The 71703-nt window shown below is 39.8% G+C and overlaps 3 protein-coding genes across 3 annotated transcripts; 2 read left to right on the top strand and 1 right to left on the bottom strand.

The window, feature by feature from the left end:
• Nucleotides 1–24901: 24901 nt before the first annotated feature.
• On the bottom strand, nt 24902–27139 carry LOC119777553 (V-set domain-containing T-cell activation inhibitor 1-like). Its single transcript, XM_038276456.1, has 3 exons — nt 26993–27139; nt 25824–26174; nt 24902–25651 (listed from the first exon to the last, which is right to left on the bottom strand). Exons 1-3 carry the CDS (start codon nt 27051–27053, stop codon nt 25566–25568), a joined length of 498 nt encoding a protein of 165 aa, XP_038132384.1. The 5' UTR covers nt 27054–27139; the 3' UTR covers nt 24902–25565.
• A 7712-nt stretch (nt 27140–34851) lies between these two features.
• Nucleotides 34852–48796, top strand: LOC119777549. The gene is made up of 8 exons (XM_038276453.1): nt 34852–34882; nt 39408–39443; nt 41457–41723; nt 41803–42048; nt 42122–42304; nt 42429–42518; nt 45261–45347; nt 48552–48796. The coding sequence occupies exons 1-8, from the start codon at nt 34852–34854 to the stop codon at nt 48599–48601; spliced, it is 990 nt and encodes a 329-aa protein (XP_038132381.1). The 3' UTR covers nt 48602–48796.
• Nucleotides 48797–62473: 13677 nt separating this feature from the next.
• On the top strand, nt 62474–64064 carry LOC119777550 (basement membrane-specific heparan sulfate proteoglycan core protein-like). The gene is made up of 6 exons (XM_038276454.1): nt 62474–62530; nt 62783–62818; nt 62983–63249; nt 63329–63574; nt 63654–63818; nt 63908–64064. The coding sequence occupies exons 1-6, from the start codon at nt 62500–62502 to the stop codon at nt 63958–63960; spliced, it is 798 nt and encodes a 265-aa protein (XP_038132382.1). The 5' UTR covers nt 62474–62499; the 3' UTR covers nt 63961–64064.
• The last annotated feature ends 7639 nt before the right edge of the window (nt 64065–71703 follow it).

The raw sequence follows: 71703 nt of genomic DNA, 5'->3' as shown, positions 1-71703 counted from the left end.
CAAAATAACAAACATATAAAGAAATCTCCTGTCCAGGGGTGATACTGAGAAACTAGTCCATGCATTTGTTACTTCGAGGCTGGACTATTGTAATTCTTTACTATCAGGAAGTCCACAAACTGTAGTTAAAAGCCTTCAGCTGATCCAAAATGCTTCAGCCAGAGTTCTGATGAAAATTAAAAAGAGAGATCATATCTCTCCTATCCTGGCTTCTCTTCATTGGCTTCCTGTTAAATCCAGCATTTTTCTTTTGGGGACACAAAAGGCAATTCTGTTTTTTTTTTTCCACCTGTGAACCAAAAGACCTCGCATAGGAATGAGAGGCTCTCTCTAAGCACTGAGAGGAAGGTTGTAGGTGCCACCAGAAGGTACTTTATTTTACTGAATCACCCCCAGTTAACCAGGTCGGCACCAGAGGATTGGTGTGTCTATCGGGCAGAGTTAAATTACCTGTAGATTATGGGGAAGGTTTGCAGTTCTAGGGCAGTAGAACAAAGGCAAGGTTCCAGGGAATTGTCAACTCCCCAAGAAGACATTTTTGATTTAATGTTGCAATACAAAATGTTTAAGATAAGATAAACCAATATGATATGGAGGCTAAAAAGAAGGTAAGGTAAGAAGATTAAAAAAAGAGAGATCATATCTCGCCTATCCTGGCTTCTCTTCATTGGCTTCCTGTTAAATCCAGAATAGAATTTAAAATCCTCCTTCTCACATATAAAGCCTTAAATGGCCAAGCTCCATCTGATATCAGAGATCTGATTGTTCCTTATGTTCCTAACAGAGCACTTCGCTCTCAGTCTGCAGGTTTACTAGTGGTTCCTAGAATTTATAAAAGTAGAATGGGAGGCAGATCTTTTAGTTATCAGGCTCCTCTCCTGTGGAACCAACTACCAGTTTAAGTCCGTGAGGCAGACACCCACGGAAAAAGCTGTATATGAGTGGTAAAGATGTGATTTATTCTACCACCTGAGGTTACCCAAAGTTTTCCCTTTCCAGCAAGCAATGGTATAACATGCCAATATAGACCTATCATGGTCATAGTGGGCCTGCACTGCAAAAAACTATTTAGAAATAAGTAAATATTTCTTAAATTAGGTGTATTTATCCTTATTTTAAGTAGGTAAATGAGATAGTTTGCCAATGGAATGAGTATTTTTACTCTTAAAATAAGATAATTAGATAAAATGCACTTGAAATAAGACAATGCAATTGTGTTTTCTTATTTTAAATCTACATCGTCTTATTCCATTGGCAAAATGTCTCTTTTACCTCCTCAATTCAAGAACAAATGCACTTATTTACAGAAAAAAATGACTTATCTAGATTTAGATTTTTTCCAGTGTGGTGCCCATCTCCAGCAGTCTATGGACAAAAGGCAGGACAGACTCTGGACAGGTCACCAGTATGTCACTACTTAGAACATCTACTGTATATATTAAACTTCAAAGATCAATGCAGTGTGTTTTCAAAACTTCTTAAGTTTTTTTTCCACCTGTTCATCAGCCAGTCTGTAAATGTCAACCTGCAGATTCACTTACAGTTTATAATTATTACAACTTCATTTAAATAGTTTTCCTTTCTCATCATTTACATTTCTTTTTCTAGAAAACATGCAAAGGACTTCTAATTTTTCCATTTCTGTTTCACACTAAAGCCTTTCATAAGGCTCTATGGCATTACAAAACACTTGCTGTGCTGCAACTTTTAGGCTATGATCACGATGCAGGCTGAAGTAACCGTAGCCAATTTTTTGTCCAGATGCGACCTGTGTCTGATCATTTCATGGCTGCCTGAACAACAGCGATCCGAATATTTAAAATACGACCCAGGCCACCTGGCTATGTTGCCTCAGTGTGATACATATCGATAATTTTGATTTTTTTTCCAAAGAGGACTTATGTCTCATTAGCCCGGTAACATCCATCTGACATGTTTGGCAATAATACTCGACAAAGGTCATTATTTTGCATCTTTTAATGCAGAAGCAGGAAGAAATACAACAAGCATGTTGGATAGTAATGAGCTTCTAGAAAAGATTGTCTTGTGACATTACTGGCTCCAGTTGGAAAAGAGGAAAGATCAAAAGATGCACTCACCCTGTGCCAAAATGCTTCACAATACAGAGTTTCACCTGTCCACAGGTAAATTGTTATCTGTTTTTGACATCCACTGATGCTTTGGATGAGTTTAAGGTTTAAAAAGTGCTATTTAAGGTTTTAGAGGAAAAATTATAATTGCACTCAGCATATTGGCCTCTACACCAGTGGCGGATGGCCAATAGAGGCCACTAGGGCATCGCCCCCACCCACTCACTGACCCTAATTAAGACATGAAAAATAAATATAATTGTTTTTTATAATATAATTTTTATGAATAATGAATAAAGAAATAACAATCTGGGATACACATGGAAAATAATATAATATAGTGTACCTTTTCTAGATGTTTGTTAATTTCAATAGTTTCTCTTAAATAAACACATTCTCAGAAAATAAAAAGTTTGTATGTTTAAAATAAATATAAACCTGACTAATAGCTTCCGCATTATAAAACAGATACTTTTATTTTTGGTATGTGACACAATATTGGAGCATGCAAAACACAGATTTACCTTCACAAAGCCTCAGAATGGTAAGATTTATGTACAAAATGTAAAATGTGCATTAAAATTATGTTTGGTTTTTATAAAGTGTTTTTATAATGTTTTTTTGACGTTGGCATTCATATAAATATACTGGTGTGATAACCTAGTATACGTTTGATTGGTTTTTAGTATACGTCTATTTTGAATTTATACCTCGCTTGGAATAAACGCCACCAGCCGCCGCTGCTCTAAACCCTTTGAGGCTTTGTTGGTTGCCTGAGGCGTCTACCAAATTTTCAAAAAAGACTTTTTTGGTGTTTTGCTCTGTTGCTCAGATTCATTTTTCTCTATTTAATCAATGAGAAATCAGACACGGTAAAGTTGTAATAGTGGTTCCATTGGAAAATATTCTTAGCTGACCTTTATACATTTACAAGAAATTTGCATTCAGGCTCTATCACTGTAAAGCTATTCTTGATGTATTCAAAGTGTGTATTTTCAGGCATCAACAACTTCCTACCCCCTCTGGGTTTAACATGTTAACAGATGCTGGTTTCTCAGGAATAGCTGGGTAGGCGTGTCTAAAAGCAGCCTGTTGTCAGTAACTATATACGCTGATGACTGAGTGATTGCAGAGGACAACCACTTTCACTCAGGTGGAGGAAACACATCTGATCTGAAGGCTGCCTAAGGTAAATATTTTCATCACTTTCTGTAGAATTTAGAATAAAAAAGACATTTGAGTGACATTCTGATTGATAACATTAAAAATGTTTAAGTTAGAAATCTATTAATTTAATACCTTAAGTGTTAATGGCTGTGAATGTGATATGATGTTTCAATAGAACTGATAGTTAATCTATCTGAACATTGTTGGTTTCATGTGATTTAAATTTCTAAAGTCAGATAAAATGGTGCTAATCATATCGGACATATTTGAGGGAACTTATCTCAGATAACGTCTTAAGCCAGGCCCACACTGACTAGGGTCTGACTGCAGTTCAGTTCCCCAAGGAACCCAATTCATTGTTTACATTTAGTTTCAGTAAAGTGTGGGTCCAGTTACTGAGGCCATGCAGCGCTGCAGAAATGTCCCTACAAAGGAAGTTTGGCTGGACAGTGGCGTGCGCATCAGGCTCCTAATAACAGGAGAAGCTGTGCATCAGACAGGAAGGAGTTCAAGTCAATATCAGAATAAAATCAACTCTTAGCAAACCTAGCTATAAAAGTCTTGACCTGCTCTTAATTGGTTTTATTTTGTAAGCCCACTTGATTAGTTATGGATGTGGACATTACTTTGTAAAAAACTCAAAAATTACAGATACAATTGAGAAAATTTTAATTAATATAAAGAGAAAAAAACAGATTTATTGGATCTATTTATTCTACCATTTTATACCAAAACATGGAAAATAGAAATGTATAGAAGGTATTGCAGCAGCCTGAACTTCATGGCTTTGCAATCCACATATAAAAACCTAAACAGCATTTATTTGTTTTTTTCTTAAAGGAATAGTACACCCAAAACATGATTAGCCTTAATTTTCTACTCACCCCCATGCTGAACAACACTCTGGAGTACTTTTTTGATATCTCAAATGCATCTGGAGATCTGGGAGGCTTCTTGCTGTCTGCTGACATTCAAATAATGGAGGTCTATGGCGCCCGAGACAGAAAGGTCCATAAAAGTCCACAAAAAACGTGTCAATATTCCTCCATACTGCTCGTCCAATGTATTCCAAGTGTCCTGAGTGGGTAGCATCCAGAATTTACTCGAAACGAAGTCATTTAGAATGTTTTTAGAGCATAAACAGTAGTGTATAGGATTTCCTAAAAGCGCGTTCGTGAGTCTACGGAAACCACGGCAGACCAAACCAGATGAAAGTGCGCATTCAGCGTCTGCTCTGCCAATAATGCAAGCGTAGAAGAAGAAATGTGCTGTTTACCTGTGCAAAGAAAGAAACAACGAAAAAAAAATGTCTGAGAACTTCAGTGTTGAGGAAGAGCATGAGTTCTTTGCCGAGCTGAATGCATTTGAGATGTCAAAAAAGTACTCCAGAGTGTTGTTCAGCATGGGGGTGAGTAGAAAATGAAGGCTAATCATGTTTTGGGTGTACTATTCCTTTAATAAGAGCAAGAAGAGTCAATATGGAACTAATGATGTTTTTATTACAAAACAATATAAAATAACTAACAGTGTCAGAATGAAAAAGAGAACAAAAAAATCCTGCAGCACTGTTATAACTTCATGTAATTTCTTTATTGTCACCAAATACATTTTTGCATGAGTAAAGCTATAATGTCTGTTTTACCTGTTAATGACTGAAATCTCTCTTTTCTCTTACAACTAAATCTCTCAAACAGGTTCTGCCTTAAAGATGGAAAATGAAAAACCAGATTTGGATGCAAGTTATAATCACAGCAGCAACATCAGCTACCCTGCCTATGATATAGTTTATCATAGTCATCGCTGCGAGGATATAAATAATCACGTGATGTGCTGGTATTTGGGCGGAGGAACTTTATTATCAAAGGTTATTATCGGCATCTTCTTTCCCATGTCCCTGCTGGCCATCTACAGTCTTTACTCCCAGGTGTGTATTAAGATGGAGGTTTGGGTTCTGCTTCTGTATTTAAGAAAGATGTTGATGTTGTTGCGTCTCCTAAAAACTGCTGCTGGATTATTAGCTGAAAAGCTGTTAGCTGATGGTTTCACGGTCTTGGTTCTGTTATGTTTTACTTTGCTCCATGTTTTCAAGTTTTATTGCCTTAATTCCTATTGTGTTGTATTTTCTGGATATATTTGAGTTCTAAGATTTTTATTTGTTGCCTCCGATTGCCCTCCTGTGTTGGTCTTCTTTTCCCTAGCTCCTTCCTGAACTGCTCTCCTCACACCTGCTCCCAATCAGCTCATTAGTCCTCTCTCTTTTCAGTTTACCATAAATACTCTCCGTGTGCAGTTCCTCAGGGCTGCTTCCTCGTCTAACATCATCTTACTTTGTCCTACCTCGTCTTTCCATGGGTCCTTGTGATTGTTTTCCCTTGATGTCTCCATGGTTCTGGTTTATGTTAAATTTTAGGGTAGATTTTGGATTCCTGCCTCTGTTAACTATTACCAATAATCAAAACTGCAAGAACTCACCCCTGCCTCTCAGCCTCTGCATTCAGGTCCTCAAAACCACAATTAAATTGTGACAGAAGGACTATCTTCTCTAGTCTCCCCTCCTTCTTCAGCCCTAATTGTACAGGATCACTCAAGGTTCTTCATTGGTGTGGCACAGTTCCTTGAATGCAGAGGGATTGGTGGTTTATTATTATTATTTGTTTAAACATGAGAAGGAACGCCTTGATGATCATACACACATCCTTTTAGTACGGGAACTGAAGCCAAAAAGAATAGAATTCAACTTTATTGTCACACGTACAAAACAAAAAAATAAACTCTGTGAATTTAACCCATCCTCTTGGGGAGCATTGGGCTGCCATTGATATAAACTCAAACGCCGGGGGAGCAGTGTAGGGTTCAGGGTCTTGCTCAGTGGTGCAGTCTGTGAGAGTGGGGCTTGAACCAAGAACCCCTGGAACCCAAGGGCCCAACCACTAGGCCACCACTCCCCTAAATGCTAATGCCGGTGAGGAGAGACCCATTTCTGCTCTCAGAATTGATTTTTATTGCTTCTATATGTGTAAAATCAATGAAACTGTAACCATCCCTGTTTCTTCATTTCAACACAATAACGTTTCTTTTTTTCTCCGATGTCAATGTCAAAAATCAGTCTCTAAAATCTAGTCACATTACCTCACAGTGAATTTGTTTTCCAGATACGAAGTGAACGTGTTGTTCCAGTTTTCATCATCAACCTTCTAATCTCAGACGTCCTTCAGGTCGTCTGCATGGCTGTAAACCTTGCATATGGCATGCACCGTATGACTAACAGGATGTACTTTATTTCTACCTACCATGGTTTTGTTGTGGCCAGTGCTTTCTTTATGACCCTCATTGCCCTGGAAAGGTAATTTTCTGTATAGTTTATTGAAAACAATAAGTTATAGCCATTTGTAAGACATTTCCTGTGAATGATTTAATATTTATATCAACTGTTAATTTTGCTCTGCATAGACTCTTTACATGTTTTTTTGTGTGACAGGTATCTGATGATCGCCCACCCCCTGTGCTACAAATTCAGCAAAACAACTAAAGTCTCTATTTCTGTCTCTGTCGTCACCTGGATATTTTCTATATTAATGGGCTTGGTTAGCGTTATTTTTCCTCAATCCAGTTTTCTCCTTCCTTTCCCTTTCATAATATTCTTCATTGTTGGGACCTTCAGAGCTCTGTCAGCAGCTCAGGCTGTACCAGTTGCTGAAAAGAGACGCATTGTTGCAGTTTTGGTTGTGGTGGTTTTGATTTATATTGTGATGTTTTTGCCCATAGCTTTAGTTCTTTCAATAATACTTCGTTCAGAAATTAATATATGGTATGGGCGATACAAAAATGCTTTTAATTATTCTTACATTCTAATTCAGATTAGCCCTCTGGCAGACATATTTCTTTACATATTTTTGAAGAAATGGTTCATAGACAAACTATTAACTTCCTTGTGTTGCTGCATTAAGGACAGTGATGAAGCCTAACTGAGAGTTGATGAAACGGGAAGCTCAACTTCTAAAAGCAAAGACCATAAATGCCCATGAAACTTGGAGGAAAATTCAAGAACCAAAAGACACTACAATCAACCTGTCATTTTTTCAATTCCAATAACATAATCCTCCGGAGCCTGAGACCTCTAGAGGACAGATGGAGAACTGCATTTATAACAATATTAAAATGAGGCTGATGTAAAACATTAAAGTTCTAAATCAGCATTACTAAAACTAATGTGTGTTCTTCTTCTGCGGAAGCGTATTGCTGTCACTTGAGAAAATAAATTTTTGCAAATTATATTCTTCCGTAGATTAGTGATGGGTAAATGAACCCAGTGAAGAGGCCTCCGCTGTGTCACTATTTGTTCTATACTGACACCTGCTGGATTTTAAACACAATTTCACCAGACACTTAGATTCACTAAAAAAATGTAATTAAATGTGTGGCATGATGTATTATTTTACATCTTAATCTAAATAATTTGAATTTAACATATATTTGATGTATTTCTAAAGATACACTATAATTTAAATATGTCTTAATGTTAAAATTGAACTGAAACATTTGTGGATGTGATGTTGTTTATTGTCTTGCCATTGATGAAGGTGATATTCAATAATAATTTGATAAAAAGTTTTCAAAGTTTTCTTTTCTGAGGCAATATATTCAAACCTCCCTAGATGGTAAAACGTGATGATACAGCCGCTCCCTGAATTCCTCACTCTACATGCTGAGAGGATGAAGATCCTTAATAATATAACTTAAAAACTGTCTGGTCATTACTGGAAGCTTGACATCTACTGTAGCCCAGGGTGTTTCTGCATGGAGTTTGCATGTTCTCCCTGAGCATGCATGGGTTCTCTCCGGGTACTCCAGCTTCCTCTCACAGTCCAAAAACATGACTGTTAGGTTAATTGGCTTCTCTAAATCATCCTTAGGTGTGAGTGTGTGTGTGAATGGTTGTCTGTCCTGTGTGTATGGGTGGATGGATAATAAATGAAAATAATACATAAAAAGTTAGGATAAAGTGCTGTGGGGAACACATTTCAGTGTTCTTTTTCTTAACTTGTGATTCTCTGTGTGTCATGAAAATGCAGCAAACCAGCGGAACTTCAATTTGGATGCACATGTTTCCACCGCCACCAGTTTGCTGTTACAGTCATGGCCAGAAGTTTTAAAAAGGATTCAAATGTTAATATTTACAAAGTCTACTGCTTCAGTTTTTATAATGGCAATTTGCATATACTCCAAAATGTTCTAAAGAGTGATCAGCACAACTGCAATTAATTGCAAAGTCAATATTTGCCTAGAAAATACCCTCAGAGTTGTTTTAATGGTTAATGAGTCAGATATGTGGCGATCATGTTTGATTTATCTAAAGGTTTTTATCTGTTTCTGTTTGCTACCACAAACAAATGGGTTTCGTTGTAATTTAAGGACATATTTTAATATATCTGCAGTGTGGGGACTAAAGATCTAAATGGATTTTTATTTTTTAATTACTATTTTGCACAATTTGCTTAACTAAGTTTTTTTTTCGTTCAATATAAGAGATTTGGCAAATATATTTTTATACATACATTGTTTAGATTTGCTTATATATTTCTACCTCTTTTACAGAAAATCCCTTTATTGTCCCACAATGGGCAAATTTACAGCAGCAGAAAGATTATTGAAAATGGTCACACAAATGTGGACCTTAGAAAAATGTATAAGAATAACATAATAGGGAAGAGTTCAAATATAAACAATACAATACTGTAAAGTGTTTTAACAATATAAAACTGGAGAATAAATAACCAATATGCAGCTATGGACATTTTTCCAGTAATGGATATTTGAAAATAGCAGCAACATCAGAGATGTGCAGAATGACAGCAGCAGGTTATTTAACTGACTAAGGTTTCTATCATTACATTTCATTTGATTAGCCTTGCTGAGATGAAAGGAAAGGAAGGAGGTTTGAAAGGAAGTTCCCCCCCAGGCTAGATAACGGGGAAACATAAAATAAACATGTCAAGATCCTCACGTCCTGGTGTGAATAGAAAACAATTGTCATCTCTGTCCTTTGATGAACTAAAGTGTTTCTCTCGGGAATTGGGAAATGTTAATATGTGGGTAGTCCCCTTTTTATACAGGGGTGGATGTTGCAGCCTCAGAACATCACTGAGCTGCATTTAGGCTGGTCGTGTTGTTTCTCCTCTGCAGAGTAAAATAAAACATTTTCTTCCTTAAATATCAACTCTTAGCTCTCATATTGTTTTTAACTCGACAAGGCTCTGTTGCTTAGCAACCGTGAAAGTTGACAAAGCAGGAAAAGAATGAATACCAAAGTTTTCAAAGATTACACTAATGAGAATCCAGAGTGGAATAAAGGTTTCAACCACTGGGAGCAGGAACTTCTAGGTAATCATTTTTATTCAGGAAAAGAGAAAAAACAGACTTTAACATCACTTACAAACAGGCCAAAGAAAAATACCATTCCACAAATTCTCCCTTTTGTTCTTTAACGGAAGAATTACAAACCAAAATAAAACAGAGTAAAAAACTGTAAATAACATAGAATACATCAAAATATAAATGAGTAAAATAGCAAAAACAACAAGAATGATCAGGATGAACATCGGTGCTTCAACAGATTCATCCTCCAACAGGGGTTTGGTAGAATCAGATTCTTCATTGTACATTAGGGTGTGCACATCTTGCTGTAATGGGGTTATGGTTGTAGTTATTAATCTTTGAATCAAAGCTCTTATGCAGGGATTGCAACAACATCCACCAAGGTTCAATATGGCAGTGAAAACAGCAACAGATAAAAGGACAGATGATACAAGGATTTTATACTGTCCAAACATAGACATCCAATTGTCCATGTACAGCTTCAAAACCACTTTGAGTCCAGTTACCTAATTTCTGAGCATTATAATGTATATAATTAATTTTGTCTACATCTTTGTTAATAATTAACCACCAGCAAATTGTTGATTCAAATCTTGCAGCAACCTAATCAACCAGTTATATTCATCTGGTACGCCTCTGGACTGAAACAGATACTGCACGCAACAGCCACAATGCCCAAGAAGCCCCATCTCCATGGGAACCCCATCTTTGCTACTTTGGCAGAGATGTTAATTTTACTCAGTACTTCAAAAGAACAGGGATCAGTTGATTTCTTTACCGATGTTGAGACGAGTGGCCCTAAAAAACCAAACCCCTTTGTAGTCGGACTTCCCCACTGTTCCAGCCTCAGGTGTTTAACACTCTCTGTAACTTGCAGTGGCTGAGGTGAGTCCAGGATGTTCTTTCCGCAATCTTCACAGCTGTTGGCATGGTCAGGAGAACTTGGAATGGTCATTTTCACATTGGACTTGCCCAGTTCGTCTCTCTGATGACTGATGAACACCCAGTTCCCCCGTCTCACTGCTTGTGGATCTTGGATAGTTGCTAGTACAGAACGGTCGTCTTCACAAGAGGAGTTGGAAGGTCGTATTACAGTTCACTTCCTTCTATGTGGGGTATTATTATTCATAGGAGGTTGTCTTTTAATCTGGGTTGTATGCACATACCAGAAGAAGAGTAATAATATGTATTATTGTTATGTTGAATTGTTATGTTGAAATCAACTGTTTTTGTGGCTCCCTGGCCCATCATTTTCTATCCTCTAGAAATGTTGTGACTTGCACAATTAAGCAATCTTCAAAAAACCTTGTTGCTATTTGTGAAATAAATTAACTATTAACAACTTTTTATCCATCCATTTCCTGGTCCTCCCTTTTGACTCATGGTCCCCCATGGGTCAAAAACACAAAAGGGATGGAAACAAATATTTTAGGTAATCAGATAAAGAAGGGAAAAAAAGTAAAGTTTAAGAGCTCCATTTGTCTAGTTCGGATAACAAAGGATCTTATCTCAGCAAAAAGCAGGGGCATGCAGCAGGCTCTTTAGCAGCCTTGCAGCTCACAGGTTTTGGGCAGACAGCTAAGTAAATAGTTCAGCCTCATAAATCAGCTTAAAAGGAATGATGAAGATTTAAGAAAAAAGAAGGAATAATAAAAAAAATAGACTATATGAGTGTATGTATTTATGTATATGTATAGATTATAGGAGATGTTTTAATGTCCATATAATTTTATTTCATTTGTAATTTTTTATTTCATATTTTTTGTTGGACCTCAGGAAGAATAGCTGTAGCTTGTTACAGCTAATGGGGATTTTAAATAAACTAAACTAAACTGAGATAGCTTGAATTACTAAACTGAAGTATTTAATGATAGCAACATGGTATTGATTTAAATATCATTAGTAAATTTTATATGATTATATAAATCCTTATATAAATTTCCCCCCTTTAACACATGCTTTCTCATGTGTCAATATAACAACAGTGTTCTATGGGTGTGAAGATCTGGAAAGGAAGAGCATTTCAGATCCAGGGAAATTTAAAGGGGGCCCTGTCACGGCTTGGTGGTGTTGGTAGAGGACCCAAATGCAGAGACGAGTTGGTTGAGATGAATTTATGTGTTTTAATGGGTTTTCAGGTTCTGAGGCAGGAGGTAATCAGGCTCAGAGGCAGGAGTCAAAAATCCAACAAAAATATCTTTCAAGACAGGAGTCAAAAAATCCAACAAAAATATCTCACAACCAGAATCTAGGAGACATCAGGGAAAAACCAAAACTAAGAAACAGGAAGAGACAAGGAAGGACAACAGAGAACTGACCAGATGTTTGATGAGATGAAAGACGAGGATCCAGCAAACAAGAACTGAAGAGGGAGGGTTTTTAAAGGGGACAGAGACAAGGAGAGAGCTGATGAGGAAATTGGCAACAGGTGCTGGCAGGACAGAGAAAACAGCAAGGGAGGACAGAGCAGAGAACAGAGCTAGGGATAGAGGACACAAGGGGGCAGCAGAGGACAACAAATGGAAAACCTGGAGGACAGGAACTAACAAGAAAACAACAAAATAATTAGACATTAAAACAAGAAGCAAAGTAAGACTGAATACTCTAAATAAACATAACAAAACCAAGACTGTGACAGTACCCCCCACTTAAGGGCGGATCCCAGACGCCCTAAAATGTCCAGAAACAAAAACAACCCACCCAGGGTGGGCGGAGGGGGAACCAGGAAGGAGGGCACGAAAACAAAACAGTCCAAAAAACAACCCACCCAGGGTGGGCGAGGGCAACAAAAAGTCTCTGGAGGCAGACGAAGAAGAGTCTCTGGAGGCCGGAGGCGAAGAAGAGTCTCTAGAGGCCGGAGGCGAAGAAGAGTCTCTAGAGGCCGGAGGCGAAGAAGAGTCTCTAGAGGCCGGAGGCGAAGAAGAGTCTCTGGAGGCCGGCCGCGGGGCCGGAGGCGAAGGAGAGTCTCTGGAGGCCGGCCGCGGGGCCGGAGGCGAAGGAGAGTCTCTGGAGGCCGGCCGCGGGGCCGGAGGCGAAGGAGACGCTCTGGAGGCCGGCCGCGGGGCCGGAGGCGAAGGAGACGCTCTGGAGGCCGGCCGCGGGGCCGGAGGCGAAGCAGACGCTCTGGAGGCCGGCCGCGGGGCCGGAGGCGAAGCAGACGCTCTGGAGGCCGGCCGCGGGGCCGGAGGCGAAGCAGACGCTCTGGAGGCCGGCCGCGGGGCCGGAGGCGAAGCAGACGCTCTGGAGGCCGGCCGCGGGGCCGGAGGCGAAGCAGACGCTCTGGAGCCCGGCCGTTGGGCCGGAGGCGAAGCAGACGCTCTGGAGGCCGGCCGCGGGGCCGGAGGCGAAGCAGACGCTCTGGAGGCCGGCCGCGAGGCCGGAGATGAAGCAGAGTCCTTGGTGACCGGCCGCGGGGCCGGGGGCACGGCAGACGTTCAGGTGGCCGGCCGTTGGTCAGGCAACGAAGGGGGACCATTGGAGGACGACGTCTCCGTTGCAGCAGGAACCTCGGAGGAGGAAGACGACGTCTCCGTTGCAGCAGGAACCTCGGAGGAGGACGACGTCTCCGTTGCAGCAGGAACCTCGGAGGAGGACGAAGTCTCCGTTGCAGCAGGAACCTCGGAGGAGGACGACGTCTCCGTTGCAGCAGGAACCTCGGAGGAGGACGACGTCTCCGTTGCAGCAGGAACCTCGGAGGAGGACAATGTCTCCGTTTCAACAGCTCAGCAACAGTCTCAGAGGGGACCGCGGACCGCGGCTCTGGAACAGGGTCCGAGGAGGCCGTCAGCTGCGGCTCAGGAACTGGAGCAGGAGGGGTCGCCGACTGCGGCCCAGGAACAGCCTCTGAGGTGGCCGCCGACTGCGGCCCAGGAACAGCCTCTGAGGTGGCCGCCGACTGCGGCCCAGGAACAGAGGGGCCCGCCGACTGCGGCCCCTGGACAGGAACAGAGGGGCCCGCCGACTGCGGCCCCTGGACAGGAACAGAGGGGCCCGCCGACTGCGGCCCCTGGACAGGAACAGAGGGGCCCGCCGACTGCGGCCCCTGGACAGGAGCAGGGGAGCCCGCCGGTTGCGGCTCCGGAGCAGGAGCAGGGGAGCCCGCCGGTTGCGGCTCCGGGTCAGGAGCAGGGGAGCCCGCCGGTTGCGGCTCCGGAGCAGGAGCAGGGGAGCCCGCCGGTTGCGGCTCCGGGTCAGGAGCAGGGGAGCCCGCCGGTTGCGGCTCCGGGTCAGGAGCAGGGGAGCCCGCCGGTTGCGGCTCCGGGTCAGGAGCAGGGGAGCCCGCCGGTTGCGGCTCCGGGTCAGGAGCAGGGGAGCCCGCCGGTTGCGGCTCCGGGTCAGGAGCAGGGGAGCCCGCCGGTTGCGGCTCCGGGTCAGGAGCAGGGGAGCCCGCCGGTTGCGGCTCCGGGTCAGGAGCAGGGGAGCCCGCCGGTTGCGGCTCACCCTCAGGAACGGAGGAGACCACCGTCTGTGGCTCCACACCAGGAACGGAGGAGACCACCGACTGTGGCTCCAAATCCAGCATGGAGGAAACTGCCCATGGCGGCACAGGTTCAGTCTCTGAGGTGGCTTGAAGTGCCCGCAGAGGGCTCTTGGTGGTTTGGGGCACCCGCTGAGGCGTATCTTCACTAACCCCGATCTCAGAAGCCTTTCGAAAAGTATGCAGAGCAGGCTCAGGGGTCTCTGGACGGCACAGAGCAGGCTCAGGGGTCTCTGGACGGCACAGAGCAGGCTCAGGGGTCTCTGGACGGCACAGAGCAGGCTCAGGGGTCTCTGGACGGCACAGAGCAGGCTCAGGGGTCTCTGGACGGCACAGAGCAGGCTCAGGGGTCTCTGGACGGCACAGAGCAGGCTCAGGGGTCTCTGGACGGCACAGAGCAGGCTTACGGTGACGCCGTCTCTTACATCGGGGGGTCTTAGAAACTGGGCTAATGGGTTCTGGTTTTACGCTAACTGGTTTGGAAATGGATTCATACGCTAAACTGGTTGGTATGTGAACTGGTTCTGAGGCTAGAAAATCAGGCGAGGTAACTGGCTCTAAAACTAAGGGGAAAGATATACTAAAGTGATCAGAAGCTAGGTTTGCAGGTTCACTAACTGGTTCTGACTCAAGGCTAACAGGTCTGCTAATGGGTTCGGACGCTAAGCCAACTGGTTTACTGACTGATTCTGGCTGGGGAGGAGAGATACGAGGTGGCATAAACGGGAAAAGATCATCTCTATCCCCATAATAAAAATTCCAGAGATCAGACTCCTGAATGTGGGGAGCTCTGACTGTCTGGGGTTTTATGGCTAGAGAAGCAGCAATGCTAACTGGAGATACAGAATTACTTCCGGGTTCTGACGCTAATGATTCTGGAATGCTAATGGGCTGAAAAACAGGAGATGCATGAATGATGGCGGGTTCCGAAGCTAGTGGAACAAAAACGCAACCGGGCTCTGGAACTAAAGGAAGAGAAGTGTTAACAGAAACTGGAGAAACAGGGTGACTGACGGACTCTAAAGCTAAAGGAACTGGTAAGCTAACTGGTTCTGATCTGGGATCTGACTGACGGAGGGCTCTAGCTGCAGGGGTTTTGATAAGTGGCGTGAGTTTGAGTTTTCTGACCGAGGGAACAATCTGCTGTTCTAACAGGTGCTTACTGGGATGGAATTGACTGACCTGGTGAGGAAGAGGACTGAGACCTGCTGCTGGCTGAACAACAGAGAGAGTGGAGGGGTCAGGCTGACCCACTGGAGATGGAAAGGCCTTCTTGCCCCGGCGGCGGTTCCTACGCCTGGAAGAGGCAGAAGGCAGAGGCGAACCAGCAGCTGCAGCAGATCGAGGCTCGGAGGTTGGTGAAAGCTGAGTTATGTCTCGGAGTGGTGGTTTGGGTGGTGAAGGTTTATTGTGTAGCTGAGCAAAAGCATCCTGTATATTCCACTCAGCTACAGCAATGTAACCAGTTTGGAGAACAAAGTCATGGAAGTCAGGGAATTTTTCCAGTCTCTCCTTTACCTGCCTTGCTGCACTCACCCGCTTCCAAGGTGGGCTGATCAGAGGTAGGCTGTCCAATGTAGAGATGAGCAGAGAAAGAAAATCTCTTATTTTATTTGGCTCTGCTGGGTCCATGTTGTTGGCTGGAGCCTTCTGTCACGGTTTGGTGGTGTTGGTAGAGGACCCAAATGCAGAGACGAGTTGGTTGAGATGAATTTATGTGTTTTAATGGGTTTTCAGGTTCTGAGGCAGGAGGTAATCAGGCTCAGAGGCAGGAGTCAAAAATCCAACAAAAATATCTCACAACCAGAATCTAGGAGACATCAGGGAAAAACCAAAACTAAGAAACAGGAAGAGACAAGGAAGGACAACAGAGAACTGACCAGATGTTTGATGAGATGAAAGACGAGGATCCAGCAAACAAGAACTGAAGAGGGAGGGTTTTTAAAGGGGACAGAGACAAGGAGAGAGCTGATGAGGAAATTGGCAACAGGTGCTAGCAGCACAGAGAAAACAGCAAGGGAGGACAGAGCAGAGAACAGAGCTAGGGATAGAGGACACAAGGGGGCAGCAGAGGACAACAAATGGAAAACCTGGAGGACAGGAACTAACAAGAAAACAACAAAATAATAATTAGACATTAAAACAAGAAGCAAAGTAAGACTGAATACTCTAAATAAACATAACAAAACCAAGACTGTGACAGGCCCCTTATTTAATTTTTACAACACTGTTATGAGGTGGGACTTCCTCAGGTGTTGTTTACTGAATGCAAAATTATGAAATAATTATTTTCAGGTATGACAAGGTGGGGGTACGAAAGGGGTCATATTAGAATCACCCACAGTGTCTTAAGAAATGCTGGGATAGCAGTGTAGTAACCATCACAAACGCGCAGAATATGTGACAGTCCTGTTATTACAGCATTTAATTTGGAGAAGAAAAGGTAACTATTGCCAATTTGTTACCAAATTATTGGAGCAATACAAAAATCTACAGTCTCCCTGCTCATCCACTATTCATGGTTAAAAAGACAAAATGGATGGGAAAACACCAGAGTGGGAGCCATTACAAATTTTCTTAGACGCCTTAGGTGAAAATAAAATATCATAATATAAAAAAAAACTCTCCGGGGGTCATATATTATGAGGTGAGGAAACAGGCCTGTTTTATATTAGATAATCCTTAGAGATCTCTAACCGAGCACATCATTAAAGGAAGGTACCTATTGATAAGAGATAGCAAATTTTGCTATGGTATGATACCATTTATCAGAGAAAGCTAATTAAAACCTAACCAAACTGTTATTGAGAGTTTTAGGTACTGGATATCCATTATTTGATGAAAAAGGAATATAAATTCAAACATGAGACCAGCAAATCACCGGAGTAAGACATAAAAAATTATCAGAAAACTAATATATGTCTCTAAAATGTACTTTGTGTGTGTGTGTGTGTGTGTGTGTTACTTGCAGTCTGTTTGAACCGGGGGTCACTCCAACGGCTCCCTCACAAGTCGGCAGAGTAACCTTGCTTGGGTGCCTGATATCCCCCTTGCTGAGAATGGCTTCTGCCCATGGTTGTAGCCTCCTCTCTGTCCTCCATAGCAGGGTGGTGGATCCTCATGATGAAATGAGCTTCTGCTACATCCTCCTTTGCGCCCACATTTTTTGTGTGGACAGTTTCTGGCCGAGTGATCAGGTTTTCCACAGATGTAGCAGCAACCATCATTTGGAGAGCTGTTCTTGTCTGAGGGCTGCATTGACAGTTTGAACAGTTTAGTGGCAGTTTTGGAGGAGAGTCAGCTGTGCCTCAGTCTGTTACTTTCTGTTCCAGTTGCACACGTTTTCTATCACAGTCACTCAAATTGTTCTTATGGCGGCCCCTCCTTGAATGAAGAGCTGGTCCATACGGGGCTGTTTGCAGTCTGTTGAGGATAGTGGCTCCTATTTAGTGACCGTGGAGCAAATGTGATAGATTGGATCCCCACAGTTGGCCCAGGGATACTTAAGTCCAGCTGTGAGTCTAGTTGCGGGTCAAATGATGTCGTCTTCCTCCTCGGGTTCCGCTTTCTGAGATCCAGGGTAATTAAAGTAGTCCTCTTTGAGAAAAGGATTTGTAGCCTTCAGTTGATAAGGTGAATGTAGAGCAGAGAGCAGCAGGCTTGTGGTAAACAGGGATACTGGCTGCAAGTTCTCAGTGGTGCCGTTAAAGACGGAACCCGCGGCCACAACAGCCAAAGTAGAAGAGTAAAAAAAAAGAAAAGAAAGATGTGCATTAGGAAGTAGAACAACAGTGAATTTTCTGAAGTTGTTCCTATCATTATATTATATGTTATATTCTATTATGAGATATTTTTTATTTATCTTTTTTATTTCTTATTTTGAGCGCTCACAAATACTCCGGATCGTTGTTTTCTCTTTTTATTTTGTTGCAAAACTTGGTCTGCTTTTCCTTAGTAAGACCTACAAACTCAATATTTAAGGCCTTCTTTATTCTTTGTCTATGAATTTTATAAGAGACCTATAAGTTTTTCTTGGTCCGTCGACCTACCCTCAGTATTTGAAGGCTTACCTCGGTCAGTCTATTGACTGCCTACCTAATGTTATAACAATATTTTAGTTTTTTGTTTTTTACCTTAAAAATAATTTTTTAGTTTTCATTCTCTCTCAGTCTCCTGAAGTTTTTATCCTGTCGAGATCGATCGACTCGATGGAGCATCAGAAGAATCTTCCCTCTCTGAAATTGCCTATTTGAGGTAGAGGAAAAACCCATATGGTTTTGGTGATCAGCCCTTCTTCTAGAATCCACCGAGCGAACAGATCAACGAAGGGTCCTACCAGCAATGGCAAATTGTCGAGTAAAAAAAAAATATGAGCGCTGAGAGTTGATATTTAAGTAAGTTTTATTTTACTCTGCAGAGGAGAAACAACACGACCAGCCTAAATGCAGCTCAGTGATGTTCTGAGGCTGCAACATTCTCACCCCTGTATAAAAAGGGGACTACCCACACATTAACATTTCCCAATTCCCGAGAGAAACACTTTAGTTCATCAAAGGACAGAGAAGAAAATTGTTTTCTATTCACACCAGGACTAAGAATCTTGACATGTTTATTTTATGTTTCCCCGTTATCTAGCCTGGGGGGGGAACTTCCTTTCAAACCTCCTTCCTTTCCTTTCATCTCAGCAAGGCTTCTAAGTAATCATTTTTATCCTGGAAAAGATAAAAAACAGACTTTAACATCACTTACAAACAGGCCAAAGAAAAATACTATTCCACAGCCTACAGAAGTAAAACCCGCCGAAGAGTTGACCTGTTTGAATTCACAGCCAAAACTTTTCCTCTCCTTATTTTCACAGACTTCGAAGAATCCAGCCTAGGTAGACCGCGTCCTTGGAGGATGCAGCCCATGAATTTGAACACAGCCACTGCCTCATGAGGTTTCATCTCACCATCACTACCCATTAGGATACCCACTCAACCATAATTCTGGTGGCGTCCAGCAGACATCGCCATTCTAAACTGTATCAAATGTGTGGACCATGGTGTGGGGTTTTGGCCAGTTGTGTAAAATTGGTTCATTGGTTTCACAGAGCCTCAAAATTTCCATCATAATTTTAATATCTATTAAGCTTTAGCATTGAGCTCATTAAACAATGTTGATCACTTATTAAATTAAACGTTCTGATCGGAATACTATGTTAAACAGTCCTGATACAAATCAATAGCAACCTTACTCATGGTTTTGCAGCTCTAGCCACACCCACTGTTAACTAATCAGCCAATGAGGTCTTATTGTCAAATTCTGTCCAAGTGCTTTCCCATTAAAGCTAAGCTGCTCCTTGTTAAGTTATTTAGGTGATGTTTAAATGACACACAAATAAATCAGACTAATCCATGGAGTTAAATGCACTCATAAAGCAAGAACATGTTACAATATGTCAAGATATTTTAGTTCGCAGAGTTTTTGTGTAAAATACTCAGTTTATCTAATTAATTTTAACCTGTGGGATTACAGTGCTTGATGACCCAGCATGAGCTTCCGCAGGTCCTGGAGAATGATACAAAAGACTTAGGTTTAGTGTGCAGAAAAACTATAAATGTTACCATGAACATGTTAGCAAATCTTACCGAGTAACTTGTACACCTCTTCAGATAATCAGTATTACCAGTAACAAACAGCAGACCTTTCTGACAGCAGCTTCATCACACAGAGCTGAGGTTCTCTGGATCCTATATCCTATCCCTGCCACTTTCTATCGGGGTTATTAGCATCCCTGGAGGCTAAGAGTTACAAATTTACTCTATGTGTCATCAAAACTTGTTTCTCTTGACCATTGTTTTGTTTTTGTTTCTATTTTACCTTTTAGTACAGCATTTTGGCTTTGTGGCTGCTTAAACTTCTCTAATAAATAAAGTTGGTATGGTATGGTATAGTTAATAATTTAATAGTATTTTAGAGCTCCATTTAGCAGTGATCAATAAATCCTTATTCAGCAAAAGGATAATTTCTTTAAATCATATGTGCTCATGAAACCACCTGCTGGCTGAGTGCACAGCACATGTATAATAAAGTATTTTTAAACATGTGTGCGTCCATCTTATATGGCAGCCTACAATCATTCTGGACATTTTATGAGGTTAAAATCAACACTTTAGTGATGATCAGCTCTACAGATTGTTCATGATAGAAGCACCAGAGGAAGAATGTACCATTTGTCTATCAGCCAAATAACAGGGAGCATTGAGCTACAGAAATGTACCTACGGAGGTTATGATCTTCTGACCATCCAAATCAACAAAGGCCTAGTATTCCATGTGTGATTAAAGTGAAAAAATATTTCTCTACCTACCCCAGCATATCATTTAACAGTGAGACAATAAATATAATTAAACAGTAGTAATTTAAAAAGCCCAGTTTAACAGGTAAACAATACGTTTTTAATAGTACAATGCACCATAATTCTCAATGGAGAAATAAATGGTAGCAAATACAATAACCGACAACAATCATTCTATGTTGAGCTAAATCTATAAAGATTAATAGATAACGCAATGTTTGTTAGTATAAAATGATATATATCCCTCTTCAGTCATGCTATGGTGTTGTGAGAAAATGATCCTTGCAGCAGAGCCCCAAGTGCTTACCTGAATAATTACACCCCACAAGCATTTTTTTACACTTCAAGGAGCAATATTTACAGCTCCACAAGACCATCAAATTCTGTGACTCAGATTGGCCAAATATTTCTTATTTGCCCCAACAATAGATGACTGGCTATTAAACAGACCAGTCAGTGAAGCTTCTAGGAGAAGAATGAAATCACAAAAATATAATTACTTATGTTGCCTGTACATCTGGAAATTTAAAATGAATGGTCAACAAGGTACATGCAGAGCTCTATATTGGGTTAATAATGCAACCTCATCACTAATTGGGTTGCTCAACACAAAACAGAAGCTTGGCTCAGCACAAGAACAATATGGACCAAATCTTAGTCCATAGTTCTTGCCTAGAAAAAGAGGGCATGCCATAATCAGGTTAGACGAGAGTTCCTGCATAAAGTGGATTTCAAGTATCTTAAGGTGCTTTGCCCACGGAATGGGAGAAATGAGCTGGAGATCCAAAGACAGATTAGTGCAGATGCCATAATGTGGACCATACACGGGTCTGTTGTGTTTAAAATTGAGCTAAGTCAAAAGGTCAACCTCTCGATCAATTGGTCAGGCTGTTTCTATCCTTATATTGGGTCATGAAATCTGGATGATGACCGAAAGAATGAGATCACGTTGCTGAAATGAGTTTTCTCACTGAGGAGGCCAGGCACCCTTTTAGAGATATGGCAAGAAGCTTGAGACATCAGGTAGAGGTAGAGCCTGTCACACCATAAGCCATGATATCAAATTTGGATATTTTAGACCAATGTCCAGAATGGTTTTCTTCTAACATTGTTGGAGGAAATGTTTACTCTTCCCTCCAAGCTGCTCCAAAAGCCTGTCTTACATTAACCTTGCAATACATTCCCACAAGGGCATGGAATCCTGCCCCACGTGGTGCTTCAGGGAAAAAGCCACCTAAGTTGGCCACTTGTTAATCTCTGAAACTGATTCCGCCACATACAAAAAAAAGGTATTGTATAATCAGCTGCTTCTCCTCTGCATTGAGACGTGTCATCTGAGGTGGATTTACACATTGGAATTTGTTGTGGATATTCCTGCGATGCTTCCCTTGGGAGGTATCCTAGGCATATCTTACCTGGAGGAGGTTGGTGGCTATATATTGCTTGGCTGACCTTCTCTGACCTTAAGCTTTCCACAGAGGAGAATAAGTAGGTGCCTGTGGAGAGGGGAGTCTGGGCATCTCTGTTGTAACTACCGTTGAGCATGCAGGTATTGGAAGCGTCCCTGCTGCAGCCCCTTGCATGGTCTGGGTTACACTCCTGTTGGAATTGGGGCAATTAGGTTGGCGGGGAGCATCTTTTAAATCTCATGCAGTAGGAGCTCAACCAGTGGAGATGATTAAGTAATCTTTTGCTTAGACAAGTAGCATGCCAGAGTAATACATCTGGATTTCCAAATTTATTTGGAGTAATACATTTGTGTTTTCCAAGCACAATGTTTCCTCTGTTTATTAGAAGACACAATTACACAAAGAATATTTTTAAAGTGTTATTCTTTGGATTTATTGTTTACTTAGTTTTAATAAGAGCTATTATTGATGTACTTTGATAACGAGGCCCAGCATTGATACCCTCCCCATAGACCTTTTGAAACCACATTTCTCAGCCATAACATAACCACTGAGAGAGTGGACTGAATGGATCTTGTATAGAAGAAGAAGATGTGGTTATTTCCTCCCTCACAGCTGAACAGAGGAGCCAGATTTAGGACACAACATCTGTTAGTTGTCTTCTCAACTCTTTGAAGCAGTGAAAAAGCTCTAGCAGGTAGAGACAAATCATGTCACCAACTAAACATTTAAACTTGGTCTGAAAAATGTAAAATCTTCTAAAACCTAATTTTTAAATAAAAAATCTTAATGATTTGGTCTCAGTTGTTAACCTTCAGATTTATTCTATCTCTGTTAGTTAACTGTTAACTAGTGGTATAAGAGCATGAAGGAGATTTTCTCTATGATATTCTTAGAACAAGTTGGTTCCAATCTGCTTTGCATCATCTGATTAAAGAGGATAAGAACCTGCTGACCACCTGCAGTAAAAGAGTATGGAGTAAATATTGAGTGGTTCTGCTCTGATGTGTTTTTTAGATAATGTTGGCAAAGCAGTCGCCAAAGGTATGAGCAAAATGTCACATAACGACTAACCACCTCATCATAGCAGGTGTATGACAGTTCAAACAAATTCTTTGTATGCTTTTCAAGAATTTGTTTCTTTTTCAAGCAGAGCTGATCAGACCTGTTCTCTGCATTCTTCAACACAGCACAGGCTTGTTTTGTGCTCCACAATGGATTAGAATCAGCCAGAAAGAGTTAAGACTGAATCCATCCTGAGAACAGAAAAAAAGGCAGCTTTAGACCTAATAGCACAGGATCTATTCTATTCAGGTTATCTTCACACACAAACAGTAAGCTTGTCAGCAGGTACCAAAGTTTTACATCAAGATTTCTTATTTAGAACCCTGGCATCAGATTACAGATCTGCTGCAGGTAGATGTAGAAACACTTCTGGGATGTTTAAAAATTTGGTTACAGCAAAGTGGAATCAGAAAACAAAACCTTCAGGCTTCATTCCTCACCTTTTATAACTCAGGAACAGGCATTTCAGGCCAGGGATGGGTGACTGCTTTCTTTTTAAATTATTTCCTCATTCACATTGAGGGGAAGTCATGCTAACAGGTACTGGGTAGAGCATAAGAAAGTCCACACAAGGCTTAGTGTGGTTAAATTCAGACATACAAAGGTGTTGGTTCTGTTTTTAAACAAATAATAATCAAATGTCCAGATCAGTAAAGTACAGGTTTGTAGGTGCAGACAGAATCAGACATGTTAAAACCTGTTAGGATTCCCACCAAAAAGGAAGAAGAACCGGGAGCTTAAATAAAACAAGTCCTGCTACGTTTACTTTCTGGTTCTGATCAGTTAGAGAAACACTGGTTTATAATTTTGGATCATTGAAGATTAGAAAAATAGTTTATTGAACTCAGAACTTTAAGGAAGAGCAGAGACAGTGTTTATGGTCCAGTAAGAAGCCTGGTAGTTTCCCAGGAGCTGGCTGTCAGCCCAAAGGGAGACGTTAGTCTGATGAAAGACAGAATGTTCTACATATCCAATGTATGAGAATGATTTTGATCATTACCAAAGAATGAGGAAGGCTTCAGGGGAAACAGATTGTTTTTCTGACAGATGGAAGCTGTCTTTTCTCGAGAAAGGTTCCTAAAACTGTTCCACTTACAGCAAACTGAAGCTTGAAAAGGGAAACATTAAGAGAAAGATCTATCAAAGTGAGATGTAGCTGAGATTGTTAAGGCCAAATAACTGAAATATATTTGATTTTGAATACTTCACTCTCATTACACTCCTTAGCTGTGAAGGACATAAGATCTGTTTGCCTCTGGGTTTTAATTATCTCTATTGTGAACTTTGCTATCTCTTTCAAAATAACACCTTAGTAATCCGACTAGAGGAATGAGTATTTTCAGTTTTTGTTTTTGCTAAAGTTGTACAGCTGACAGCTGATTAAATCCTCACACATTCCTCAAGTTGCAGACATAGCTCACTTAATTAACAGCAGCTTTTGTTAATGTTCTCTGTTCTGCCTGAAGGCATTTGCACTGTGTTTACAGCAGATATGATTAGAAAAGTATCTGCACAAACCTCTAGGAACCAAAAACATGCAAACTTTGTGGAACAGCTCGATTCTGCACCAAAACCTGTAGAGATTATTGCTGACCAAGAATAAGGAAGATCTGATGTTGGCTGATGAAACCAGGAACATTATTAAGTATTTGTGCTGTAGACACAGTTTGCTTTCAGTGTTTGCATGTGAAAATTACACAGGTTAATGTTAACCTCAACAAGAGAGGTATTTAACGAAAAGAAGAAAGAAAAAAATCTCAAAGGCTTTATAACATTTGTTTTAGTAGATCTAACTTCTTCTCTGTTATTTCAGTCATGTGAAATCCTTCAGGAAATACAAATCCCACAGAAAGTCCCCTACTACAGCCTGGACCATCATCAGGTCCTGCTGGTTCTGTTCAGTTGATTAGTAAAACATGTAGTTATTTTCAGGCTGCTTCTCTTCTACATGTGCTTTAAAAAAAAGTAAACACCAAAAGAGTTTAGAAAAGGAGCAACGTTTTAATCAGAATAATAAGAAAACTCTTACAAACAGAAGTTATAAAATAAATACAACTCTGACAAAACATACAAGTTTATATAACGAATTGTTAGGTTTATTCTTTATACATCATGTGCATTGTTATTCTGTTAGCCAGATTAGACAGAGTAAAAGGCCTTCCTTCACATTGTGGATGTCACTGTGAGGTCATCTAATCAGGACAGCCTTTGTGTCTTTAAAAATATACAGGATATGGGCACATCTTGGAGCCGGACTGATAGAGGAGATATATCTGTAATCCTTGGGCATAGAGGCAAGATGCATATATGTCAGGGCATTGATGGTGTGTCAGTTTCTGATACGGACATCAAAGCATCCACCTGATGCAACACATAGACGCATGAGGTAGAAGAAGCAGGAGATGACCGTGTTCGGGCTCAATCTTTGCCGGACGCTCGCTGACATTTTTTGAGCCCAACTTCCTCATTTAACAGAATATAAAAATGCCATACAATCAGTTTACAGCTAAACGTAGGAGGTATGGGTTTTTCCAAGTGCCTCAGTATTTTATAGCTTCAGTAATAGTTTTAAGCTACATTGCTACATTTATCAACATATTTATCTGGGCGTTTTAAATGGGATATGGTATTAGAGTTTTTTACTACGAAAAAATCCACTTCTTTGAGACTAACATAGCGGCTATAGCAATCATTGAAGCAACAACCATCAGTCCGATGTGTCCTCTACCTGTAGAACAGAACCAGGAGTTAACGTAACATCAATGATCAACATTATTTTCAGCTCTCAGACCAGCTGATGATACATCTTTAAAAAAACATCAACATCTGATCTTAGATGTTTCAACAATGAAGAACCAGGAAGTTGCTGGAGAAGCTGGTACAGAGACAAACACACTCACTTGACAGAGGGGGAGGAAGAACATCCAGGTAGATAATGCTGATTGGTTGAAGAATTTTTCTCTTCTTGCGGTTTCTTTCTTTCAGAACATAACACTCATATGTTCCACTGTCCTCAGCCTTCACGTTCCTCAGAATCAGAGAAAGGTTTCCAATATTTATGTCCCCAAGTTCTACCCGACCTGCGTAGCATTGCTTTAGGACACTAATACCTGAGGTCTGATTTCTGTAAATGAGGACAAATTCAGTGTTTGTTCCTGGTTTGCTCCACTCCAGGATATCAAAAGGCAGGTGCCCCTTTGCCTCACATGGCAGAGTGACATTCTTCCCAATTACAGTGGAGATGTTCTTCCCTACAGACGAGACACAACACAGAGCAGAGCAGATTAACAGAGATGGAGATGCGTCTTCCTCATTCTGGATACTAACTTCAGCTATCTCTGTTTGCAGAAGCACATTACAAAACTTTTTAGCGCATCCATCTAAAAGTCATACCAGCTAATTACATGATGAATGGCTTTGCCAGGTGGAACATGAAACCCACACCTCATGGGGGGTGTGGGAGCGTCCATTTTGAGAAAGCATTACCACAACTCTCAGTATAAACCCAAGATGTAAATTTAGTACCAAGTTAAAAAAGAACTGCAGAAAGATAAACAAATCAAGCACACTCATCAAAAGCAGCATTTCACCAACAATATACTCACATCACGCTTTAAAGGTAGGAAAGAAAAGAACTAGAAGTATAAGACATATATAGAACAACCCAATCGGTAAACTTTCCTTTGAATACCAGCTATTTATACACATTCAAAATAGCAAAACATGCATCTACCTGAATCAAAGACATTTTTTTGCCAGTAATGTGCTAATTGTTCTATTTCTAGTATTATCATTATTAATATTGTTGTGTGTTGGAGTTTATTCTTCTGTTATTAAAAAATGACAAAAATGAAAGGATTATATTTTTCTGTTTTTGATACAAATTTAATTTTAAAAATCAAACTAAAATAGGAAAAATAACAGGTCGCAAAGGCACATTAGTGCTGCAACTTTAAATATTTTCTTTTCTTTTCTGTTTTTTAAGCTAAAACCTAGAGTGTTTTCAGATGTGATTCAGAGCAAAGAAAAAAGTATCAATATCAAAGCAAAATGCATTTATAAAACCCACCTGCTGAAGTGGTCGATAATACCATCAGACAGAGACTCAGAAATATGATGAAAGACTCCATGTCTTTGATGTTCGACACATAATCATTTATGCCACAGACCTGAGCGTGCAAACACCAATCTGAGCACGCAGTGAGACAAGTTTGTTTAAAGCAGAGAAACTAGGTGTGTTTAAGTGCAAGAGAACTGGCAGCTGTTCTGTTGGGCGGGGATAAGAGAAGGAGCAGAATTGGAGCTGCCTGTTGTTTTGAACATGTACAGCCTCACATTTAATATTATCCTTACTTTATTTACATTTCAGAATGTGTGTGTTTTTGTGATCTATCTATCTATCTATCTATCTGTCTGTCTGTCTGTCTGTCTGTCTGTCTGTCTGTCTGTCTGTCTGTCTGTCTGTCTGTCTGTCTGTCTGTCTGTCTGTCTGTCTATCTATCTATCTATCTATCTATCTATCTATCTATCTATCTATCTATCTGTTCATTGGGTGAAACCTCAAACTGTTTCAATTAAATATGAATAACTGCTTTTTTATTTTTATTTTTTTACAGTCTCCTGTCATGTAGCAGTACAAGTGTAGCAGTATGGCAATTGCCATATTGCTCCACTTGTTTCATGCATAAAAATTGCTTTATTATAATTATGCAGGTCGTTTAACAGTTTATATGGACACTACAATGTAAATAGAGCAGAAAAACAGAAGAAGGAAAAGGAAAAAAGAGAAGAAAAAAGAGAAAAGATGAAAGAAAGAAGAGATAGAAAAGAGATAATGACAAAACATTTTCTGTCTGCTTCATCACCTGTGACGAGATGAAAAAAGAACAGCACAACCAAAAGACACGGTACGAGACATACAATAAAGCAACACCTTGAAACTATCGCTAAAGTAATATTATTAAGTCTGACATGTACTCTGTGTTACCTGAAGATATGAATGTGGGGTTTCTGTTTGGAAGTGAATCTCTAAGTACCTGAAGCCTAGCACCTGTAGTTGTTTGTGAGGGTGCACTTGAATAACTGCTTTTATTATGAATACTAATAAATAACACAGATAAAACACAAAACTTTGACAACAATAGACAGTATTAATTTTGATAGCAATTATTTAACTAACAATGACATTAGTAAGTCTATAAAAATAAATAAACAGCTAATATCCCTGCAAAAATTAACTATGATCTAATATTGAAAAATTAACATATATGATAAGAATAGAGCAATTTATAAGATGATTACTTCAATCCATATCACAATATTCAATACAATATATTATATTGAAGACTGTGATACAAAATAATCAGAGTATATATGAAAGTTTTTGTAATATAGCTAAATGGAGATGACATAAAAGCAGGTGAGTATTTCAAAAGTGAAATATCATTAAGCTTAACACGTCATCTCTGACGAATGCTTGAGCTGAAACTGAGCTTGCTTGGAAGAATAGTGTCAGGAATCCTGTCTGTGTGTTTGTGTTTCTGTGTTTGTCTCCCTTCATCCTCCTGACACACCTGCTGATGGTTTCCTCATTAACAGAGCGTTCTTAAGCTGCTGACTGCCACTACCTCGACGCCAAAATGTTTGCCAGTTTTGGGTACTCTAGCCAAGCTGAGTTTTGCTGAGTCAAACTGAGTTTTTGTCAACATGAGTTTAACTTTTTTTTGTCTGTTCGGTTTTCTGCATTTGGGTCTGAACTTTGTAAAATCATGAAAAAAGCAGGTATTGAAACATCATCAAAACACTGAACGAAAGTCCAGTTGCCTTCTAATTTAAGCCTGTTTGTGAAATGCATTAGATAGACTACAGACATGTATTAAAGATATAAAAACCTAGATGACACTAAACTTTCTGCTCCTGAATGCATACAAAACTGTCCAAAATCTGTCCTTTGTTATGGAGCTGCAAGCGTCCAGCTGAATCTTGCCCAGAGCTGCTGGCTCTCCTATGCTGTGCCATACATTTATGATGTTGTTGTTTGGTTTCTCCACTATAGGAGGCTGTAGAGTCCTCACTTCACTGGATCACATACACAATGCCACACAGGTTAGGTTTGGGTGTTCTCTCTTTAGGATGAACCAGTTTTTGTCTGAGTGTTTAGTTAGTTATGAAATTCACTGGTATGTTGTGGTTCAAGAAAATCCTTCTGGGTTTTTTTTATTGTAGCGTAATACAATGTTAATCCTATCAATGACTTATCGACACAGCATATTCTATTGATTTATTATGATAAAAAAACAGACAAAAAAACGATAATTTATTGTTTTTTTTTTTTAAGAATTTATAATATTTTCCACTCGTTTGATTGCAGGAATGCATTCTATTTAGCCTGTTACTGGGATGACAAAGCAGACTATTCTGACTTTCAAAATCTAAGTACTAAACATTTATACATTAATGAAATTTTCCCTCTGTCTGTTGACGAAGGAACTATGATGGGAAAAATATTTTACTCTGTGTTCCTGTTAGGCCCCTAGCTATTATCTGTGATTGTAAGCTTGTTTTGTTTCCTTAAAGCACAAATTGATTTGCTCAGGCATTCTCACACCTGCAGGGCTACAGAGGGGCTGTTTAGCACTATTAGGCACTGATTGGAACAGAGGCCAAACTCCCTCAGACTCAGTGTTTGTTCAACAGTTTTCTTAACTGTAATTTTGAGTATCTTTATATGAAGAACTTCACAGTTCATTGCAGACTTTAAGTTACTTAGGAAAACCCTATCTAGATCAGAACAGACAACAGCGTCCAACATGCCTATTGATTGTCAATGGTCTGTAAATTGCGTTGAGATGACAACTGGCTATTGGCTCTTCGGCAACCGTTCTAATAATTATTTTCACTCCTCTGTCATAATTGCGAGCAGCCTCTGGTCATGGCCAGTTGAAATTGACCATGGCCATATGTTGAAATTATAGTCTTACCACTTCTGGATTATGGCCCCGACAGTGCTCACTATGACATTCAGAAGTTTAGAAATCCTTCTGTAACCAATGCCATCATTGTGATTTGCAACAATAAGGTTGCAAAAGTCTTGAGAAAAATCTTAATATTAACCCTTCATGAGATGTTTCTTATGTGATACCAGAGACAGCTTTTTATAGGCCATCTTCTGGGACTGAACCAGCTAATATTAATTTACACTGATAAGTGGCAGGATTGCTTTCTAATTACTGAGAGATTTTCGGCTTCTATGCCTTTTTGCCTCTCCCTTTCTTCAGCTGTTCAATACTTTTTTCCTGTGACCTGTTAAATACTTATTTCACCTGCTGTATGTCTCAGAACAAAGCTCCGAAACATTTTGATCTTTGGCATTTATCCCAGAGTGTTTATTTTTCACAGTCATAGACAATCTACTGAGTCGACCCCCAACCCTTAGGACTCCATTTTGCAGTTGTGGACAGAGCTTGTGCAGATTGCTAGATACTTGAATTGGTCATCTTTTATTCAAACTGGAAATAGGACATGGAAGCCTTGACCAAATGTTTTTTCCAAGTCGACTACAGCCTAAGAAAAGTGCTGTCAAAGGGTATTATCTATCAATGCCTTAATGCTATGACACTTTACCAACATACTTCAAATTTACCTCATGAAATAATTGCTCCTGATAAACCACCAGTCACTCGTTCCGGAGTAGACTACTTCAGACCTTTTTAGAAAAAAAGCAGAAGAAGCATGACGAAAATATGTTATTTTTTGCATGGCCATTAGAGTAGGTCACTCTTTCAATAATCCATTTAGATGCTTTGTTGTAAGAAGAAGTCAAGTCGAACACCTTGATTCTGATAATTGTACCGACCAGTGGCCAAGTGGGTATGCACTGGATGCAGCTCATAAACTGGGAGGGTGGACGCAGCACCTCAGCAGTATATCTGTGTCAGTTGTCCTGTCTTGGCTTCACAGTGAGAATAGTTTTTTCCGATTTCACCATAAATTTGAGGATTATTAAAGTGTGGATATTTTCCCTGTCCTCACAAGCTATTTGCTAATCATTAGGTTTAGGGCTCAGTTTTGAAGTTAAGTTTAGTTTTAGTTTAGTGTTAGGTATGGAACTATAACCCATCAGCTCTGTTTCACCATGGCCAATCAGGGGAACGGTTTAAAGAGCTATCTGCAAGGTACTTAATTCCACTTGCATATAGTTCTTTGTGAGGAGGAAGTCATCATTAGCAGCCAACCAATCACAAAGTCCTCAGTGGATATGAATGACTTGGAAGCACTTCTAATCACCAGCTATCATTTAAAAGCTGTCCATCTTTACCACAAGCCTACCAAAAATAGAAAGTTTGTTGGAAAGTTTCTGTCAGTTGGATAGAGTTTGGATATATTCTAAGAACAGATTTGTTGAAAAAACAACCAACTAAATTGGTTATATTAAACAATGTAATGGGACTTATTTGTATTGGTTTGCCCTAGTACAAGTACAAACACTGCCAAAGTTAGATTGGTTGGTTTGACCAAAAGATTGAACACATAACTTCCAACCTGATTAAACCCAAAAACTCTGGAAAAACTATTATGTTTAAATCAAATGAAACACCTTTCCTTTTGTTCATCGTTACCCAATTTGCACAACCACTTTCACTGTCTGCTTCAGTTTATTTCACTAAAGTGGCAGAAAAACAGTGATTTTTCTCTTCTAAGACATTTCACACAAAAAAACTTACTAATTATTTTATTATACAGACAAATCATCAACAGTTTCAAAGGAACTTAGATGAAAAAAATAAACAAGAAAAACAATTGCAAAAAAATCAGATTCTATTACCAACTGTAGTTCTGCACTCCACCAGAAGGTGGTGACATGTTCACATGAGGATTCATGAACCGTAGGGACCATTGAAACAAATAGCCAAATTGATTAAATGCCTCATGAGGCTTCATCTGACCATCAGTAATATGGCTGATAGTTTATTTACTCCAGCTGAAGGAGCACCAGAAATTGACAAGAGAAAAGAGGGAAATCAATGTAAGAGACCTTGTCATCATTATGGACAGCACAGAACCTTGAAACTAATGGAGGTAATGGAGGCTGAGGATGATTAATCAGAATCAGATCAGAATCAGACATACTTTAATACAGAGGCATAGCCAGAAAATTTTTATAAGGGAGGCCAGGCAACAACCAATGTACACTGAGGGGTGGCTGAAAGTGGATAGGCGCCAGAACCTCTGGGTCAATCTAAACTTTCCAACAGGAAATGAATGAGCACAACATCCATATTTTCTAAATAAAGACAAAATATACTTTCCTACAGCCCTTGCTAAAAAAAAAGGCACATATATTTAAACATCTTCCTAGATAAAATGTATAGTGGACACAATTCTTTCAGGTTTGAGTTCTGGACGAACATCTTTTTTCCATTGTCATTTGTTACTTTTATCAATAATCATTGTGAAAAAATATATATATTTACAAGTACTAATATCTACATAAATTGATGATTTAATACCTTTTTAATAATATAGTTATTTATGATTTCACTAAATCTCATATATGACTTGCAGAGAGAAATCATTTTCTCTTTACCCAATATAACACAAAATGTAGTTCTGAAAAAGCATGAATTCTGTACTTATCATCTTTAATGTCATGACACTGATGTGCATAATTAACCACAGCGATTCTGTTGTTAAGAAAATGTTAATATAGGAAAATTAAAATGTTTTGAATATTCCACTTGAGAGTATTACTGTTGCCACCATCTGTATTATAGGGAAAAATGGTAAGGGAGGCCACAGGGGTGGCCAATGATTTGTTAAGGGGGGCCCCCATCTGGCTCCGCCCCTGCTTTAATAATCCCAGAGGGAAATTACTTATATTAAGGACAAACTAGACTCGGCAGCGAAGGATTCTGTGGACTGTGTGGATTCTTGCAGTGCTCTGTTTATGGATTACTTTCCTATTTAGACTATGATTTTACCCATATTTTATCTGTGGACTTCTTTTGATTATTATTACTGTGCTGCTGATAGACATTATCAGGTTTTGAAAGTGTGGGTATTACTGTTGTCTCCTATTTATCTCCTTGATGCCCATTGTTGCAATGCTTTGTATTATTTATAGTTAAGACAACATGTGCTGCCAGCTATTCCTCATTCAGTGCTGGCGTAGGAAGCTTTGGCAAGCTCTTGTTTCTGTTACAACTGTCATTTAACCCTGAATGTTGAACTTTATTGCAATATGAAATAAAATTCCAAGTGGAGCTGAACAAATAGCTCTCTCTGGTGGGCAATATGAAAAACGCAGCATAATTGAATTTTTTATTTTTATTTTTTTGTGCTAGAATCTTATTACCATTACTGTCACATGAGTCATTCTAATAGCTTTCTGGTAAATGAAAATGTTAACTTTTATTTTCCTATAAAAAAGTTAAATTGTTTAAATTTGAAAAAGACCTTAAACAATTTAAAGGGGCTTGCTTAAATATTTTATGAACTAAATGCTTACATTTGATCCTTTTTTTTAGGTTTAAGACATATTTATGATACACTATATTGCCAAAAGTATTTGCTCACCTGCCTTGACTCACATATGAGCTTAAGTGACATCCCGTTCCTAATCCATAGGGTTCAATATGACGTCGGTCCACCCTTTGCAGCTAGAACAGCTTCAACTCTTCTGGGAAGGCTGTCCACAAGGTTTAGGAGTGTGTTTATGGGAATTTTGGACCATTCTTCCAGAAGCGCATTTGTGAGGTCGCACACTGATGTTGGACGAGAAGGCCTGGCTCTCAGTCTCCGCTCTAATTCATCCCAAAGGTGTTCTATCGGGTTGAGGTCAGGACTCTGTGCAGGCCAGTCAAGTTCATCCACACCAGACTCTGTCATCCATGTCTTTATGGACCTTGCTTTGTGCACTGGTGCACAGTCATGTTGGAAGAGGAAGGGGCCAGCTCCAAACTGTTCCCACAAAGTTGGGAGCATGGAATTGTCCAAAATGTCTTGGTATGCTGAAGCATTCAGAGTTCCTTTCACTGGAACTAAGGGGCCAAGCCCAGCTCCTGAAAAACAACCCCACACCATAATCCCCCCTCCACCAAACTTTACACTTGGCACAATGCAGTCAGACAAGTACCGTTCTCCTGGCAACCGCCAAACCCAGACCCGTCCATCAGATTGCCAGATGGAGAAGCGCGATTCGTCACTCCAGAGAACGCGTCTCCACTGCTCTAGAGTCCAGTGGCGGCGTGCTTTACACCACCGCATCCGACGCTTTGCATTGCACTTGGTGATGTATGGCTTGGATGCAGCTGCTCGACCATGGAAACCCATTCCATGAAGCTCTCTGCGCACTGTTCTTGAGCTAATCTGAAGGCCACATGAAGTTTGGAGGTCTGTAGTGATTGACTCTGCAGAAAGTTGGCGACCTCTTCGCACTATGCGCTTCAGCATCCGCTGACCCCGCTCCGTCAGTTTACGTGGCCTACCACTTCGTGGCTGAGTTGCTGTCGTTCCCAAACACTTCCATTTTCTTATAATACAGCTGACAGTTGACTGTGGAATATTTAGGAGCGAGGAAATTTCACGACTGGATTTGTTGCACAGGTGGCATCCTATCACAGTTCCACGCTGGAATTCACTGAGCTCCTGAGAGCGACCCATTCTTTCACAAATGTTTGTAAAAACAGTCTGCATGCCTAGGTGCTTGAATTTATACACCTGTGGCCATGGAAGTGATTGGAACACCTGATTCCAATAATTTGGATGGGTGAGCAAATACTTTTGGCAATATAGTGTACCTTTAACATTTTTATTATAAATTAATTTCTGCTGCCTCAAAAATGCAGTAGAACCTCAGAGGAAGAAGGCGGGTATTACTTGGTCTGTTTCATGTTAAGTGAAAAAGAGGTTCATACTGTGAGAGCCACAATGAAGGAAACATCTCTCAGATTACTCCTCTGTAAGTACAACCTTTTTTTAAATGTACCATTTTTATTTTAATGAAGCTGTAAGTCATTCTGGAATAAGGTGCAATTTAACCTGGCCTATATTCCATCCCTCAAATGAAACATACCAGGTTAGATCTGAAAACTAAAGACTGTTAAAAATATTGCTAAGATACAACACTAAAACAGAACCCCTAAGATTTTACACGATTAGCAAAGCTAAAATGTTATGTTTTTTTCTTACGATTGCCTCAAAATTTAATATCTTTGCTTTTAATAGAACCCCGTTTCATCATTATTCAAACCATAAGCTTAAGCCATACGTGAAAATTGGACTTGTGAGACTAGACAGATGGACCCAGTATTCAAGTAGTGTCATTTATGATTAAATTTATATAACACTGTGCAAGAATCTGCCTTCTCTCCATTCTTGTCCTTCTCTGTGCACATAAGAGAGGCTCCCTCACTGCCTGCTTTTAAACTTTGCTTTTGGTTTTTAACATAGGTTATACGTTTTTGACCTACTTTGTTTTTAAATGGTTCTTATCACCACACTTTGATTTTATTTATATTCTTATTGTCATGTTGTTTTAGGTTCAGACGTGTCAAGTAACAAAGTACAAATACTTTGTTACTGTACTTAAGTACACTTTTTAGGTATCTAAACTTTACTACATTACTTATTTTTCTTCCTACTTCTGACTTCTACTCATTACATTTTCACACAAATATCGGTACTTTCTATTCCTTACATTTTTAAAACAAACGTTACTAGTTACTCAGAGGTCACGGATTAGCAGACCGTGGTCATTGGCGTCAGCAGACCCTTATCACAGGAGCACGTGCCCTGTTGTGGATCTGCGTTGCCTGGGGCACTGATTTTTTGATTAGTTAATTTTCCACTTTCACAGCTCATCTCTCACAGCTCCACCACAGCTCTGGTGCGCCCCGAGCTGACAGGAAGTGTATTTGCTCACCACCTCCCGCCAAAGTGCAGACGTTTTGTGGGTGATTGACAGGTCAAGTGGTGGGAGTTGGAGACGCATTGGAGAGAGAGAGACAGAGAAATTGTGCAAGAAACATCCTTTTCCAGGACCTGGTTTAGCAAGAAAGCTTGGTTAGCAGCATGTAGCTTTATTCTGCTTTCCCTGCTTCCTTTTTACAGGGGCAGAGCTAGAGTGGGGGCCAGAGGTGGCCATGACCACCCTTAACCTATCATTGGCCACGCCTGTGGCCACCCCTACCATATTTTTCCCCATTATACTGACAGTGGCAGCAGTAATACTCTCAATATTCAAAACATTTAAATTTTTCATAGATTAACAATTACTTGACAACAATAACACTGTGATTAATTATGCACATCAATATAGTAACATTAAAGATGATTAGTATAGAATTCATGCTCTTTTCAGAACTAGATTTTGTGTTATATGGGGTAGAGAGAAAATGCAAGTCAGTCTTCAGTTAAATCATAGATTAAAAAAACTATTATAATAAAAACTTAGTAACTAAACACTTTTTGTAGATATCAGTGCATGTACTAACAATTTTATGCAGAATGTTTATTGATAAAAGTAGGTAAGTAATGAGAATGGAAAAGATGTTCAGCCTAGAACTCAAAACTGAAAGAACTTTATCCACTATACCTTTTATGTACATGGCAATTTAAGTATATGTAACTATTTGTTAGCAAAGGCTGTAGGAATGTATAGTTTTTCTTTATTTGGAAAATATGGTTGTTGTGGTTGTTCCTTTTCCTGTTGGAACAGTGTAGATTGACCCTGAGGTTCTGGTGCTGATCCGCTTTCAGCCACCCTTCAGTGTACACTGGTTATTGCCTGGCCACCCTTATAAAAAATTTCTGGCTACTTACCTGCCTCCTTTTTTCAATCATCAGGATCTGGCCCAGCATGGATAAAGACAGCTAGGACTGATATAAAGCACTTTGTAAAAAAGCCAAAGAAGAACAAATTATCTGGGATTCACATGGACGATAATACAATATAGCCTACTTTTTCTAGATGTTTGTTAACCTGCATAGTTTCTCATAAATAAACACATTGTCAGAAAAAAAATAGTTTTTATATATAAAAAAATTATAAAGCTAACCAATAGATTCTCCATTATTAAACTGTTATATTATTTTTTAGGTTTGTGACCCAATATTGGACCATGCAAAACACAGATTTACCTTCACAGCCTCAGAAGGGCAGGATTTATGTACAAAAAGTAAAGCTGTTCAAGAAATCATGTACTGTTTTTATGTTTTTTTGTTGTTGGAATTCATATAAATATACTGGTGTGATAACTTCGTATACATTTGACTGGTTTTTGGTATACGTCTATTTTGAATTTGTAGCGCCCCCTGGAGAAAACTCCACCAGCCACCACTGGCTGAGACGATACCGTTTACAGTTAAAAAAATTAACATCCAGCTCTCACATCTTTCTGGCCATGATATACACCTCATAGGATAATCCCCTTCACACCACCATAGGGCCCAAATAGAAATGATAAACACAGACATGTATGTATATAGAGGTGTTTTTTTTTTCTTTTACAGTTGCACATTTCAAGTTTTCAGTTTTCAAGTTCATGTTTGCTGACAGATATTTCATGGAGATAAATTGTGCCTTCATCAGTAGTGGATTAGAGATATACAGTTAATTTCAGAAGTGGGCCAATTCAATTCAGTTTGGTTCAGGTAGATATTTAATGATGCAGAAAATAAGAATCTGATTGTACAATTTTTTTATGATGCTTTTTTAAAATAAACAATTGCCCGAAATTGTTTTTGCTTAGCGCGCTTTGCAAGCTTGCCTTTTATTTGGTGCCCTATTTTGTCCCTGTATAGTATTGACACCCCTGGGTCGGACACAGGCGAGAGCCTATCGGGAGATGGAGACCAACAAGACCTCCCTCATCCTTGGCCCTATCTCATAGAATTTTTGGAAATAGTTGAATAATTGAGCTTTCAATTCATATAGTGGCATCTGGCTGTTTTTTTAAAGGTTACTTTTATACTTTAAGTAGTTTTCGGAGCACATACTTTTTCACTTTTACTTGAGTAAAGGGGTCAAGTTGATACTTCAACTTTTACCAGAGTGTTTTTAAACTGCAGTATCTATACTTCTACTGAAGTAACAAATGTGTGAACTTCTGAAACCACTGTTAAGGTGTTTGGTAAGGAGCTGATGGTTACCTAAAAATGCCATTGCAGTTTTGCCTTACTAAAAACGTATTCCAAGCCAGTGTCACTAATGGATTACTAGATTTGTCAAGTCCATGTTCAATCCAGCAACAAGGTAGTCATAGGTTGGTAGTAACCTTTCAACTCTAAACAGAGAGCTGCTTGCATCTACATTGAGTGGGAAGAGCAGGGTTTCAGAGTAAAGACAAAGCTCAACCACAGACACACCTCTTCTCCATCTCAATAATTCTGAGCAGGGAGGAGATATTCACCTAGAAGTACTCAGGAGTACTTCTGAGTCCTGAGTACTCCTGAGTGATTATGAATGAAAGAAAATTCTGCACATTTTAATTTGATAGACAGCTCAGAGTGCAGACTCTGTGTTGCCAGTCTATCCTCACTCATCTACTCCATGTACTCTGCATTGTGCCTGTGTGCGTGTTGACTTAAGAACCAGCTGACAAGACCACTGACAAGGCAGGTTTATTCTGTTAAAAACAGGAATATTTTCACAATAGCAATTTAACCAACCATGTTTCAACATGCACTCCTCACACTTAAATAAAAGCCATAACAAAATGAACCTGCCTAGCAGTTGGTCTTATATGTTTAATGCTAGATTAACAAAAGTACCTTGTATTGGTGTGATAAAACCTGACAAAGGCCATCCTAATGGGAATTAATGCTGAACAATACCCAAAAAGGTGATGTGCCAAAATTAAAAACAGCCTATCAAGCTTGAATTAATTAAATAATAATGTAAAACAAGATGTGAGTTTACCAAGCTTAACTTTTAGAAAACTTTTCAGATCTTAACAGTTAAATGGAAGACACCCTCTATACACTCACCTGTTCCCAGCGCAGCTCAGCACAAACTGAGGTGAGCAATGGGAACTTATTGGAATTCAATTCAATTTATTTCTATAGCTGCAATTCACAACAGCTCAGGTCATACAGTACAATTGATTCAAAGTTTTCTATCTAAGGAAAACCATCTGATTGCATCGACTCATTGACTCTTCAGCAATCCCTCACACTAAGCATGCTTGTAGCGACAGTGGAGAGGAAAACCTCCCTTTTAACAGGAAGAGACCTACAGCAGCACAAGGGTCAGTGTGTAGGTATAAGTTAAGGTCACTACAGATGCTATAGAAAAAGCTCCTAGGAAATAATCTCAGTTTTGGTTAGGAAAACAATTTTAATCAAATTCCTTTTTCCTCATTGATTCTAATTTGTTCATTCACCTGAGCTTAAACTTGACATAAAATAAGTATTATTCATGATGATGTTTTCATGTGAAGAACAATATTAAAAAAAACGTTTTCTTTCTTTTCTTCTTTCTTTAGCCCTGATGTTAATGTCGTGCAGCACAGCATACAAAGGTTGGTTATATATCTTGAAAGTCCTGATGAATTTACAAATGTAAATTTTTATTTTGAATATTGTTTAGAGTATAAGCATAAAGGCCAAAACTCACCATATCTGATTTTTTGTATGATTCGATAGAATATTGTGTCGGACTAGGTCTTGGCACAAATAGAAAACTGTCCCCATGACAGGAGTTCAGGAGGACAGAAAACGGATAAAGTAGTGATCCTCTTTGAGCCTAGGGTACGGACTTGTGCCCTCGCCAAGTATGTTTTTGACAAGAACACAGAAAAATGTGCAGCAAATATGGGTCAATTGGAATAGAAGCATACTCGTAACATCACCACGTGCTCGGCTCATCTGGAGCTGCATTTCAACTCCTGTTATAGAACCTAGATAATAAATTATTCATTTTTCATTTACTGAGGGAATAATAATTAGCACACTCTGAGAAACACTAATCAAAAAAATGTTTTGCCAAATCGAGCCATCAGCGCTAGCGGTACTTCACACACGGCTATGCCATAGGGGGCTTCTGCAGACGGCTATGTTAGTCCTGGAGTTCTGCTGGTTGCCGCATTCCTCTTAACATTGGAACTTTATTTTAAATTACGCACTAAATCAGCAAATGGACCATATATTGAAGCTTAAAGTTCTCACCTCAAATGATCTTTACATGTACTTTTATGGAACAATGACAACAGATAAATTAACTTTTAACCTAAAGGGGAATGTCGTTTTTTTACATTTTTTACATTCTACTCACCCATATAAGTTTTGTGTCATTTGGAGCTGTTCTGCAGATTTTCCGTTGCAATGATTTTATTTAAAGCTCTGACCCACATGCAGAAGACCAAACAGAGAGACCAGGGAAGAGACTGAAAAATGAAGGGGAAGATACTGTGGTTAGTTCAAGCTCAGCGGGAAATTTGTGACTTAGATTTGAAGAAGGGAATTTAGGCTGCGGACTCACGTTTCCAGAAAAAAAGGTGTCCCTTGATGAATCCAGTTGTTGTGGGTTGTTCCAGTGAATGACTTGCTCGTTGGAGGGCGGACAGGGTTTACCCAGATTGCGGTTTTCCCTTGAGGAACGGAGGAGCTGATTGCCACTTAATTTTCCTGTGGTTCTTGAACAGTACTTGTAGAGATGAATCCCCTGCTCAGAGAGACGCCCAAACAATCCTTGGGGAAAAAGTAGATCCAAGCCACAAGCTCGAATCCTCAGCTCAGTTTGGTGCTCAGAGAATCCTTCCAGGGGGGAGAAGGTCCAAAACATCCAGTTTGTAGGATAACTTCCTGCCGAGAGGCAAAAACAAAACAACAAGGTTAAACTCAGGTTGACAAAAACTCAGTTTGACTCAGCAAAACTCAGCTTGGCTAGAGTACCCAAAATTGGCAAACACTCTGGCCTCCAGGTAGTGGCAGTCAGCAGCTTGAGAGTCCTCCGGTAATGAGGCAACCATCCACAGGTGTGTGAGGAGGCCAACGAGAACCAGGCGCCGCCTGGTGGTGGAGGGAAGACAAACAAAAGCACAACCCACACAAACTGGATTGCTAACAATATCCAAGTAACATATTCCTATGGGCAACAAGTTGAAGGCACAAACTGAACTGTTCATAATTGATCATTTATGGTACGCCAGCATTCATAACATGTAGGTGAATCACTGTCCCCCAGACATCCGCGGTTAAATTTTTTATATTTATATTCTTTTGAAACAAAGCGAATTGTGTATGATGTCATCCACACGCGCCGGCTACCTTTTATTCATCCTGTCCACTGCTAGTTTTACTCACAAGCCTGGAAGATGTCTAGCGCTGCTACCTCAGATGATTTTGCTCTCCAAATGGAATTGAATGATTCAGATTAGCTAGAATGAATAGAAGGGGTAGAGCGTAGCCACCTCTGGCCTGTCACAACTCCAGTCCGCCGCACAGATGACGTCATACAGACTCCGCTTTGTTTAAAAATATATAAATATAAAAATTATGAGAATAAAACTAAGCAGAAGTTTTCATTCCAGCAGCTGCCCTGACTGTGAGTCCCAGCAGATCTCAATTCTTTCCTAGAGAATCTGTGTCTCTGAGCTGTGAGGAGAACAACAGCTCTGCTGGATGGACTGTATGGAGGAACACAACCACAGAAACCAGGACTCGGTGTGGAGATGGATGGGGGAAAACAGCTGGTTCTACCTGTAACATCAGCTACCTGTACCCAGATGAAAGTGGAGTTTACTGGTGTGGGTCGTCCAGAGAGGGAGCAGCCAGCAGCAGCATCCAGCTCACTGTCACTGGTAAGATCAGACTGTGGAGTTAGTGTTGATGAAGCTGTGTGGAAATGGATGAAATGCTGTAGTTTGTCTCTGTGTTGAGGTGGATCAGTGATCCTGCAGAGTCCTGTCCTCCCTGTGATGGAGGGAGATGACGTCACTCTGAGCTGTCTAACAAAGACCACTCGCTCCAACCTCCCAGCTGCTTTCTATAAAGATGGCTCCCTCATCAGGACTGAGCCCAAAGGTCACATGACCCTCCACCAGGTGAACCGCTCTGATGAAGGCTTCTACAGGTGTAACATCAGTGGTCATGGAGAGTCTCCATCCAGCTGGATCTCTGTTGAAGGTCAGCAGCTTCTCTGTTTGCTTCAAACTTTATTATGAGACAAAACTAATTCATAACCTCTGGTTTATTTCAGAGAAATCAACCACCACTTTTCCACCTGACTCTAGTCGTCCTCCACCTACATCTTTCACTTCTCCCTCCGACCAGCCTTTTCTCCCTACCATTGTAGTTCCTGTCTTGATTTTGTTTTTCGTTTTACTCTTGCTACTTCCTTTAGTTCTACTTGTAACACGACACATGTGCAGGAAATCTGATGGTAAGCGAACAATAATATGGATTTAATACATTTTTAACATGTCTAAGATTTATTCCTTCTATACTCATTCTATTTTTTTCAAAAACTGAATGAACTTAGAGATTTTTTTTTTGTTTTATTCCAGGTATAGAAGGAAATGATGTAGAAAAGAGCACTGCATACAGTGAGCTGAGAATCGTCACAAACCAGCAGCAGCCAGTCAGAGGCAGTAGAGGTATCATATCACATCTGATTAGTAAACTAAGTTAGAAATCCCTCATTCAAAGACTATGCAAAACATATGTCTTACATTCTCTACTGGATAGTTAAGAGTTTATTTAATCTATTTACCTGCTACTTAAAAATGACTATTTTACTTGTTTGTTAAAAGAACTTAGTTTATGGTATTCTCTATAAAGAATGAACGTTTTTGATGAAGTTTCCACTTTTTTTACCTCATTTTGTCATCCTGTCACCTCGAGATTGTCTTTCTTCTTTGCTTTAGTCTCAGACATCAGGATATGTTCCTTTATTAAAGCTAACTTTATATTTTCTTTTCTGCTTAGATAAAAAAAAAACTTTGCTCTACTATCGTCATGTGCAGCTAAACTCTGTAGAATATCTGATATCATTTTCTATCTATCAGTTGTCATGTTGTCTGCAGCTTTTTGTTGTTCAGTAAACAGACTAGCAGGTCTGCGGTTGCTAAGCTTCCTGTTATTCAAAGTGAAAAGACGTGCTTTGTAAAGTTAACTATAGGACTTCAAAGAACAACTAACCATTCTAAGTCCTTTAAGCTAAGTTTTAACATTCTGCTTATTTGACTTTCAAAAATCTTTCCAACAGTAGATGTTATTTTTTTCTTTTATAGATAGAATTGCATTCCCATTAAGGTCCTTTATTTTTTACTCTTGTTATCTTATCATCTAGGAGGAAGTCTTTAAGATTTCCAGTTAGATCAGATGGCTTGCTTTCAGTTTCTTTGTCAGACTAAAGCCTACTAAACTTTCCCACCAAAACCTTTCATTGTTCTGAACACTAAGCTATTCACACTATTTAATTTCATACAGTAACTATAAATAAATATTGATGACTATTTACCACACTTGAATTATTCACTGAAAAAATACATTATATTGAATTTCATTTAGGTCAGTTATAATTGTGAAGTGGAACAAAAAATCAGCATGTTACCATCTTATATTGGGATTTGTGTTCGAATTGTCCATTCTAAAGCAACGTTTGATCATGGTATTCATTTAATAGGAGCACTTATATTATAAAGGAGCTACCAAACACATTTTACATATGGTCCTGAAAACTGAGCAAGTGGCACTGACTATGGAAAAATCCATCATTCTTCTCTCCAGTGGTCTGTGGGCTTAGGCAAGGTACACCCTAGACAAGTCTGTCAGGGGGCAACACAGAGATACACCACCATACACACACTCACACCTAAAGATGTAGTGTATTCGGACCGTGGAAGGAAGCCAGAGTACCCAGAGAGAACCCATGCACGCATAGGGAGAACATGCAAACGTGTTTTTGCAGAAAGACCGTAGGCCGGAAACAAAACCCAGAACCTTCTTGATGCATGGCAACAGTTCTACCAACTGTGCCTGCTCTTATGGTGCAGTTGTGGCAGTTCAGAGATGCCTAATAGAGAACACTCATGGCCTCTTTTATATTAGCACTTGCAGGGACATATACAACAGTGATGCTAACAACAGTGAACTCTCTAGGCCAGGGGTGTCAAACTGGTTCCAGAAAGGGCCATGTGACTGCAGGTTTTCTTTCCAACCAAGGAAAGGAATAGCACACCAGTCATCTCATCAAGTAAGTCCAGTCTAAACATGATGACTTGATGAGATGACTGGAGTCTGGTGTGCTGTTTCTTGGTTGGAAAGAAAACCTTCAATCACACGACCCTTTCTGGAACCAGTTTGACACCTGTGCTCTAGTCAGATAGAAAGGTCTGCAGTTAACAATCAAAAGCTCAATGAAAGCAGAGCCTGGCAACCCATCTTGTCTTTAGTAAGAGGCTTCTACAGATCTTTTGCAAAACAGACCAATAAAGAAGATCCTTCCTTTCTGCCGCTATCAACAACTCGATAAAAAAAACAACAACCAAGTAATAACTATATGAGTTTGTGAAACATTTAATTTCACTTTGGGAGTTGTAGAATATTTTTGAATTTGAATTGAAATAAGTAAATTTTTCTAAATAGGAAACAGATTGCAGTCACAATCTTACATTTTTGTTTTTTTTAATGAACAGAGCTTAGATTTCTCCTCTTTGATAATGGCAGGCTCTTTGGGGGTTTTGCCTTCAGAGATAAAATCACCACACATCCTGCTGTCGATTGCAGTTAAGTTTCACTAGAGTAGGGTCGCCTTGTGCCACCACAGAATACATCTGCCTGGTCTAAAAAAAAAAGACTGCGCTACTCCAAACAACCATCATAGTTTCCACCTCCGTGTGGTCTGAAGATATCGCTGAACATCATGAACATAGCGTGACTATTTGTTTTAGTGGGGTTGAGCATCTCTCTGGTATTTTGTGCACATAGACTTTCACACAATCTTTTTGCCAATATCAAAACAGAGATTAAAAAAAGAAAAAGAAAATTTACATTATAAAATATGTTTTTGTTAAGTAACCACCAGGCTCAACAGCAGTTTTAACGCTTTAGCTGTTGGACTACTGAAGTCGAGCTGCACTTTCAGCCTCAATTCTTTCTCTTCCATTTCTTAAATACTATGCTACTGGACTGAGACCTGAGTCTAAATTTCCTACCACAAACATACAAATGTGAGGTAGTATGACAATAAAATTCCCTGACATCCTATATTAAGGCTATTTGAAATTATGAATTCATCATCATACTTTTGTATTCTTTTGTGTGGATTTCATTATCTGAACAATAGCCGACCTATTTGAACCCACAGTGATATAGTCTCTGTTATTGTTCCTCAGAGAGAGATTCAGCTTCAATTTACTCTGTGGTGAGGACAGAGGACATCAGCTATGGACAGATCAACATCAGACCAAAGAGGACACGAGGTACAGCTTTTTCTTCATTATATCTAAGCTTTGCTGCTTTTACATTGTAAAAGTTCTGTTAAAGGAAAGGAACTGATAAGGAAGAGGCTAAGGAAGAAGAGATGGAAGTTAAGAATTGAGAAAAATAAAAATCTTGTATCACGACCAGCTGAAGCATCTATTTATTTTCTTTCAGATGAGTATCACATTTTTAGAAATTAGAATCAGGTTTAAGTGTAGAAAAAAACAAAAGTACGATCACAGACGTTCAGTGTAATTATCATGACAGATGGAGGCTACTTATGGGCTAAAAGGGCTTCTTTTAATGAGTTAAAATTCACATTTGGTTCATAGGAATTGAATCTGTTGTTTACTCGTTAACCTTATCAACAACTGCTTACATGTAAAAATCTTGTAACATGTAGCTATTAGCTCTTTTAGTTTCACCTGGGAATACTCTCCCTGTCTTTGGTCAGACCTGATAAATCTGCTGATCTCTCTGGGAAAACTGAGACATCTTCAAAGTTCAGGAGTGTTCAGCATATAGCTAGAATAGCCTAGCAAGGAAGGAAGGTGTGTCCTGACCTCAGGGTACAAAAAGTTTGTAATACTTCTGGTTCAAGCCTGATCCTGCAGATTCGAATTGGAATTTGCCTGTTTTGCAGCTTTCTGATTCTTGAAAGTAAAACGCAGGTCTGCTTAACTTTGAACAGTCTGAAGAGTGTCTCTCCACTGTGGTACCTCTTGATCCAAGGTAACAACGGGGGTGAGAGATGTGTTGATGCATCCTTGATGTCCTTGCTGCCAACTTCAGTAATTTTGGGCTTCCACGTTGTGTCTCTGCGGACAGAATTCCTGCACCGGGCAAATAGGAAACTATTTATATATCTGCACAGAAAACATTGAGAGCGAGAAGCAGCTCCTACTACTGAGGGTTAGCAAATATAAACATCTAGAGACATCCCAGGATCATAAACATCACCAATTTAAAAAGACTGTGGAAAAAGACCTGTCTCTCTTTAAAAGCCTGAAGAGGCTTTGATAAAGTTGTAAAATGGCTGTGTTTTTCCGAGCCAGCTCCCATGTCAGATGATGAAGAGAGCACATCCAGTCAGTCACAGTCAGAGAAACAGGACTACACTGAAAAACAGGCCAAGCTCTGACATATACATACAAAGATGTTGATGGCAGCAGCACAGCTGATATTTCTCTCCAGGATGGAGTCACAGCCAAACAGGAACAGACCAGATGAAGCTACTATGAGAAAAAGCAGAGAGAGCAGAACGTTAGAGATTGAACTAACAGATTCTGCAGAGTGGGAGAATAGAGATAGAATGATGCAGAATGATGAAAAAGGGGTCCCTATGTCCTCCAGCAGTCTAAGCCTATAGCAGCAGAACTATAGAGATAGCTCAGGATAACCTGAGCTACTCTAACTATAAGCTTTCTCAAAAAGGAAAGTTTTAAGCCAACTTCTGTTGGAAAAAAAAAACATACAAAAGGCGTACTTAGAAAAGCTGAATACACTGAGTGCTGTCCCATTAATTTTCTGGCAGAAAAAAAAAAAAAAAGAAAGTTTGAGAAATGCACAAATATTAAAGTGAACATCCTGAATAGAGAACAGTTTCAAACAATGGATCGCTGATGGTATTACATTCTGCTGTACCATATTTTCTAATAAATTAGTAGATGCAAAACTTCCGTCTAGAGAAGCAGGACCTCTTTAGATCAGTTAAGAAATTATATTAAATACTGTGAATGCTGAACAGAAATACAGTAACTTGATTGAGATATTCATAGACAATAGCTCGGAAGAAAATTACTTATAGAGGTAAGAAAAGGATTATCTGTCCTTCAATCCATCCGTATTAAATCTAGTTGGGGAAAGGAAAATAAAAGCCAAAATGGAACTGACCAACGATGAATGGTTTAATATCTGTACAACAAAGTCATCCACTACTAATTAAGATTTGCGGAGGCAGTTTGCAAAAGTATGGTTTAGAAATTTAAAATTTTTCCATTTTCAGATTTTTCGAAAAATGTCCCATTATATCCACATCCTTAGCAGATTTGATGATAGAGAAAGGATCAATAATCAACCTAAACATCAACATTAACTTTAGCACTATATACTTGTGTAACTTCCCAATGGGATTGTGAGAAATTTATTACAAATGATTACAGATATTACTGGTGAGCTGTAAAAAATGCATAACCAGGAAATGACCAAATGATAAAGCTTTCAACAGCCACAGAATGGAGATAGATAGTGAAAGAAATATGTATTGCGTTAAGTCTGACCCAATCCTCAAAAGGTGGAGCCCAAAAAAGATGGAAAATCTACACAAGCCTGTTTTAATCATACCAATGTTAATTTATGTGCATATAAATTATTCCATGTTTTATTTTCCCTTTGTAAATATGAGTTTTAATCTAATATTTCAAGACAAGCTAAATTACACAAAATCGGAATCTATTTAGAAATGTGATACTTTCTGAAAACTGTTTGTTCGATTTTATATATGAATTATTAAAGGAATTGTCAGGGTTTTTTTGGAAGGTTGCAGATGATCCAAATGCAGAGACCAAAGCTGAGGTAGTTTCTTAAAATTTTAATATCAGAAGTTGGCAACAAAACCAAAAACCCAAAATAACAAAATACAGAGAACCAATACCAGACGTCAAGGGGAAAAAAGGAGAAGAAAACTATGAGGAATGAGCAACTAAAGAGGAGGAGTATATATGTCAAACAGAACAAAGAATGGATTAATCAACTGATTAGGAACAAATGTGGATAGAATAGTCTTGAGAGGGCATCAGGGTGGAAACAAGAAAATACATAATAACTCAAATACAACCAAAAACAACTAGAATAACACAAAATGGAAGAAAAAAAACCCAAAGAAAAATAAAAAGGAAAACTTAAACAGAACCAAAACATGACAGCAATAGTTTGAATAGAAATATATGTCTCACCCCCACCCCTCTTCACAATTGTAGCTCTGGGTCTCCTGACATGCAACAAAACAATTTATGTTGGAGGATCCAACAGGATACAATGAAGGAAATATAAGGGGTATGAAAACTTCTGCACTGTGCATAACTTAGAAATCAAAGCATATTTTTATAACCACTTTATATAACCACTTAATATATTCTTGTAATGAGAGAATATTCTGTATATATATATTCAGAATATTATTTATGATGTGTTTTTAATTTCAGAGCCAAAGCAAAACATCCAGCAAGAAGTTTTCTACTCCTCATTCAGATAGAGCTCTGCTCTGACTATTCAATGGACTGGGAAATCTCTGCCTCCTGTCAACCATCCCATTGATGGGAGTAGCACTGTTATCATTTAACTTCAATTATGTTTTAGTTCTTCTCATTCTTCATAATTATTTGTTTTTATCTGATCATGCATGATGTTCCCTCAGCTCTGTTTTCTGTGCTTGTTTAATAAAGTCTGATATATCCAGTGTTTATCATGTGGTTCTGTGGAATTAAACTAAACATGAGACCGAAAATATGGACCCAGTCTGACGTGGATGTGGCTATCCAGTTTGGACGAGTTAGTATTATGATGCAAGAAGAGATCAAGAACACACCACAGAGAAACATAACATCGAACTGTTTTTGGAAAGATTGATGAACCGTTTCAGGAGCTTTTTACATAACTAATGTTTTAAAACCAAGCAGGTTGGGTCATTCCCACTGTCCTCTCTGTTGCTGAGAAATAAACTCCTGGATGGATCAGAGTAATTTCTTCAGGCATTTCTGGGATTAGCAGAAAATATTTTCTGACCAGGTTTGATACGGAATAAGATAAAGCAACTGGAAGGACTGGCTCCCATTGTTATTAGATTGCGTAATGTAATGTAATACGTCAGGCGCTCAGAACTTTGGACCCACAATTCAAGCAGACTCAGAGTTTTACCAAAATAAGAATTTAATTGCTCAGCACTTTCTCGTTCAAAAGCTGAGGCAGGTTCACTGGATCCTCTGTAGAGGTGGAAACTTAGGTTAGTGACTATGAAACTCAAATGGGCCATGATAATGAGCATGTAAGTCACTAAGCTGGTTTTGAGTTCAATGTGAGCCCAGAGGAAGGAGTTGAATCCAGAAGGATTCTGTCTCAACAGCATGCAGCAGGAGCCGCCCCCAGAGTTCCAGTGAGTGCCAACAGAAGCAAAGGAGTAGAAGTATCAGTGGGGAGGATCCGAAAACCAGAGTCATAGCAGGAGCAGGTTTTCAGGCCAGAAGATCAGAGAGCCAAAGAGGTAACAGGATTTATGCCGAGGTCAGGAGACAGGTCCCAGGTCGTTTAGCAGGCAGAATCCAGGTATCAGTCTAAAACAGATCAGGCAAACAAAGCTGAACAGGGGTGTTAGGTTCAGAAAATGTAGGTTTGTGAAAAAAGAGAAATTGAGTCTACACAGGAAAGAGATTCAAGCAACTTCTGCAGGAGCTGAATGAAAAAGCCCAACCCAACTTCAAGCTTTCTTTCTTCGAATCCTCTCCTGCAGCTGTCTTTGATTAACAGAACATAACATATGGTTACAAAACAGTATTTGTTCTGACAGAACAATTGATCAGTTCATAAAGACAGGATGCTCCATCAGAATGACAAGGCAGGGTGGTCTCCTGACTGAATCACAAGACACAGTGGAGCATCCCCTTGCACAAATGTTTCATAAGCACACACAAATTTTATAATCATCATTGAATAAACCTAACATTTTCCTCCTGTTGTGCATATAAACATTAGCATGTAGCACTTCTAAAAAGATTTTTACTACACACATCATAAATGCATTGCAGATAGGGAATTCAGTAATCAAAGATTAATATGCAAAAAACAAAAATAGGAAAAGGATTAAAATGTAAAACTTAAGCAAAAATGTATGATCCTACACGATCCTTCCCGAGGAGGCGATCATTATCCCTGTAACAGATTACACAGTTGCCACCATATCATCAGTATCGGCACCAGCATCTTGGCGGAGTTGAACATAAGTTACAGCTGAATACTGGATTAGAGTGGATCCTATCATTCTCTGAAAGTTTAGGACCCGACCCCCATATTCTAAAGTTCATGGGGACTCCTGTGTCTGTGGTCACACCCCGGTATGATGCTGGGAAATTGATACCTTTGTCTTCTTCAGCTTTCCTTTTTTGTAGGTGGGAATAATGGGGGTGCTGCTCAACTTTTTCCTTAACCATGGTGTGATCTGACACTAGCACCAGAGTACAACGTCCCCCCATCCAGCAGGCAAAGCTGGGTAAGCCTTATGGCCACAGACATAGTACCAGTCTGTCAAGGTGTGGGTTCCCAGCGATGAAGGCATTCCTGAAGAGCATCTGGCGTTTGCTGTGGCATAGGAATGATTTTTTTGAACATTGACTAGCACTGTCTGAGAGAGTGGTACGACATGTTCTATTTTTTTCTGTAGGCTGAACATGCAGTTTCAATTAAATATGGGCAAAAAGAATAAATAGCATTACATCTTCCTTTTGGAATTTTGCCAACTGAGACGCTGCCATTACCTTCTATACACACAGGGAATTTTTCACTTACTATCATGACGTGTGTGGAAATTGGGATTGACACCTGTGGTAACACTGTGGCGTCCTTAGCTGCAGTACATGGTAGGTCTATTAAAGGACTAATTAAGATATTTAATGGCTTTGAGAAATTTGCTTTGGAATGTGTAACATTGATTCCTGGATGAGTTGAAAGAACCACAAGGCAGTCAGTTTGATCTGCGGACATATTGTATGCATAGACAGTCTGTATGGTGGAAGTAGGCATATGAGTTACAAACATAATAGTCTGTTTTATTCAAACCTTCAGCAACACGTTTGGCATGCTGCCACCACATATTGGTGCCATAGGGATGAGTTGCTGTGGATCCATCAAAAACCATTCTGGTTTTCCTTTGTTTCAGGCAGTCAGTTTGAGTCCCTAAGAGCACCAGTCCAATGGCCACCATCAAGCAGCAGAGCCACTTTAGTTTTCCCATCTTCACCAGTCCCTCCAAGGAAGCACCCACTAACCAGGACTCTAAAGGATTGGGTTAGGTTGGTTTCTTCACCAGTGTTGAGACAAAAAGCTCTAAATTGCTTAACCCCTTTGTAGCTGGGCTTCACCAGAGATCCCTACCTTAGTCGTGGGATCCCTGTTAAGGTAACTGGGCTTTCTATTGGGGAAAGTCTTTAATCAGCGTACAATGACTCTGGTGGATCCAAGTGATCTCTCCTGGATCTTCACAGCGGTTGGAGTTGCTAGTTGCACAATGTAGGGTCCTTCACACCTTGGAGCTGCCCAATTTTCCCCTTGATGATTTTAATCAGCACTCGGTCTCCAGGCTTCAGGCCTTCCTGTGGGGAAACAAAAGGAGCTCTGGGCAGATTACATGTTCTTCAAAACATGTGAGACATGCTCTGCAAAAATGTTTAAAGTAGTTATTTAATCCTGCAGTTGGATTAAATACTTGTTGTACTATAGTCATTATCCCTCCCGTTGAGACATAATAAACTCATGACTCAAAATAGCTGCTGCTTTCAATCAGAATCAGAATCAGAAATACTTTAATTATCCCAGAGGGAAATTACTTTTGTTAAAATTACTCAAGTTACAGTTTTATATATATATATATATATATATATATATATATATATATATATATATATATATATATATATATATATATATATATATATATATATATATATATATATATATATATACACACACATCCAACTACACAATATAATAAAGATAAAAAAAATAAGAATATGGGGAGCTACTGATTCCACGGGTCTCCTTTAACCCTTAAGAGTAGGACACTACAGGTATGAGCCTATCACCATGAGACTGTAACAACACAGAGGTCATATAACTTGCTTAACCATCAACTATTTTGATGCACGGTTTTTGATGATTTTGCAGAGCTAAGACAGTTGCTGAGAAAAGTTTTACTTTTAGCTTTGTGAATTGCTGTTCTGCTTCTCTGATATATCTACTAGTGTGTCATAAAAACAACTTAAGAAAAGCTAAGTTTTTCTTGATAATGTAGAATCTAAGCCGAGCAGTAATTGCACAATTCTAAAAAGATATTCTTGTAGCTTTTTATCTTCTTCTGAAATAACATGGCCCAAACAACAGATGTGTTTCTGCACCCGTTAAAATTTTTTTAACTACTTTTATACTTTCCTTTGCTTCACATTTTAGCAGATATTGTTTTATCCTTGGCCTGTATTCTGATTTAGGAACTATTTTAACTGAATCTATAGTTGTCAACAGTCCGACGTCAATTCTTCCTGTAGAACACAAAGCATTTGGAATATCTTTGAAATAATTTACATCAGATTGTGATAGCAAAGAATGCTGAGTTATTTTAACACATGCTAAATCTGGGGTTTTACATTAAACAGAATTTTATAAGGCTGTTTCCATAGTTGGAAAAATAGACATGGAGAAGAAATGCTAAGCATGTTGCATAAAACACAGAAGGATTAAGTTGCAACACCATTACATGTATTATTCATGCAGCCTTTATTCCCCCCAGCGTGGGGGGAATTGAGATTGATGGAGTGAGTTGGTGATATTACTACAAAAACATGCAACCTTGCAACCTTTTTCCTGTTTGAAGGTCTGCTATTTCTAATGCCCTTGACATCCATTCCTAGGATGTTTGATTATTTGCTGATTTTACAAAAATTAGAATTTTAGATGGTTTTAGCATTTACATTATCTTTAACACAAGTATTACAGGCTCCTGAATCGCATATAAGTCTAACTGCCTGTCCATTAATTTCTAGAACTAGTCATGTTTTTTTCTTTTAATGCATTTAATATCCCCCATGCTCCATACACATCTATTATTTTAATGGCTATTCTTATTTGCTCTAGCACTTAGTCCATCTCAAATGAAGAACTGCCCTGTGGACATTCCTTCGTAGTCTGCTTTTACTGGTCTGGACTGAAAGCCCCCTGCATCCTTGATTCCTTTTCACTAACATCCCTTTGTCTGGAGGCACCAGCACAAATTGCAATTTCCTTAACAAATCTCTGCCTAATAAATTAACTGGACGGTCTGGGCTTAACACAAAATCAGCTTCCACCATGAATACCTCTTCATCAGTGACCAATTGTTTTCCCTGTGACCACCAGCCCCTCACTTGAGCCCAATTATGGCCCAAACTACACTTCCTAGCTTTTCCTATGTTTTAGCTTGCACAATCCACTTATTCAACCCCTCTAATTTTTTTATTCCCTGTATGTAGCTTGCATGACTAAAATAATTTTGTGGCAGGTTATTTATTTTAAATTTTTTGGTTCCGAACCTAATAGTTTTGGAGACTCTGCAGGTGCATTAGGAAGGCTGTCAGTTGGATCAATGCTGCAGTCATCGATCCACCGACAGACCCCCCCCACTGCAGCAGATTCAAACTGTCTCCCTCTAAACTGTGTTTCATTATCTTTTGGATACACAAACAACTTAAAAGACCCACAAACATAACTTTAAAGATGGAAAAACATAACATTAAAAACAAACAAACACAACATTAGATCTATTTATTAAATTTTTAATAATAACATCGTATCTGCTTTGCGTTTGTACTTATTTATAAATGTTTCATTTATCTGTTTTTGCACTAGTGCTTGTTTCTAGCCGGCAGACAACATTTCTCCATTGATCTACTTCCACACACCATCTATTTCATACTTTTACTTCCACTTCTACAAGTATTTTAAATTACTTGTCATACCCCTTATAATCTTCTCTATACTCTTTCCTAAACCCATTCTTTTTAATTCTTTTACCTCCCTGGATCTCTTTAGTTATTTTATTCTTTAGTTCTATAATTTTATTATTTTGGAATAGATTTTTTTAAAACATATATTCAAGTGTTTATTTTTTGTTGGATCCTGCGCTTCTACAAACTTCTAATCGTAGATTTTAAATTATCTTTACATTTATTTTGACCTTTACCCATTTTAAAGAATTTAGTCCAGTACAAACACCTAGGGTATTCTACGCACTGGATGTTTATTCAGCAGGACAGTACCAAAAAACTGCTGTGGTAATTTCTGCTTCTACCTTTTCAGGTAAGAAATTCTTGCCTGTTTGCCTGTTTTAGTATGAAACAACAGAACCTGACAGGTTCGATTGTTTCCTCACACACTCTCACACAGTCACACCTATTTTAAGGCCTATTATATATTTTTTTATTTTAACCAATATAGACGCAAAACACTTATCGTTACGTGTGCACTTTGGAGTCTCAAACTCCAGGCCCTCGCATGCACCGGATACCCAGATGGCACATCTGTCAACAAAACTTGGTGTCATCAAATATCCCCGCTGCAGCAGCTGCAAACCTTACTATCTCGAGAACAACACAGAGTCCCAAACTCTAACGCACAGAATACCCAGATGCCACATCTGTCAACAAGACTTGTTCTCATCAAATATTCTTGCAATTACTGCTGTAACTTAAATGGCTTAAAACAGATCAGGCAAACAAAGCTGAACAGGGGTGTTAGGTTCAGAAAATGTAGGTTTGTAAAAAAAAGAGAAATTCAGTCTTCACAGGAAAGAGATTCAAGCAACTTCTGCAGGAATGGAAAGAAAAAAAACCCGTGCTTGTCCGCGTTTGTCGTGCCACAAATTGTCGAAAACGTACCGTGACGTATGTGGAGAGCGATCAGCTGTACTAATGGCCCTAATTAGCATATGAATGCAGCAAACCCGCGCGGCTGGCCAGGTCTGGCTTGAATAACCTTCTCAGTATTGGCTGAAACCACTATTCTCAAACAAATGAAATCGCTCGTGATTGGCAGCAAAACCACACGTGGCCACGCCAGGCTTTAATTTTCTCACTGAGTATTGGACGGAACCACTTCTTTTTAAACAAGTAAAGTCGCTCGTGATTGGTTGGCATATATATATATTTACATATATATATTTATTCATATATATATATTTATTCATTCACATATATATATTCATATATTTATTCATTCATATATTTATTCATTCATATGCTGTGTATTTATGTTATCCTACACTACTACACAATTATTATGCTACCATCAAGGACATGAATGAATTTATACAGGAAATGAAGATTTGCCAGGAAGCTGTTTATGCAAAGAAAGAGCTTTATTAAAACACACACAACTATATACAACGCGTATCCAAACACATGCGTATCTAAAAATTACAACTCCGTGAACGGTCCGTTTGCTTCCTCGGGGTTGGAGGTAACAGGCAGCATTCCCTCCGAGGCAGGTCCGATGTGCAGACGCATACTGTGCGTGGCCTTGTACTTCGACATCGCTTCTAACCGGGACTGCAGCTTAACACAGAGTTCAGTGAGATCCGGCCTACGAAATGGCGGCGACCGTACAATCCATCCAGAGACACCGCCGACGACGCCATCTTCTTCGTCGGACATGAGGTCGACGGTGGCGGACTTACAGAGTTCCACTTCCTCATCTGCCAGCACACTCTGCCTCGCCTTCAGCAGCTGAAAAAAAAAACATGAATCAGCGCACTGCGTATGGACACAACACATCTATTAATGCACCTGAAAAATAGTCACCAAATAAAGTCTTACCCTCTTTCTTCTGGCCCGACTCCGAGCAGATACCCTGGCAGCCTCCGCACGCAGCGTGCTGGCTAGCAGCGTGTATCTGAAGCTCCTGCATACCGTCTCATAATACGTCTTACAGGCAGCTGGAAAACAATTAAATGAGAGTGGTATGAATAAAAAAAAAAATAAAAATCAAACGCAAGTCACAGTAACAAGGAAGGAGAAAACATTAAAACAAGTCACTTACACACAATGTCGTCTTTATCAACATCGTGCAAATCCGAGCAAATAGGAGGTCACCGCCTCATTGTGAGGCGACTGTAGTCTGTGGAAAAAAAAAAAAAGTACAGCTATGGTCGGTATTTATCCGTATCCATGTCCTTTTACCGCAGAATGAAAGCATATTCTTTAAACCTTACCCCTGCTCCGGTTCATAGCGCCTGCAATTAGTCTCCGAGTTGTTAAGACGGCATATTGCTTCCTGTGAATCACAAAAAATACACTTTAATAAAGCTTTAGGCTAGGCTGCTTTTAGCTTACCTAGCTAGGCTAGGTTGTCTTTAGCTTGCCTAGCTAAGCTAGGCTGCTTTTAGCATAGCTACCAGTAATCAAACATATATTTACCGCTAGCGTGGCGTTGTGCACCCGTCTTCTCTTCCTCGAGTTCGTATATCCCGCAAAGTTGCTCGACTGCAGATAGGGTGGCCAGATGTCCGGCTTTAGGGCGGACAGTCCGGATTTTCATTGCACTGTCCGGCGTCCGGCGCTGCACCCAGCCGGACGTGTATTTGTCCTCCTTTACCCCCAACACAAACATGTCTGCTAATATGCTGGTCTCGCAAGAAGTCGTAGTGCACAAAAGCTCACACGTGATTGGACGATGGGGCCGAAGGCTCATCAGGCTCCTCCAATCACATACGACGTCATTGTTATACGGAAGTACTCGCGAGAAGAGCTCGCGTCGCTCCATTCTGGAAGGTGGCGGTAATGCACCTATAAATTGTTTGCAATTGCAATTATTTGTCTCCATAAGATTGAATTTGAGCAGGTGGACATTAGAGATAATAAATGCAACAACAAGTTTTTGAATCAATATTCTATAAATAATGTGTACCCAGGAAGAACAAAAAGCACAGCTCTCTTACAAAATTTTAAGAAATCTATGATAGTCAAAATTAGGACAAATTATTTGAAATTCCCAATTCCTCCTAAATATAAAGAATTACAATTTAAAATAATAAATAACATATATCCTTCAAATGAGTTTTTAAGAGAGAGATTTAAGTTTAATGTTGAGAATTGTGGCTTTTGTACAACTCAATTGGAAACAACTAAACATCTTTTTTATAAATGTAAAGAAGTATTAAACTTATGGGATCAACTTCGAACCTTTCTGTCTTCTAAAACAATAAATTTAGATTTTATTTCCTGGCAAAACATTCAATTCGGTTTATCCATTAAAGAAAAAAAATTTGGAATTTTTAATCAATATTCTAATAATTGTAACAAAGTATTATATCCATAAATGTCGCTATGCAAAATGCTCCCTCTCAATCTCTGCTCTCAAAAATGAACTTTCCCTTTTCAAAAGATGTCTGAGAAAGATGCAGAATTTAAATGCAATTAAATTGTTTGAGTTAATTGAAGAATTTCAGTTGGTAGTCCCCACTGATTAATTTACTTTAACTACTATTATTATTTTATTTATTTTTATTTATTTTATTTTATTTTATACTTTGTTCCAGCCTGTGCATTTAATTTTATTTTTCAAAAGCAGGAGTTGTGATATTTCTTCTTGTATTGAAATATTTGTTATTGACTTGTTATTTGAGATTGTTATTGTTTTCTTATATATTCAATAACAAAAAAACAAAAAAAGTGGAAATCTAAAAAAAAAAATTAACCATTACAGCCAACTGATTCTGATTAAAACTAATTTTTGAAGTAAATTATTTTGTGTATTTTTTTTACATAACATTTGCATACACAGTAATCTAGCGTACTTTAATTAAATAAATCAATTCAAGCTAAAATGTAAGAGTCTATAATTAGGCTATACTGAGCCTGATCTATTTCTACCATCTATTTGGGGGATATTTATTGCCACACTTTGGGCCACTTAAAACCAATTTAGCATGCTGACCTATGTCCTTATGACCACAGTGTACCAATCTTCTGATGGCTACTTCCAACAGGATAATGCGCCATGTTATAAAGTGAATCATCTCAGAATCATTTCTTGAAACTTTTCCACTTAAGTAATTGTGAATTGAGCATATTGACAGACAACATTTTATTTTTTATCTTAAATGCAAATTTAAAAAAAAAAAATTACTGCTCTAAATGTATTGCTCTGTCAGCTTAAGATCTGTTTTGGTCTCTATACTTTAATTAAATAAATCAATTCAAGCTAAAATGTAAGAGGCTATACCTGATCTCTTTAGCCCCATTTACACTACCCTTGAAAAACCGATCCAGGCCCAGACCGGTCCGAGCTTGGATCGGTAACCAGGCCAAGCTCAGTTTTGACGACCGTTCACACGTCACACTTATCTCGGTTATCTCGACTCCTCGCCTCCTAGTGACGATGTGCGGTATTACTGCTAGGATTGAAGGAGGGACTCAAGCAGCTGGTGGCGGTAATGCACCAAACGCTGTTTGTCAACCGCCATAAAACCCAAGAAGAAGAAGACGAAGGAGGAGGGAATCAAGCAAATCAAAATGGCGGCACCCGTCACATTCAGAAAGTTATGCTTGATTATTATTGCTGTACTTCCGTGTTTGCGGTGGGTCAGGCGAAGACGGCAACCTTGCGCGGATGTACTTGAATGGAGTGTGAATCGGCATGTTCAGCCAGTCGGCGATGACGCGTTTTGCTCATGCGCTCTTGTTATCAGAGAACCGAGCCAGGAAAAAACCGAGCCGAACCCACCTCGGGAACTGGTCTGCAGTTAGCGGTTATGTCTATCTCGGTTCAGTTCAGGTTGTTTCCGTTCACACACGACAAGTTATCTCAGTTACTGAGCTCGGACCGGTCTCGGCTCAGTTTTTTAAGGGTAGTGTAAACGGGGTATTTGTATCAGAGATTTTCTTACCCAGGGTTGCAGGGGGGGGGTAAACCCCCCCCCCAGTTTAATTGCAGGGGGGGTAAAACCCCCCCTGCAACCCTGGTTTGCATTTGTATAGCTCACAGCATGTTCATTTACATGTTAAAGCCTCCCATAGAATTCCATGGGGGGGAGGCATGGGGGGAACACTGCCTAAGAAATTCCACGTCAATTTCTGACAATTTACGGGAGTTTTCGTCGAAGCCTGCAAATTGCCGTAAACTGCCGCTAACCTGAAGTTCCACGACAATCTACAGTGCCGTATATTGACGAAAATCCCACTTTTCATGCAGTGTCTCCTGACTGAATCACAAGACACAGTGGAGCATCCCCTTGCACAAATGTTTCATAATCACACACAGACATTAATTTTATAATCATCATTGAATAAGCCTAACAAGGGGCAAAGCAAGACTTGGAAGTCCAATGGCAGAAACTTTTCAGGATCGGGAAATCAGAAACACACAGAATCGCTAGGGTTCCTCTCACGCACAGCTTAATATAGAATAATCTGGAACCAATAGCTGGTAAGAGGCAGTTTAAATAGAAACAGGAACAGGTGGATCTAATAAGAGACAATGCATGCTAGGTCAAGCTAAGCAGGATTGAGAAAGGAGCCAAATCCAGCCATCAGTGCCAAGATCATGACAGAATGACCCAATCTCATTTTTTTCCCAGGTGTTTTGATAAATAAATCTTTTCTTTTTTCATATCAACAAGTTCATATAGATTTAAGTCAGCTTGGATGGAATTTACTTGGGATTTTTTTCAACATCCTGTTTATGTTTTTTGTTGTTGTTGTTGTTGTTGTTTAATATTTAAAAACAGTTAAATCCCAATCTTACAAGTAATCCCTGCAGTTGGGCTATAAAGCAAAACCAAAGAAGACAAAACAGAATTCCCATATTTCAAAATACAGCTTCTACTTCCCATTCATAGATCATACCCCTTTGCCTTTGATGGAGCAACAGCTAGAACTCTATGCAGGATAGGAACGGAGCTATGGAAAATCCTAACAGGCTTCAGCCTCACAGAAGTCATCACTTCAACATTTACGAACATGAATGATGCCAGTAGAATTTTTACTACAGCCTTCAGGAAAAGAACTACAGGAAAAGAAGTTAACCACATTTTATGAACGCCAAAAGCTCTTTGTTATAAAACTTAAAACATTAAGATGTGAACATTAACATGTGTCACAGACATTTTGTACACAGTGTATTAAAAAAAAAAATGTCCACTACAGCTCACAAGACATGTCCATTTTTAAAGTGCATCAGTGATTAAATGTAAACATGGTGATCAAATGTAAACGTAAGAGTGGTATATTATTTACAGTTAACGTTCTGTGCTTTTTGTTTTTTTAAACCCCATTTGACATAACTTTCATCAGTCTAATTGCGGTGGGGAAGAAGCTGTTGCAAAACCAGCTGGTCCTGCATTGAATGCTGTGAAGCCTCTTCCCAGAGGGCAGCAGGGAGGGGTCATTGATGATGTCACGGGCTCGGGACACGCAGCGCTGGGATGGAATGTCTTTAATGGAGGGAAGAGGAGCCCCCATGATCCTCTCTGCTGTTCTCACCTTCTTCCAGTCTGAGGCGCTGCAGCATCCACACCACACAGTGAGACAGCTGGTCAGAACGCTCTCTATGGTGCTTTTGTAGAAGGTGGGGAGGATGGGGGGGGGGGGGGGGGGGGGGCAGGTGGGCTCTCCTCATCCTCCACAGGAAGTCCAAGCGCTTCTGGGCCCTTTGGACCAGTGAGGTGGTGTTTCCAGTCCAGGTGAGGGTGTCTGTGATGTGCACCCCCAGGAATTTGGTGCTGCTGACCACCTCTACAGCTGAGCTGTTGATGACCAGTGGAGCGTGGTTAGGCCGGTTCTTCCTGAAGTTCAAGATGATCTCCTTGGTCTTCTCCACGTTCAGGATGTAGTCCAGGTCGTTTTCATCTCTGATGAGGCCCACCGCCGTGGTGTCATCTGCAAACTTCATGATGTTATTGGTAAAATCATTTCATAAATTATTACATTTTTACTTACAAGTAAGTTTTGAATTTCGTTTGTATTTGTTAGTCCAGCATCATCCACTCAGCTAGTCAGCAGTGTACTTCTGGAAGATGACCCAGCACTCTGGCTAAAGCAGCTGTCTGATCGAGTACGCTGCTCGATAGTATGGAGAAGACAGGATCTTTCCAAAAAATGGAGACGGGAGATTTACTACAGATTTACTTCTAGCTATTATTTCATCCAAATGAAAAATGGAGAACAGATAAGCAGATCATGGCTTGTCTACAGTGAAAAGAAGGACTGGGTTATTTACTTTGGCCTTTTTGGAAACACAGGAAGGAGCAATCATCAAGTGAGTTCTAGTAGCTGCAATGTTTGTTCGTTAGCTAACAGCTCCCTCTGCTGGACAAAAATATCATTAATGAAATCATATACTGGATCTCACTTAATATTAAACACTGAAGATTTGAAAACATTATAAAATATCAACCAGGCAGAGTTCAGCTTTTATATGAGAGTTAATTTGCTATCACCTGAACTAACTCAACACACAAGACATAATGTCTGAACCACGGAAAACAACAGTGATGACACCCCTAAAAGAAATAAGTTAAAATTTAGTCCGGAATCAGAACATTTGGTCCTCATACGTTGATGGTGTAGGTAAACAGAGAGGAATGTCCAGAAGTCTATATTAGAGAAACTAAACAGTCTCTCCACAGCCGCAGAGCCAGCTGGTCAGGATGAGACAGCTTTTCACCTACACCTGAAGGAGAGGGGACACTCTGAGGACCAGCAGGTTATTCAGACAGAATAGATGGTTGGAGACAGAGCTGAAGACAGACTTTTATATCAAAGAGAAACAATCATCTACAAACAGAGGAGGAGGCCTCAGATTGAAACAGGTCCACCCCTTTATAATGGGGAGTGGTTAGAATTGATTCCTTCCTGCTATCATCTCAATCCGCGTCACCATGCAGGTGATGAGGACATCGCTCTGGTAAGCCAGGCCAACAACGACCTTAACGATTCCCCATTAGGAGACCTGTTTCTGTTCAATTTGCATGTTTTCTAACCCATAAAAAAGCTTTTGTTGGGCTGTTCTATAAAGCCTGGAGCTCACTGCTACTCCAGACATTCTGAACTGAAAAAGCTTCCTGGATTGAAGCAAAATGTCTTCAAACTTAAAAACAAAGTCCGGTGGATTGTTTTTAACAATCTTTTGGAACGACTATGATCTGCATGAGTGAGAATCTTCATCAGCGTGTTAAAAATAAATAACTTACAGCTAAACAGGAAGTGTTATGATGCTGCCAAACCACATTCAGGGCCCAATTGGTGGACGTTTCTTTACCCTATTGGTTGCTTCCTGTTCCTGCAGCCCCTCAACCACAGAGGAAGAGGAGGGTCTTACTCTCAGTTTCTGAACATCTCTATCAGAGCTCTGTGAGACACAATGAAGGAAACATCTGTCAGATTTCTGCTCAGTAAGTAGATTCTTTCTGAACATTTCCTGGGTTTCTGTAGATAATTGATGATGGAATCACTGGAATCTGAAAAGAATAGAAGAAACATGGAAAATATTAATAGAACTTTGTGACATAGAGCTATTTTCTACCTGCTGGAACAACATTTACAGTAATGGTCTGAATGGAAACTATCTGAGGTGTAAAATTGTCTTTATGTGAGAAATGATGAAATTGTTTGTTCAGCCAAAGTAATTTTTCTTCTCTTTGTAGTTCTGACCTCGGTTCTGAGATGCACAATAAACCAAGGTTGGTTCACTTCCTGTTTTAAATCCCAAATATTCAGAATTAACATCTATATTTATTAAAATTTTCAGATTTTCTTAACTTTAATTTATTCTTCAAACACTTGCTATCGTTTCTCTGCAAAAACTTTGGATCTCTGATAAATAATGAGTTTTTCATTCCAGCAGCTGGTCTGACTGTGAGTCCCAGCAGATCTCAGTTCTTTGAGTTAGACTCTGTGTCTCTGAGCTGTGAGGAGAACAACAGCTCTGCTGGATGGACTGTATGGAGGAACACAACCAGAGGAACCAGGACTCAGTGTGGAGATGGATGGGGGGAACCAGCTGGTTCTACCTGTAAGATCAGTTATATCGACCCATGGGACAGTGGAGTTTACTGGTGTTGGTCGTCCAGAAAGGGAGCAGCCAGCAGCAGCATCCCGCTCACTGTCACTGGTAAGATCAGACTGTGGAGTTAGTGTTGATGAAGCTGTGTGGAAATGGATGAAATGCTGTAGTTTGTCTCTGTGTTGAGGTGGATCAGTGATCCTGCAGAGTCCTGTCCTCCCTGTGATGGAGGGAGATGACGTCACTCTGAGCTGTCTAACAAAGACCACTCCCTCCAACCTCCCAGCTGCTTTCTATAAAGATGGCTCCCTCATCAGGACTGAGCCCAAAGGTCACATGACCCTCCACCATGTGACCAGCTCTGATGAAGGCCTCTACAGGTGTAACATCAGTGGTCATGGAGCGTCTCCATCCAGCTGGATCTCTGTTGAAGGTCAGATCCATGAAAACAATGTTTCATATTAGTTTAAAAAACATTATTAGTAATTATTTGATAAATATCTTTACTTCAGAAAAACCATCAACTCCTGATCCTCCAACTTCTCCTCCATCTACAACATCTTCTCCATCTCTCTGCCACTTTCCTTCCTACCTTCTCCCGTTACTTTCAAAGATGATTCTTGTGGTTCTGCTGCTGGTTCTGCTGAGGAGACGATGCTTTCAGAGGAAATTTGAAGGTTAGAGGAACCTTGGTCATCTATCCTCTGTTACGTGTCAAAGGTTAATATCACTGATCTTAAAGCATTTTTTGTTTGTTTTATTTTAGGGAATCAAGACATAGAAGAACAAAGTATTACTTACAGTAACGTCAACGAATAACATCATCATTGATAGAAATCAAATGAAGGCGAATTGCTTCTTTTATTTTTTATTTTTATGGATGACAGGAACCAGAACTTTAAGAACTGTTTGATTTCTGAGCTCCTGTTAGGAAGAAGATAAAATATAAGATTTAGATCAGTTTTCCCCTCTGATCACTTTATCTGAACTTCATTATGTTTGACAGACATTTTGATAAAGACAGAGAAGGTTTTATTGCTAAAACACTAACATCTGTTGGTGTTTTAGAAATAAAAGGATTTCAGGAAAAAGACTTTTATTCAAAGAGCTCAGATTATTTCAGAAAGTGACGTCCTCTATTGAAACATTATAGGATGTTTTCTGAACTAGATTCATGTTGAGTGTTTTTATACCAATCAGCTGTTATTAACCAGCCAATAAAGGGTCATTTTAGGCAGATGTAACCTGTGTCATCAACACGCTGGTTGGTCAAAGTCTGAAGTTGATTTTATTAAGGAAGAACTGAAAAAGATTCAAAGGACTCCTATGTTACTATTTTGCATACAGCTTGAAATATTGGCATTATGTTCACTGACATGAAATATAGTCGAATGAAAATGTCAGATATGAGTCAAAGCTACTAAAAAAATTAGAACAAGACAAATATATGCAGGATCCTGCAATAAATAAATCATTTCTGAGGAGATAAATGTTTTCCTTATTTCTGTCGCTCATCTAAAAAATAATTAATTTAAACATTTGTCCATGAAGCAGTTGGCTGAAGCTTTTATAGATTAGTGCTCTATAACACAGTGTTGACATTTAGTGGAGCTGCTGAATGATCTTTATCTGTTCTTAGCAGGGAGGAGCATTAGTTCGGTTGGTTCTGTTCAGTCCGACTTCGAAAAGACGGAAGTCTTGCTGGATTTAACTCAGGAAATTCAGTCCTTTCATCCAGCAGACCTGAATTATTCTGATGCAAACAACAGAGGCAGATCTGCAGGGCTTCATTCAATCACTTACAGGAGCCTTAGTATGGCCGTCCCCAGATAGCTTTAAAGCAGACAGCTTAGACAGGCTCCCATCAGCAGCTGAACCAATGGGTCATGGTGCGGCGGTTTCACAGTTCAAGGCAGTGGCAGAGCCAGTATAGAAAAAGGTCAGCAGCTTCTAGCCGCTCCTGAAAGCAGGAATTGGGCTGCAATGTGGGCCAGCCAGAATTAGATAGTTTTCTCACCTTCTTCAGCAGGCAGGTTCATAAAACTCTGCGTTCAAATTGGTTTGAAAGGCAGAAAAAAAGGGAATTCAGATCTTTCTGAATTCTAGGCAGTCTGAGTCGGCCAGTAAACAGAGACTCTTCTCCAAAGGGGATTTGGTGGCTACAGACGTAGCCTCAGGTGAAAACCAGCATATGTCCCCCCTTCCTAGGCCTCAAAGTCGCAGGCAAGAGAGAGTGTTGAATAGGAGTCGGTTGCTTCATTAATCTGGGATGTGACGTCAAGGGGGATTCGCTATTGATTTGTCACATTTGATCTTCAACAGTATGAACTCATTTTTTAAACTTTCCTTTGGGCTCTGAGGTAACAGTTATATGAGGTAAACGCAGCAAGAGAAGAAGACAGAAAAATCACACATTGGCTACAGTAAAAAAAACATTTGACAGCCAATTAGAAAGTTTATCAAATGTAGGCCTACATGTTCTTATCAATCTAGAAATAACTATTGGGAGGCAAGTAAAAACTGTATATATGCTTCTTTATATATGCTGTATATATGCTTCTACTGTATCTCCTTGTGTAATGACCAGAAAACAGGAGATCCAGAGTTCAACCAGATGCACCAGATGGAGATTAAACAGTTTACTAAAATATGAAACTGCTGCAGTTCTGGAAGGATTCTCCAGAGTCAGCAAACAGAACTTCTGGAAAGGGACTGAACAGGTAAGTGGCCAGGCAGAAACCAAGAGCAATGTTTCCAAAGGTTCACTAACTTTCTCTAAATTTCAGGACAAACTTTGCAAGTTTTTGAAGAAGCCTGTTGTGGTGTGATGTCACTGGTGAATCTCTGAGGATTCTTGAATCCATCCAGGTTAGTTTGGAGGAATCCTTCCTTGACAGTCACTTGTTGGTCCAGGAGAATGCACAAGGCCATGGTTACAGAAGGAGAGTGTTGGCCTAGTGGGTCAGAGCAGTGCGCTTGTGCTCTGAGAAGGTTGCATGTCCGGTTTGATCCCCACAGCCTCTCTTCTGGGTTCCTGAGCAAAACCCTTAACCCCTGATTGCTCCCTGGGCACCACACACTGCGGGCCCACTGCTCCCCAATGCAGAGAACAAATTTACACACAGTCAGCAAGAAATGATTTTTGACCCAGAGACAATGAAGAGGGGAATCCAAGAATCGGGTCAGAGTCAGATTTATGTGTCCAGAGATAATCCAGGGCAGGATCCAGGTGCACAGAAACAAGGTCAGAGATCCAAAAACCCACTATGACAGGTCTGACAGGGTTCAGGCAGACTGAGAGGCAGAATGAGGTCAGAATCAGACAGGCAGAAAGGTAACAATCCTGGACTAAATTCAGCAAATAATCTGGCACTAGTGACTGGTCTGAGAACTGGTTTGGACGGGGCATCAGTCCATCAGGGGCATCCAGGTGAATCTGATGGACGGGGCATCAGTCCATCAGTGGCATTCAGGTGAATCTGATGGACGGGGCATCAGACCATCAGGGGCATTCATTCGAATCTGATGGACGGGGCATCAGTCCATCAGTGGCATTCAGGTGAATCTGATGGACGGGGCATCAGTCCATCAGGGGCATCCAGGTGAATCTGATGGACGGGGCATCAGTCCATCAGGGGCATTCAGGTGAATCTGATGGACGGGGCATCAGTCCATCAGGGGCATTCAGGTGAATCTGATGGGCGGGGCAGAGCTGACAGGTGTGTTAAATGATGAATTAAACCAGCACTAGTGCCAAGAATTATGACACCATGAGCCCCCAATCACCATCTGCTCAAGGCCAACCACACTGAGCCTGGTGCTGCTGGAGGTTTCTTCCTGTTAAAACTGTAGCGTGTAATGTGAGGAATTGCTTTTGAGCGCAATCAACTGCTTTTCCTTAGAAAACTTTGAACCTGGATGATCTGGTAGAATTGTCACAGCCCCTCACTCTAGCTTTGGCTCGCTGTCTGCCAGGTATGCTTGTCCTATCTTCCCTGGTTCTCTGCTGCTCTCCTCCTGAGCTAGCACCAACAAACCAACGCCTCTCATCTGCTTTTGCTAGGCTAGACATTTTTCTGGACAGAGAAATCAATTATGGCCGGCGTATAGGATCCACTATGGGCCACAGAGGGAGGATGAGAAAACGCTGATACTGTTCTTTGCAAACTCATGCCTCATGCTTCACGTGCTCAATGTAATCACTGGTTGAAAGGCTTTAGTGATTGACAGACTGAGAACATAAAACACCTTAGATATTTCATTTCATTGAGCCTTATATATTTACATTATTTATTGTTGTCACAAGCGGGGGGTAAGGTTGCTTAACCCCAGGCTCACACTGACTCCGGTCTTACCGTTGCGGTGCGGTGGGTGCGGCGCCGCAGTGATTCCAAGTCATTAAAAAGACGTAAACCTCTCTCACCGGCTGCTGAGCTGTCCGGCTGCGGTTACCGAGACACTCCGGCGCTGCAGAAAATTCCGCAAGAAAGCTATCCTTGCGGCGTGCCGGAGCCCTCCGCAACAAGCTCTCGCAAAAATCCTTTATTTGGGCCGTGTTATCGCGTGAAGTTACGTGAACTCAAGTGAACTTCTGTTAAATCTCCGGACCTGTTAAGGGAGCCGCACCGCGCCGTAGTCAAAAGGGCGGTGTGAGAGGGGGTGTGCGGGAGTTGCGGTCTCCGTCGGCTCGGTAACTGCACCGGAGCCAGTGTGAGCAAGGGGTAAGGACCCAGATGCAGAGCCGAGTGAAGCAGAGATTAGTTCTGACAGGTTTAATTGAAGAACAAGGAAACAGAGGTACAAATCCAGAAATCTAGCTAAAATGTTTAACAAACCAAAAACCATGGAGACATCAGGGGAAAAAACGAGGCTGAGAAGCCACGGGGAGATGAACTGAGTAGACGAGTACAGCATAGAGAAGGAACCAGCACTGAGTGACTGCAGAGGTGGAGTATTTAAGGAGAACAAAACAAAGGATGGACTAACGAGCTGAATGGGGAGCAGGTGTGGGTGGAACTGGCAAGAGGGAATCCAAGGGGACAGAAAACAATCACAAGGGGGCAACAGAGAGTAACTAAAGAAAGCTAGAATATTATGGAAAATAAAAACAAAACAACTGATAACAGAAAACTCAGAGTCACAACAAATGAGAACCATAACAATTGTTTTATCTTGTTTGCTTTTGAGTGTGAAATATTTTTGCTTCTGAAGTGCAAATTAGCATTTCTGGGACGCTCTATTTGAACATTTTTTTCTATTAATGGAAAAGAGGAGCCATAAATAATCTTTGTGTTTCAAGTAAAGTGAAACCGCCAAACAGAGGATAAGGGTGACTCTTTAATTCCTCTGCGCATTTAATATATAAAATAAACTACTGTTTCTGTTTTTTAACGTTTTTTTTTTTTTCTGTTCCTCCTTGAAAAAAGGCGGGCCCCACCCTGGCCCCCCTGTTGAAGTTGGTCTAGAATCTCCACTGCTATCATCAAAACTTTGAACAGAAGCAGCAGCTACACAGAACTGAGAGCTTTAAGCTCAATGAAATAATGAGCCACATTTATATTGTATCTTCATCAATTCATTTTTAACTGAATCACTTCCTCAACCTAAAAAAGGTTTAAAGGTACACTATGCAACCGGTGTTGATTTTCCAGTGAGGCTCCCCCCAGAGGGCGAAAGTAAAAGTGCACTGTCGTAAATATGCTCAGCTGTTCACCTGGTTTCTCCGTCAAGCCAGGCGCGGTTGTTTTGAGCTTAGCAGCGAATGACTAACGCTGCGTTCACACTGGATGTAGCTGGCGCGACAGAAGCAGCGAGTTTACATGCAAAGGTCCCGCGGTGCGTTTTGAGCTGCAGGCGCAGCATGTCTGAGCGGCTGCAGCAGCGCGTCGGGTGAGAGACAGGGAGAGAGACACAGCGCTGATGATCACTGCTCTTAGTTTATTGACGCCTAAATTAACTTAAAATGCAGAAATCTGCCGGCAGAATATGCAGTTTGGATTATTTAGATGAAAAACACCTACCAGCTGCCGCGGTGAACCGCTGCTGATGAAGGGATCCATAATGTCGGCGCATCCCTGGTATGTGGGGGTCTGAGCGGCTCCGACAGAAAAAATATTGAAGGCAGGATAATAATCTGAATGAACTGACTGCACTGATTACGTTTTCAGGTGTATTTTCTCACTTAAACACATATTAAAACTACTTTATTCCCACTGATCACAGCAAATATAGCTGCAAGGCAGAGAAAGGATAGTGAAGCTCCGCCCAACGCGCGTCAGACACACTTTTGCAGCCAGAGCAGCAAAAGTGCTTCAGCCGCTCGTCAGTACTAACTGGTACAAGCAGCAAAAAGGAAGCAGCAGATGCGATTTTGCTGCTTTTGCTGCGTGAACGTAGCATAACTGCACAAAGATTGCCACTGTGCTAGCAACGAGCATGCTTTTAACTGGGGGGTGTAGCAGTTCTCGCCGTAAAGCAAGACTGACTCTCACGAGACTTCTGAGCCTGTGGGTGCGGGTCGGTGCTCCTGCAGTTGCAAGTGCAGTATTTCCCCCACAGACCACCAGGGCGGCCGAGAATACCTTTGTTCAACCTGAAATGACTCATTTAGTCATCCATAACATTATGGAACACATTAATTAACTGAAAAATGTTGCATAGTGTCCCTTTAAGCCTCACAGGAAGAGGGGGGGTTCTAGTTGCTGTCTACTACAGTCACTGAAATAAACTGTCCACACACTGAGAGCCGCAATGAAGGAAGCATCTGTCAGAGTGCTCCTCTGTAAGTACAACAGTTATTTCTCATTATTATTATCCAGTCATAAAGCAGATTTAATGACTGTCACAAATATATAACAAAAAGGTAAGAGTTTTAAAAACTTTTAGGAAGGTTAAAATCCTATTTTCAGTTTTTATTTGGAGGGGCAGGGTTACAAAATATGTAACTTTAAAAAATTGGATGAAATGGAATTCACATTTATTATTTAAAGATCATGTTAAAAACAGGCTAATATAAATATTTAAACTTCATAACTTGAAAAAAACCCAAAGATATAATAATTAGAACCATGTGACTCAGAATATATACATTTCCAATCTAATGCAGCCGTTGTTAACAAATGTTGAATTCAGTTTCCACATTTAGTGTTTTTTCTGTATTTAGCTCTTTCTTTCTCTGCATGCTGTCTCTTCTGCTCCTCTCTCCTCTGTCTCAGTTCTTTCCTGCAGCAGTTTGCAGGCTGCACTCAGCCCCTCCTTCCTGCATTTCAAAGCACTTTGATTAGATTTGATTAGAGAAAAAAGGAAGTAAAAAACAGATGAATCCAAAATAAAGCTGGGGGAAATTTAAAACCCTTCCCCTTTGGCCTGGGTTTAAAAGGATGCAGAACAGGCCCTGAATGCTTGAACGGGGGAGGACTAAGGAGAACTTTTCATTTTCTTATTTTAAAACAAATTTCAAACCACAGAAATGCCGCCCCATAGGAAACTTTAGTTTGGGGATTCTTTAAGCTCAGCGAAATTTGGGGGTTTTCTTTAAATACCAAACATGGTAGATTAGGTAGATTAGCTAATAAAACCCATTTTGCCACTTCTATCAGCGGGGAATTTTGTTTTTCAGAGTGCTTTATAAAAAAATTTGGGCATGGTAAAAATTTAAACTGTCTAATGAATAAAAACACATTTATAGAGGGGCTGATTTTTTTAAGGGGAAAAACCCACTGAAACACATTTTTTGATCCATCTGAAATCTGCTGTTTAATTTTAAAAAATTTTTTTAAAGTTTATAATTTTTAAATAGGGAAAAAAATATATAAGGGAAACAACTAATAATTAAAACAGTGATTTTTTTTTCCCCTTTCAGTCGGGGGGGGGGGTTTTGGGGGCCCTTCGCTGCACAACAAACAAAGGTTTTTTTTAAATTTTCCCCGAAAAAACTAGGATGTTGTTAAAAAAAAAGGGGACAGTTAAAGACAAAGTGATATCGGGTTTTACCAGTTTTGAAAAAAAAAAAAGTAAATCCCCATTTTTTTAAATGCAGGGTGCCCATTTTAAATTTAAAAAGTTTTTTTTAACCCTTTTGGGAAAATTTTAAATTACATAAATTTAAAAATTTGACAATATTTTAAAAGGGGTTTCCCTAGATACCAGGTTAGGACTAGGTGTTGCTGAAATATTGATTTTTCTTTCTAATTTAAAATCATTTCTTTTAAATTATGCAGCAAAAAAATTTCACCCAATAAATCTCACCTTGTGGTATTTTAAAATGAATTACGCTATTTTAAAACCAAAAAAATAAAAAATGTAAAATGTAGGGGTAAAATTAAAATTTAGGGTCGTTTTTAAATTTGGTTTATATTTTCTAATTTAAAGTGTTTAAAGTTTTAAAAAGGGAAAAGCTCATTCAAAGAATCAGTTCATTTTTAATCATAGAAACATTTTTTGATTAAAAAAAGGTTCTAAAAAAATTTGGGTTAAAAATAAATTTTTTAACACAAACCCCAAATTCCTAAAAAGAGGGGGGTTTAAAAAATGAAAAAAATTTTTAAAAGCTGCTGTTTAAAA

This window comes from Cyprinodon tularosa, unplaced genomic scaffold (genome assembly GCF_016077235.1).
Source record: "Cyprinodon tularosa strain WSP-4 unplaced genomic scaffold, ASM1607723v1 ctg1246, whole genome shotgun sequence".
Taxonomy (NCBI): Eukaryota; Metazoa; Chordata; class Actinopteri; order Cyprinodontiformes; family Cyprinodontidae; genus Cyprinodon; species Cyprinodon tularosa.
The sequence above is the reverse complement of the archived record's forward strand: the minus strand, read 5'-3'. Positions and strand labels throughout refer to the sequence as shown.

Coding starts and splice junctions, on each gene's coding strand:
- LOC119777553 (XM_038276456.1), bottom strand. CDS start 27,053: ATGGAGTCTTTCATCATATTTCTGAGTCTCTGTCTGATGGTATTATCG. Junction 26,175..26,992: donor ATTATCGACCACTTCAGCAG/GTGGGTTTTATA, acceptor TCTCGTCTGTAG/GGAAGAACATCTCCACTGTA. Junction 25,652..25,823: donor TCTTCCTCCCCCTCTGTCAA/GTGAGTGTGTTT, acceptor TCTGTTCTACAG/GTAGAGGACACATCGGACTG.
- LOC119777549 (XM_038276453.1), top strand. CDS start 34,852: ATGAAGGAAACATCTCTCAGATTACTCCTCT. Junction 42,305..42,428: donor CATGTGCAGGAAATCTGATG/GTAAGCGAACAA, acceptor GTTTTATTCCAG/GTATAGAAGGAAATGATGTA. Junction 42,519..45,260: donor GCCAGTCAGAGGCAGTAGAG/GTATCATATCAC, acceptor ATTGTTCCTCAG/AGAGAGATTCAGCTTCAATT.
- LOC119777550 (XM_038276454.1), top strand. CDS start 62,500: ATGAAGGAAACATCTGTCAGATTTCTGCTCA. Junction 62,531..62,782: donor ATCTGTCAGATTTCTGCTCA/GTAAGTAGATTC, acceptor TTCTCTTTGTAG/TTCTGACCTCGGTTCTGAGA. Junction 62,819..62,982: donor GAGATGCACAATAAACCAAG/GTTGGTTCACTT, acceptor TCATTCCAGCAG/CTGGTCTGACTGTGAGTCCC.